Raw genomic sequence first — 60,948 nt, 5'->3', positions numbered from 1 at the left:
TTAACTGATCCAGAACTGGCCAATAAAGTCTTCCCTTACTTTAGGTTTCATGAACAGAATGTTCTTTACTTTTTTAATCATCTTGAGCACGACTCGCTGAAGGACAAGTTCACCTAATGTACATGTGGATTACGTGAATGCAACAATACAGTATCAGCACAACACATCAATGACAGTATGAGGAAAATCGGACAATCCGTTCAAAGGCTAAGAATCTCTGAAGTTTCTGTGCAGTCACTGCTGGACGAGAAGACTACACACATTGTACAGTTTATGATGTCACATGCATAGAACAATATGTATACGGAAAACATTGAAATTCCACAAAATGTCACTTTTTGAAAAAAAGTACACATTCCCCTTGCCTTGTGAAAGAGGTAGGTCAAGTGCGCTTTTATTATGCAAGAAAAGCTGATGTATGTGAAATTTTCTTTGTTTTCTTTACATCGTTCTATGCATGTGACATTACAAGCTGAAGTAGTCTTCTCATCCAGTGATGGTGGTACTGAAATTCAAAAATTCACAACGTTTGAACGGATTGTCTGATTTTCCTCAAACTTACCCTGATGCATTCTATTGTATTGCTGCATTCTCTCAATTCTCATGTGTATGAAGGTGAACTTGTCATTTAAGTTTTACATGTCGATATATCCCAGCATGCCTCAAGTCATGACTGCCTATGTAAAACTGGGAACAAGGCTACCTCTTGGTTCAAGTGACCCTGTACATGTATCACCAGTCTGCTTAACAAAACTGGTGGAAGGTTGCTCAGTCTGAATGAGCAGCAAATTTCTTGCCTGGTACAAGTGGTGACACAACATTTGCTCCTGCAACAATTGCTCCGATCTTATTTTCTCCAAGAACTTAGGGTTAGGGTTAAGATTGTGATAAGATTTCAGGTTTAAAGGGATAGTACAGTATTGGTGGAGATGAGAATTGGGCTTTTAACTTTTTGCGAGATACCAAGAAAACACTTATGATATAGTAAAGAGCATACCATTTTAAGAGGAATTCAAAGTTCATTTGATGAAAATTGGGTTTGGAATGACTGAAACATCCAAAAACAAAGTAAAACAAAGCGATCATAATAAAGTGTGGGTCCCACATTTTACTAGAATCACTCTTTTGGATATCTCAGCCATTTCAACACCAATTTTCATCAAATAAATGTTGAATTCCTCATAGAACTACATGCTCTTTGCATTCTCATTATTTCACCAAATAATGTTAGAAACCTGAAAATAGGTCTCAACCAAAACTGTTCGATCCCTTTAATTTGATGTGAGGACTAGGATTAGGGTTAGGGTTATGTTTGTGGATAGAATTTACATTTGGCTTTGCGTGCAGATATTTCATGGGAGCAACTGTTGCAGGAGCAAATTTCATGGAACAGGTACAAGTACACCACTCCTTCCAAATCACCCCATGAAACAGAGAGGCTTGAAAGTTTGTAAATGTGTGTTTCAATTTCATTTAATATATAAACTTTGTACAGACCTAAACAATCAAGATAATAGTGACAGTGCAATTTTACTTTTTTATTTCATTCATTTCAGAGACATTTACAACAAAAAGGTAGCATGTACAGCTCAGCAACAAGTTCCCTGTTTTTATTGGCTACCTCGGCACCCTCTTCATGGAAGAAGTCAAACCAGCACTCATAATTTTAATACCAAAGGGACGCAACTAGCGCAACCTTCACAAAGAAGGACCACTACGTAAAGAAAGAGTTATCAGACATGAATACAGTGTACAGGCGGACAAGAAATAAAAAATGCTTTGCAAAGGCATTAGCAAAGTCAAACAAGTGAGAGTTCAGATATTTGAAAGTCAAAATTGGTCAGCTGTATGGTACCCAAATAGCGAGTCTCATGCAGCTGATAGAGTACTGAGTCGTCTCGAGATAAGGTCGATGGGAGGCGTGAAACAATGATCCTTACACTTGTAACAAATTTCAGAAGATTTAGAGGTCGTACACTGTATTTCTCTCTTGTATTGACAAACCTTGTGGAACATTAAACTCATTTTGTGCAGATAATTTGATTTAACCCAGTTTCATCTAGTCAGGTTTCAACATTTGGGGAGGACAGAGCTATAACTTTTGCAACAAAATTACACCAGAGTTTGATGGGTTATCAACAGACACTTGAAATACAGCAAGGCAAAGACAAGAAGGGCTACAGTGTGTAATTCTGTAGACCTTGCACAAATTTAATGCCCTTTGGGTTGTCACCTGATAGTTCACAGAGTATTTTCCACATAAAAACTCTCTCAAAATGAGAACATACTGTAAAAGTGGAAATTTTCAGTGTTGATATTTTCGCACATTTCGCACAACTATAAACTAGCATAAAAATAAAAGCACGCGAATAGATTTTGCTTGCCATATGTTCCAGTAGTTGATGTCTTGCTTCCGCGGAATTAAAAAGACGCGCAACTCATCTTACCTGGCTGAGCGCAAAAACTTAGTCATGCCAAAATATCCACCTTTACAGTATAACATGTGAATATTACCTTTGTACTGTTCTCCACTCTCTATTACAATGCTTGATTTCAAGACAACTTTTTCTGATCGATCAACCTACTTCCACTCTTGTCCAGCCTTTTTCAGCCCACTTCTGGCTCTTCCTCTGCAGACACACAAGCGTGTGTGTTTTTGCACTTTTGCACATAAAATTTTCGCGAATGGGAGCCGACAGCCTTTTTCGCGGCATGAAATTTTCGCGAGTTCCCTCTAACATTCAATGCATATAGTGTAGACAAGAACTTTCACATGCATTTTAATTTCACGAATCTTGGCTCTTGCATAATTCGTGAAATTTAAACGCACACTAACATTCCTTGTTTTACAGTAAGTGTGTTTATTGAAACTCACAGGACAGTATGCTTCTTGAAACCATAACTGACATAGGGCCTACTATGAGGGCTAACATGCCATCATTGTATTCATGGACCAAAAAAACAAACAAACAAAACATTTTGGCTGAAAAAAACAATAAATGTCCAAAATAAATATAAACTTTGGGGAAAATCAACTAAGATACCCAATGCAAACCAGGATATTCTTGAGTTCTGCCTAAAATTATCTGTTGGTGGCCCAATTGGGCAACTAAGATTTAAAATGGCTTATTATGTTTCCTTATAGTTTGGGCCACTACATTCCTTTTTTGGGGGCCATCAACATTTCAGATTGAAAGCTTTTAGTGGCCCCATCAGGCCAGCAGAGAAAAAAAAGTTAGTGTCAAGCCTTGTTGTACCATGGACCTTTTCCAGTTCTTCCAAAAAACATATACACTGCAAATCATGATGTTGTTTCTTCAACAAAAGAATATTATTAGTGTATTAAATAACTCTCTTACTCTGGACTTACAAGATACATCTTTGTCAAACGTGGCAAATCATCTTTGCGTCTGTGATAACAGCAATGTGTGTGACTCTTGCAGGGGGGAATTCATGGACCACATCACAAAAAACTAAAAAGAAACTACAGTGAAACCCCGTTATAACGAGTTCGGTTATAACGAGGAACCGCTTATAACGAGGTGATCGCGTCGGTCCCGTTTTCCTTTGCGTGTAAACCTATGGCAGAACGAATCGGTAGTTATAACGAGTTCGGTTATAACGAGATTCTGGTTATAACGAGGACACTTTCGGTGCATCATGATAAAGAAAAACATAAGCAATTTGATCGGATATAACGAGGTTCCATTTCTTGACTAAATTGCCGCTTTCAAACACGCGACAAACAAAACACTGAAAACCGAATTCACGCTATCCACGTCTTTTTTCCGTATTGCAGAGAACCGTTCCTTCAATGTTTTCTTCTAAATCAAAACACAGGAATGCCTTCTGATGTTCCTACTAAATCATTAAACATAATCATTCGATTTTCTTTTTCGCGAGATACGCGTGCGTGATATTAGGGAAGACCACAGCGCAATGAGAAAAAAAAAAAGATAATGCATTCAAAAACTTTTCATGTAGCGACACTTGTGGCCAAAAATGGACAATTGGAATGCGTGTACAACTCATCACTATATCCTTTCCATTTTTAGTTCCAACTTCCAGTTCTTTTGCTGGTTAGCAAATATGACTGTGGATGATTAAAGCCTAAATAATTAATGAAATCATCGCGATCCCGCCGGGTGACAGTAGCGTAAAAATAGTTGAATAACGCACGTTAACCTATACTTAATCAGTGTTCAGAAAAAGAAACAAACGCATTTATTAATTTGAATAGATCGGGATTTGTTCATTATCAATTAACAAATGATAATTTAAATATGCGTGTGTATGATTAAAGCCGAAATGATCAATGAAATCATAGCGATCTCGCCGGGGAAAGTAGCATAAAAATAGTTGAATAACGCATGTTACTATACTTAATCGGTGTTCGGAAAAAGAAACAAACGCATTTAACAGTTCACGAATGTACAAAACGCGAAGAGATTTTCGAAAGAAAATAAATAATGCAGTTTAAATCCCTTCAGACGCCACTATCATACATTGTATAAAATTACGGTCGAAATGATTCATGAAATTATCGAATTCCCGCCTGGCACCAACAGCGTAAAATACCTTGCAAGTTAACGGTAAACCATGCATGTATGCTACTCTGAAATTATCGCGATCTCGCCAGGTAACAGTAGCGTATACTTTGAATAACGCGTGTTAACCTAAATCAGAAAAAGAAACAAGCGCATTTATTAGTTTGAATAGATCTGGGTTTGTTCATTATCACGATTTTAACGCTGCAAGATTTTTCTTTCTTTCAGAATGGTCTATGAGGTATAAATTTGCGTAAAAGGATCACAACGTAACCTTCCACATTCAATCCTGTAACATATTTTTCAAGAACGGTTGTACAAAACGCGAAAAGATTTTCGGAAGAAAATAAAGAACGCATTTTTAATCCCTTCGAGCGCATTTCACAATGAATTTTTTTCTTTCTTTCAGAATGAAGATTTTCCTTTCTTTCAGAATGATTATTTTTCTTTCTTTCAGAATGGTCTATGAGGTATAGATTTGCGTAAAAAGGATCACAACGTAACCTTCCACATTCAATCCTGTCGCATATTTTTCAAGAACCAATGTACAAATCGCGAAGAGATAATCAGAAGAAAATAAAGAACGCATTTTTAATCCCTTCGAGCGCAACAATCATATATATTGTACAAGATTACAGCCGAAATGATTCATGAAATCATCGCATTCCGGCTGGGCACCAACAGCGTAAAAATACCTCGCAAGTTACGTAAACAGCGCCTGTATTTTACTTTATTTGCGCTAGTTTTAGAAAAAATTAACAAACAAGAATTGCAATGAAGAATTAACTTATTTGAACTCCTATTTTTCGTCTAATTCACAAATAATTTCCCTTTATTATCTCAGTACTAATGATCCATAATCGTGTAATATCAACGCAAAGGATGTTCTTAAGTTTCATTGATGGGTATATGATGTTGTGCTTATGTTTTTCTTTGTTTTTGATGCGTACGGTTATAACGAGGTACCGGTTATAACGAGGTAATATCGCCGGTCCCACGGACCTCGTTATAACGGGGTTTCACTGTACCAATGTTTTGAATACAAGACTCCTCTTATAAACTGGCCAGCTGTGGTGCAAATTTAGCAATAATGCTTGTATTTGAAGAGTAGAAAATCTGCTTGCTTAGCTGAAAGTACACCTAACCTTATGGAACTAAAATGTAAAGAAAAAACAAACAAACAAAAGAACAAGAATTCACATCCTCCTACAACCCTCATATTTCATTAAAAACACAAGCGCAATGGTGTCATTACAAAGTCCTTGGTGACATAAATACTGAACTTTCATCTGCCTTTACACTAACAGTCTTTTGCATTGCTACTTCCGACTGTTCCCATTGAGGACGGACTGATTTTGCTTCGACACGCATTTTCCATAGACACTTGCCTGAGTATACTCACGACTCGTCCTCAACAGGCTGAACTGAAATCTAATCTATTATCTTGACATGACTGATATATTTCATCAATTTGTTTTCTACAACAGATGTTTCCTGGTACTCTTCTGGCTGCAGCTGAAGGAAAACATGACATTTTCCTTTCTTAAAAAAAAAAAAAAAAAAAAAAAAAAAAAACAGTCACTACAAACAGAGACAGGTACATGTAAAATTGACAAGAACTGTTTGATATGATCTTCTCAGTTAGATTGCATAGCCTAATGCTTATCCCCATACCGATATGTAGAATTGTCATGCTCTATGGCATATATCACATTGATTTTTATATTTCTTTTTTACATTCTACTCACGCATGTGGAATTAAATTGGTGCTGCTGCACAGTCTAGATCTCATCGTCGTCGAGACCTGCACGAATGAGATGAGAAGAAACGGGGAAAATGGAATATTATATCTCTTTCTTTTGCTGTGATACCCCATGCTCTTTATAAACGAAGACACATGATAGCTTCACAGAGAACACGTTTCCCTGTAAGCTTTTCATAATGACTTCAATCATGGTAAAGTGTAGAATCAGTGAAATTGAAGAGCAGTAATAGAGGTTAGCATTCTTCTTACAATTGAAAGAAATATACAGACAAAACAAAGATACGGAGAAGACAGCCCTAACCAGGCAGTAAGTGTACCAAACTTTAAAGAATTCCTTCACAATACCACCAAGTGCTTTGAATAATTCTTGACTAACCAAGCCAATTGAGCTCAGTAACTAACTGCAATGGAAAATAAACGGTCATAAAAGTAGTTGGTGTAAAAATGGCATATTACTCAGCATTTCTGGTAGAGAAGCATCTCGCATTTAGAAATGCGAGTCGAGACTAGCATACTTCATATGTTTTTCATTGTGAATCCTTATGTGCACTACAGTATAACTTTGTACACTCTTCGAGACATATTCGCTCACTGCAAATTGACTTCAAAAGGAAAGTAAAAGGACAGTTTATGGAGAGAAAGAAAGCATTTTGGATAAGGCGCAAATTCAACAGACACCTTGTCACTTCATTCATGTGAATGCAAAATCACTGAACAATTACTCTCACAGATACCTCTCTCTTGGAATATGGATTTTAAACATATCAGCAATTGTTTTCAGGTAACTGCAAATTCAACATCACAGAGTCATCAAATAAATAGATTTCTCAGCATTCAATGATCTTTACATTAAAATTGAAATGATCAAATGAACAGTCAGAACACAGAAAATTTGATGTAAAAACTACAATCACATGAAATGGCTGACATCAAGAACTGGTGAGAGAGAGAGACACACACACACAGCAAAGTTAAAAGGCATTCTTCGGAAGGTTAAGAAAAAGTTTATAGCTACCTTGACGACGATCTAGACCTTCGTTTGCGACTCGACGCCTTACCGGACCTGGTGCTCCCGCGGGATCGTTCTAGCGAGTCCGCTCTAGAGTCAGAGGAGTCCTCGCTGACATCTCGGTGTCGCTTCTTTCTCAAGCTGCGGCGCTCAGACTCCTCAGAGTCCGACCTGGATCTCCTCCTGTCTCTATCGCGCCTCGATGAGGACTTTTTGTGCTTGTTGCTATGACGATCCCTCGACGTGGACGCATTGCTGTCCTCGTCGGACGAGTCCCTCTTCCGCTTCTCCTTGCGGCGCTTGCTGGACCGCTCCTTGGATCGACTGCGGCGCAAGTCCTTCCTCGATCTGCGGTCATCCGGAGTCCGGGACCGACGTCGCTTCCTGTCCCTGGGACTACCGGCCGAGTCCCTGCTATCAGAGCTCCGAGAGCGATTGCGACGCCTGCTCTTGCTGCGCTCTTTAACTTCCCCATCCCGAGAGTCGCGTTCGCGGTCCTTATCCCTATCCTCGTCCCTGCGACGATCTTTCTTCCGCTCCTTTTCTCTATCAACGCTCCTTTCCCTACTCCTCTCCCTGCTCCTGTCCCTACTTTTATCTCTACCCCTCTCTACCTCCCTCTCTCGACTGGGGTTCCTGTCCCGTATCCTCTCTTCCTCATCCACTTCCCTAGTCCTTTGGTCTTTCCTCTTACTCTTCTCCTTACTGCTACTCTTCTCAGAGTCCTTCTTGCTTCTCTTCCTCTCTTTCTCGTCATACTTGTCCTCTCTATCCTTACTGCGATGGCGCTTCTTTTCGCTCTTCTCCCTCTCCCTCTCTCGTTCCCTTGCCCGTTCTCTTTCTTTATCCCTTTCCCTTTTCTTCTTCTTATCTCTCTCCCTCTTGCTCTCTCTGTCACTATGCCTGTCATCATCCTCAACGTCCTTGCGTTTGTCCCTCCCACCTTTCCGCTCCTTACTCCTACTTCTCTCCCTCCTCCTGCTCCCCTTCTTTTCTTCCACCTCACTGGAAGCCCCATCACTGCTGTTCTCCCCCTCATTCCCATCCTCCTCATCATCATCATCACTGCTACTACTGCTGCTGCTATCACTGTCCTCCGAGCTAGAGCTCTCCGACTCGCTCTCTGGAACCACTTTGGTCTTTTGGTCCCACCTCCCAAACCGCTTGGTCTTCCCCCCTCCCCCGTCTTTCTTGTCCTTGTCGCCGCTCTTTTTCCTATCCCGCTCCCCATCCCCTCCTTCCTCTCCCTCCCTCGCGCCCTCGGTCTTGGACTCTTTCTTGTTCCCCCTGCCTTCCCCATGATCCTCCTCCTCCTCCTCCTTTGGACGTATGAAAGCGGGTCTGTCGCTGGACTCCTTGACGGGGGATTCAGCTCTCCGCCTGAAGTCTTTTGATTCCTCCTCCTCATCAGAATCTGCAAACACTGAGAGGAATGTACAAACACATGCAGCTCTTTGTTATTTTGCATTCTTTGACCAATAATCTAATCACAGTACGATGCAGCCTATCATCTCTATCTACACAAGAACTATATTGTCACACGGTGGGGAACAGCTGATCCCTGTCTTTCGTGTATAATCTAAACTCATCCCTATTTCCCCATTTCCATACAATCATTGCATCCAAGGCATAAATCTCAACCAAGATCTGAAATTGAACACAAAAATCAAAGTCAATGACGAAGCTCATTTTTCATGAGGGACAAGCATCATGATACATCTTGAGAATGATGAAGCAAATTGATCTTTTTCCAGGCATGGCATGTTTCAGGGTTGGTATCATTATTGGTGAGGAGATTTAGGCATACAATAAAAAGCAAACCAATAACTACAATAAAATTAAAATGGCATTCTCCTATTTCTATTTGCAATCCTAGCCCTCCCCCTTCCCCTTCCCCCCCCCCCCCCGAAAAAAAAAAAGATCAATATCTATGACTACACACACTAAATACCCAATGAAAGGCTGGAGACTGTCATAATCATTTCTTTCTTCTCTAGAAAGAAATGCCGTCAAGAATATCCACTTCATAGACCTACAAGTTGGTATCATCAATTTTTGTGAGAAATCATGCTTATGTTTATTCTATACCATAGCACCAAAAGCTTTCTCAAACTGGAGCCAATACCTTTTGTCGCAGCATGAAAACGTTCGCAAATTGCCACTGGCATTCAGTATAGTGTGTGGGGAAAAAAAAACAACTTTCGTATGCATTTTACTTTTGTGAATCTTGGCAGTCTTGGTGGAATTCGCAAAAGTTTCAGGCAGTCAAAAAAATTCCTGGTTTTACATCAACATAATTTCTTGATACACAACCTATTCCCAGTAGGACATAAACATCGCCATCATTATTTCGTCTCCAAACCACGGGGTGACTGTCTTAACTGGGACACTGCATAAGAGATGAAAGCTATGAAAGCCTTGCGGCCTAATACTTACTGTTTTCATGCTTCTTGCGCTGCCACGCCCTCTTCTTCTCCTTGATGCTGTTCTGAAGCTCCTGGTCACTGTCCGAGCTGTCGGAGTCCTCATCCCTTCTCTCCTCCTCCCCTTCGCTCTTGTCCTCATCGCTGTCCGATCCGTACGACGTCAGACCTGCAAAGGTTGGACCACTTCATATCTCAACACTTGTTTACAATATTACATTCCTGACTTTTCTATTTGAGTCTTTGAAATTTACGATCTGCAGTGTTCACAAAACACACGTAACTCTCTACTGGTTTTGTGAAAAAATTCAGAATTTCTTTCCTGTCTTCTCTTTCTCAATAAATTTTTCTCAATGTGGAGTGTACAAGGTATAGCACATGATCAAATCCTCTCCAAATACCACCATATACTGTATACGCTATAATTTTCGCGTACATAAATTTTCGCCGCTGTCACACATTTTCGCGAGTGGTTAAATTCGCGATTGGGGGACCAGAGAAAATATGAAGTGGCAAAGAAAGTGTGAATTTTCAACTTACTAGCAAATAAGAATGATACTAGTTATACACTGCATGAAAAAAAACTTACCAAACTCTGTGAACTAGTAAGTTCGAATTCAACATTTTTGAAGTGATTAAGTCCATTTCGCTAGATTTCTGACAAGTGGCCCCCTTGTGATAATGGATTGGCTCTCTACAGTATTCGTAAGTAGACGTGGACGTGCTATATGTACGTAAACAAGCTTACCCAGTATGGTCTGTTCGGTAAGCCATGACATGGTATACGAGTACTGAAATGATCGTATCATCAAGGCAAGGGATTCATTTTGGAAGGTAATATTTTCGCATGTTGTTAATTTTGCGAATAGCTCCCGACTCGCGAAATTCGCGAAATAAAACCCCCCCGAAATATACAGCGTATACAGTACTCAAAGACAGAAGAGTTGTCTCTACTGTCTTGCGTGGTGGATGTTACACACATGCAATATGAGTTTAAAAGGATGAAACAACTATGTCACATGCTAATAATTTCCCATCACTTATGGTACTAATTACTACTATACCCGGTCGGGCAAACCGTTCCTGACTTTGCTGCGACCATTACATCAAGCTCTACAAGCTACACATAATTTGATTTCATTGATACGAGTGACAAAAAGCTGGTCCTTTGGAAAAGTTTGAGTTTGGTGGGGGCAAGAATGAAGCAAAAATCTTTGGCGTAACTGCTTAAAACTACTTAACTAAGCTAATTACAGAAACAAACAGTATCCACACACGAGAAAAACATGTGTTTTATACTCGATTATAATGTGGTACTTACCGGAGAGGCCAGTAATGGAAGCCAATGCAGTGGAATTTGAAAGTTGGCGAGCTGGGGCTATAAAATAACACACGCCACGAGAGTTGCACGTGAAATCGTTAGAGAGCTAGAAACCAAGGAAAAACTGACGTTAACAGAGGACAATGGTATTTGACCCCTTATGCACAAGATTGTCAAATTCTTTTGGAAAAGTGCCAGTGGACCTGTGCAGCAATGTAAACAGAGAAATATTCTGCCATCCATTTGAAATCAGTTTCATTGGCAAACAGGATGCTTCAACAAGCACAGTTTTAAGCTCTGAATTGTAAATGAGAAGTACTGGAGTTGACATCATCATAAGGAAAAACAAAACAAAAAATAAATTATGACAGTATTTTAAATGTTAATAAGACAAAGTGTGTGTAAAGATAAAGAGCATGGACATTTTTCAGTGCAACTAGAACAAATAACAAAATAAAATGAAACCACAAATCCAATAAATCAAATTGCAGGGAACCCAATAAAATGATTCTGTTTTTCTTCAGTTTCTTCTTTCAATTTCTCAACCATGTCAAGAATAAACAGCTGTCTTGGCAAAATATTTTCTATATAATATAGCTGGATACCTGAGTGTGTTCTAGTATGTATGCACATATACCGATTGCAAAATGCTTTACAAAAGTTAAGATTTCAATCAAATACAATTGGAGGTAGTTGAAACAGATCAAAGAGAGAATAGCAACATATGATATCGTGCATCAGGTACAGCTGCAGGAAAAAAAAAAAAAAAAAAAAACATGAAGAAATCATGTGCCATACAATGTGAACAAGAAATCAAATTATGGACATGAACATATCAATGTCATCTCCCAAATGAGAGTCACTATGTGCAAATTTTGAATGGATTCCCGCTCCCTTCCTACCTTTAGCAGCCCTTAGCTTTGCTTTGCGATAAACCTCGGATGATAGAGACTTCATCTCTTGGGTGGTCACCTCCAGGAGGATTTCCGTCATCCACTTTCGGATCTTCATCATCTGCAAAGAGAGATGAGAAAAGGGTTTCTCACCACTGAGCAACTGCAATTGTGGCATCTCAACCGTAATTGTTGACCTTGTAGTAAAGGTTCAATGACATTTGCTCCTGCGACAATTGCTGTCATGAAAAAATATCTGCACACTAAGCCAAACATAAATTCAACTCACAAGCATAACCCTTAGTATAGCCCTTATCCTCACATCAAACTAAACCTGGGCCCTGTTTCATAAAGCTGTTCGTAAAGTTACGAACAACTTTATACGAGCGACTGGTGATCAGTTCTTGTGCTGAATTATTGAAATAAGTATTGATGTGCTATAGAAGTATAGCACATCAGAACTGATCACCAGTCGCTCGTAAGTTGTTCGTAACTTTACGAACAGCTTTATGAAACAGGGCCCTGTGAACCCTATCACAACCCTAATCCTAACCCAAAGTCCTTGGAGAAAATAAGACCAGAGTAACTGTCGCAGGAGCAAATGTCATGTCATCTTCGTAATCAGGGCCTGGACTAGTTGTTCTCTTGGTTTTCTTCTTCTTATGGATTATAAGGATTAACTGAATTTAAAAAAAAATATAACTCCACATGGTCCTCAGAAACTACACTCTAGACTGTCCTGCTGTACTTGTATTTTTATCTACAACAAAGTGATGCCTTTGATATTTTGCTCTACAGCACGAATATGAATATGCACGCTCGTCAAAGCGAAAATGTGATGCTCTTTCCTATAAGCATGTAAGGAGTAGCTGGCATTTTATCAGTTGAAACAGGGAGGTGTTAGAAAAGGAGAGACAACTCTTCGTAATTCATGCAAACACATGTTTGGGTTCAAAGCGTTACAATGGGATGTCTATCATTCCACTATACGCTTTGAAGTCATGCTCTGCACCGCTCTAGTTGCAAGGCGAAGTTCGGAAAGGAAGAACGCATTTCACCTTTCGTTGAATTACAATCTTTTTTTCCCCGTAAAATTTTAAATGAAATACTCGAATTGATCCGCGTTAAGAGTAGTTTAGGAAAGAATTAAATATCATAAACATGTATTTCTAGTTTCTTCGTAATGCGCAAATAGAAATAAAATGAAAATTAGGCCCTCTTAAAAACCTAATATTTGTCTATAATGTGCACATTTCCGCATGTTAGTTTTCTATCCTTTAATCTGGGATATTTTGATCTTTCAAATAAAGTACTCCACTAAAGCGTGCTCCAGCATGCTTTTAAACTATTTGCTGTTAAAATTGTCAGTTTTACACTGCATTCTGATTCGCTGCTCCAACTCAAGGTACACAAATTCCTTGTTGCCATCACATTGAAAGAGAGAGAGCGAAATGCAGTAAGGGCAAGTATTTCTAGATGTGAGTCCCGATTATTGATGCTCTCTTTTGTCAAAGCACCTGATTTCCACCTGTAGTTAAGCGCATAACTTCTCGGCGGTGCCGCGCATGACTTCAAAGGAGAGCAGGAGTTGTCTCTCCTTTTCTAACACCTCCCTGGTTGAAACACGATATCTTACCATCTGCTGCTGTTTCTCCTCCTCCGTCATGTATGGCTCCTCCTCCTCCTCCTCTTCTGATTCTGGGGCTGGAGATCGTTTTCTGGTGGGAGGGGACTCCTTTGGTTTTTCCCCCTTCACCCGAGGCCCTTTATCTCCCTCTTTGTCTGCTTCATCATCACTATCCTGAAATTCAATTCACATGGATTGGTGATGGTCAAAATCAAGGGATATGGATGACTAATGATAGATAGATTGACCGAGAGCATAGGACTCTCCTTTATTTCTTTCTACCTTTACAGTATATACAGTTAAAAAAGACGAAATATAACATAGTTCACAATACAATTCACAAAGGGATGACATTATAGGTCATCATGCAATAAATCATAGTACCAAGTCAGACTTTTCAAAAAGTCGGACTTAAAAGAAAGGAGAACAAGAACAAGAGGGGAGAAGTGAAGTAAAGTGAAAGAAAAATGTGTCCCGTAAAAGCCTCGAGGGCTTGCAGTGATGGGATCACCTGACTATAAGGAGTTGGAAAACACGCAAAATAACAGAAAATGCAATGCAGTGTTGGGTAAATTAGACAAATAGGGGATCAAGTGTGAAGAAATGTGAAACTAGTATTTAGCGAGGAGAAATATTTTAAGTTGTTTTTTAAAAGACCTGTTAAATTGTGAATTTCGAATACTGGACGGTAGTGAATTCCAAATGACCGGACCAAGGTGACGAACTGATTTTGAATGGATGTTTGTTTCCATTTTCCAGCGGTGGAATTTGGATGACTGACGGGTGTTGTAACTATGCACTTTATCATTCAAACAAAACATTTCGGCGAGGTAAGGGGGAAGGCTCTTGGTAAAATACCTGTGCATCAAAGAAGCACCTTGTAAGACATTGCAGTCATGGACATTCAATGTGTGAAAGCGGTGGAACAATGGTTTTGACGGAGCAAAATAATGAGTGTTCGCGCAAACACTGAGTGCTTTCTTGATGTAGGTTATCAACTCCTCTCCAGCGTACAGTTTGTGAAATCATCAAAATAAATTCAAGAAATCTACAGAGTATCAAAGTAATGATGTCAAAATCTTTTGGTATAGTTTAAGTGCTGGTTCCAAACAAGATATCCTTGTATGACGCTTCATGAAACCTGCTGTATTTTTTGGTAATAAAACAGTATAAAATACTACTACTACTAATAATAATAATACAATACATTTATAAAGCGCTTAATACGGATGTTTCTAAATACTGCTCCCAGAAAGTAAAAGTTGGCATCTCTGCCTCCACTCACATCATATTTTGACTTTGGGAGGAGACCGGCAGCGATGCGGGCCTCGTTGACGACGTCCTGCTCGGCCTGCTTCGCTGCCTCTAGGCGTTCCCGTCTCTCCTTCTCCTTCTGTTCCTTGTCAAGCTTCTTCTGCTTCTCTTGCTCCATCTTTTCCAGGCCTTCTCGGATCCAGGCGGGGAGCAGCTTCATCTTTTGGGCATCTTTTGGAGGAGGGGTTGGGGAGAGGATAGGTACCGTGTGAGATTTCAAACAGTATGCAGGGTAAAGGGTAAGTGTGTCGGTGGTTAGTGTGTCTACGTGTGTGCATGCACATATAGAAGGAAACCATAGAAAAAGGACTTAAACAGAGTACATGTGTCTTCTTTAACATCCCCCCCCCCCATTTCCTTGCTGTGGAATCTCTTTAATGTAAAACATGATATTTTCGCCGTATTAAATTTTCGCAAATGGGAGCCGACGACCTTATTCGCAGCATGAAATCTTTGCGAGTTGCCTCTAACATTCAATGTGTATAATTTAGACAAGATCTTTGGCATGTATTTTAATTTTGCGAAACTCCGCTCTCGCGAAATTCGAAAAATTAAAATCACGCGAACATTCCTTGTTTTACAGTGTATATTCTTGATATCACTGTACAAATGTGACGCCAAACTTCACTGATGTGTTGTGATATTGCTGCAGTCACTCAATCCACATGAATATTTCAGTTTCTATCCCCAAAGAACTCTCCCCATTTTGGTGAGCATCATCTTACCCAGGGCGGGGCGTGGCTCCTCCTCCTCCACCTCGTGGTACGGATGATGTGAGTACTGCATCTCCCGCATGAAGTCAGGCTGCTGGTGGTAATCGCGGTGGTGGTTCTTGCTGTCGTGACCCCTCTCCTCAAAGTAGTGCTGAGCGCGGGGCATGCGCTCCCTCCCCATGCCCATCTCCTGGTATTCCTGGCGGGGCGGGGCATGCCACTGCTGGTGATGGGGCTGGTAACCATGGTGATAGGCCTTTCACCAAATAAAAAGGACAAATTGGCAAACTCGTTTATCTTAATAAATGTACAAAGATCAATATTTTGGAGCAGTAAGCAGATAGTGTCATGGAATGATGAGAAAGCACTTCTGAATCTTTGATTGGTATCATATCATAATTACAAAAAAAGAAGTTTGAATAGGGTCAACAAGTGGATGTGGGAAGAGAGTAAAGGGGTATGGTACATACCTCCTGGTGATAGTCATTGCTATGCCCACCATGATTGTAGTCAAATCTCTCGGGCTGCTGCATGGGAGGGGGAGGAGGGGGCTGGTGGTGAAAGGAGGGGGCCAGGTGCTGGTCCTGCGCCTCTCCCCCTCCCTCCAGGCCATGCTGGTGATCAAACCTTTGCACGGAGCCGCCGCCGCCACCGCCGTGGCCGCTGCCGTGGCCGCTGCCATGGCCGCTGCCGTGGGCATAGTCAAAGCGCTGAGGGGGCTGCGAGGGCGCCATCCGTCCTCCCTGCCCAATGGAGCCGGAGTCTGCGTCTGGTCCTGAGAAAGAGCCCTGCTGAAACTGCATAGCAGGTGCCTGGTGGTTCCAGTCCCATGACATGGGCGGGGGTGGTTGAGACACGTCAGGCATCTGGGGTGGTGGGGGCGGGGCTGGCAGTTGATGGGCCATTTGATCAAACCCTGCAATTTAACACAATTCAATTCTCTCAAAGCTCCAGTAATTCTACCATGGATATATCTGGATACAAATTTAAATGCACGACAAGCATTTGTTTACTTATACAGCACGTCTCCATACAGATATCTCAAAAACTTAAAGTGTACACTTTGCGAAGTCAAAATGCTGTTATCCTTCAGTAATGTGCCACAACATGCACTACTTTCTGTCACTGTGTTACATATCACCAATTCTTGCTTAGCTGGTTTTTTTTTCCCCATTTTATTTCATTTTTTTTTCGGATTGCTTGCATTCTGATGCAACAAACATCTAATTAGGTGATACGCTATCAGCGTATCACCTATTGTGATTGTCAAAATTTCTCTTTTTTTTTATTCTTCTTTCTTTCTGCCACATTTTGTGTCGTCAATATCTCAACAATGACATTACGGAATAACATGACATTTTCAGTCAACATGTCTCATAACAATATCTAACCACAATAAGGTTTTCATGACAGTAACATATCTATGACGTCATCTAGGCGCCATTTTGTGATTTTCGGACCTTGTCACATGATCGATCATAACTTCATAACTAGATATCATTTCTGTATCATTTTCGGTGGACATAAAGTTCAGGTCACGCTCTATCTTACATTTTAACGCTAGTTACCCAGGTCATCATTACGCGCGCGTTTGCGCGCGTCAAAATTTTAAAAGGCTCAAAACGACTTCCCAATGGGAAATCTCGAAGTTTCAGACAATTTTAAGCGTTTCAAACATTTTCTCGCGTGCGCGTCCGTCCGCGCAATTTCGCGCGCAGAGGGCGTAACTAACATGAAAATGCAATTTTTTTGACCGATTTGGATTTCTGATACTTTTAGTAACAATATTCATTGATTTCCGATCGATTTTGACCTATAACAAAGGAATGCACTGGCGTCAAAGTTGAAATTCCGCGCGCGCGTCTTTCTGCAAATATAGTGAAAAAACATGTCTTTGTTTATTTCGCCATAGCTCTTTAAATCGTCCATTGACCCTATATTTCTCTTGCATATTACAAAAGCATATGAATTGGAAATAACGTTTCAAGTACCGATATTGCCAGGAAAACTCATGACGTCATCATATCATCATCTGAAATCAAAAAAGTGGAATTAATTTTTTTGAGGTACTGTTTCTGACATTCATTTGCTCGTATCTCTATTGTTTAAGCTTAATATTACCCCAAATTCAGATATGTTTTGCTTTGAACATTTGCCTTTCAAGTCCATGTCATGGTTTTAAAATTTGATGACGTCATCATACTTTAAATTGTGATTAAAAGTAAAGACACAAAATCGGACAAGTTTACGTGTTATGTCTATGGGAGGTGATTTTTTTAAAAACCATGCATTGACTTGACAACGTTTAAGCACCTTTATCTCAGCTGATTTTGCTCCATTTCCTCTGAAACTTAAGTATGTTGTAGCTCAGACAATAAGCTGCAGTCATCATGTATTTTATATTTTCAAATCTCCTCATTAGGTCGACAATTTTGTAGTTAAAAACTGAAAATGAGAATGCAATCTGTACGGAACAATTCCCGATTGTTCTTTGCAACTGGATATTGGTCGAATCCACGCGGCCACTTGTGGGAAGTTGAATAGCGCCATCACAAGTCAACGCTATAACGACAGTGTTATTATACATTTAAGTTTCTCATTCGATCTTCAGGACAGCCGTATGGCGTAATCGCTTAGCGCGCTGGGTGTTCATAACGCCATACCGGAAGGAGAGAAGTTCGACTCCCGCAGGACTTTTCCCGTTCTTTCTTTTTCTTTTTTTTTTCGGCAGTTCAGCTTTACTCCGATGTCATTTATCATATTATTTTATCAAGTGTACGTAACCCGTGAACACGGCTGCTCTATTTCCCTTGTTTTGTATTGGAGTTTGGAGATTGGGTTTGCTTCATTAATTTTGTCACACTTAATGTTGTAAATTGCCCCTTGTTACAGTGTCCCGCTTGCCACCTTTCGTTTGCTCTTTCCTTTTCTCTTCATTGGTTATTGTTATACTGTAACAGGATAGGTAGGAACATGTACGTTTAAATAACTTGCAGGAATGGGAGCTGAATTGATTAACTCTAGTCCAGGTGTATGGCGTCTCGCTCATCTCTTTGAAATTCCAGATTGTTATTGTTTGACCTAATAACAGAGTTGTAGACAGGTTTTATGTTACTATAGAGGTATCTTGTGCCACATGAGTGGAAGGCATCACTGTTTAGTGGTAGTAATGAACTTTTTCATGTTGTATATGGTATAAAGATATAAATTTCACATCCAATCTTCGGGACAGCCGTGTGGCTTTATAGTCACTTGGCGCGCTGCATGGTCATTACACACCACCTTAGGACGAGATGTTTGAGACCCGCAGGACGCTATTATTTTTTTTCTCTCTCTTTCTTTGTTTTTCTTTTGGCAGTTCAGCTTCATTCCGATGTCATTACCCCACGACACACAGTCACTCAAGTTCCCCCTTTTTTTTTGTCGGAGGCTGGAGGTTGGATTTGCTTCATTTATCATACGTAATGTTGTAAATTGCCCTTGGTATACAGTGCCCCGCTTGCCACCTTTCGTTTTCTCTTTCCTTTTCTCTACGTTTGTTCCTGTTACACTGCACAAGACAGGTCGGAAAATAATTTACATAACACAACCGGAGCAGGAATGGCAACTGAATAAATTAACTCTAGGCCAGGTGTATGGCGTCTCGCTCGTCTCTTTCAAATTCAAGTTGTTATTGTTTGACCCAATAACGGAATTGTAGACAGGTTTTATGTTGCTATAGAGGTATCTTGTGCCACATGATTAGAAGGCATCACTGTTTAGTAGTAGTAATGAACTTTTCATGTCCCTCCTTGTCAATTATAGTGTGTTCAAAGGGGTTGTGTGTCTATCTGCCAAAGAAAAGGAAAACCTTATTTTCGTCATGGCTATTTCTCTATACGTAACCGTAGGTGTGAGTATTGTTGGTATCTGAGCAGTGAATAGCACAGCATCAGGCTAAAATCCCCCTTAGTTATACGCGCTAAGCGTTCAATTTGATATATCTTTATTTATGTAGTCAATCACTGCTAATGGAGTTACAGAATTATGTTATGACACCTTTCACTGAAAGTTTGTAAAGCAAAGTTTATAGACAAGGCAAGCAATTGTACATGAATAATACCAATGATTTCAGAGGGAAATTATGGTATACCTAAATGTAAGGGTATCATTGCTTTGGAATTGCTGAGACAATATCTTGGCACGAGGGCTTCCACCTCTAATAACTGATCCCTTTGAAGATGTGTCGGTCACGGGTGATCGTCATGATTCGTCTTTCACGTAGAAGCTTCCGTTCCACACTCTTAGTTCGAGAAGACTTACCATCATACTTCAAATTGTGATTAAAGGTAAAGACTCAAAATCAGACAAGTTGACGTGTTATGTCTATGGGAGGTGATTTTTTTTTAAACCATGCATTGACTTGACAACGTTTAAGCACCTTTATTTCAGCTGATTTTGCTCCATTTCCTCTCAAACTTAAGTATGTGGTAGCTCAGACAATAAGCTGCAGTAATCATGCATTTTATTTTTTCAAATCTCCTCATCAGGTTGATAATTTTGCAGCTAAAAACTGAAAATGAGAATGGAATGTGGACCAAACGATTCCTGAATCATCTTTCACATTATAAGCTTACGTTCCTCAAATTTTCTCGTCAAGACGTACATGGCCGAGAGGATAAAGGCGACGTCACAAGAGACGTGATGTTGCACACGTACGGGTTCGAACCCCAAAGGAGCACGAAACAAAATACTTATATCTTTTGCTTTTTTTCTTTTATGGAGTATTCACCTTCGTCCATGTAGAAATCACGTTTTCATGTAAACGTACACACACACACACAGACACACACAATATCCCTTTGTTTTGTGTTGGAGACCACATTGCTTTGACAGGCAACTTGGACTTGAAATTACAAATGTTAAAGTGAAGATGACTCTTAAAATACCGCATGGCCATGTTTGATTTTTTTTTTTTACAATATAAAGACCTATTGGTAAATATTCATTCACATATCCTTTCCAATCAACTTACTTGAACACGCCGACACCACACGAAATTTTCAATTAGTTGCATGACAGAAACAATTTCATCTGAATTATGTAGGACTGTATAAAGAATTGGACTTCACGAATATTTCTCAATATTACTTCAAGTCGCTACTTAACATTATTTTCGTTGTCGATCACTGAAAATGAGAATGGAATCTGGTTGAAACGATTCCCGATTTATCTTTGTAACTGTATATTGATCGAATCCACGCGGCCACTCGTGGGAAGTTGAATAGCGCTATCAGTCACTTGACGTATATAGCCAAAAAACTGAATATCAATGTAAATTTGTGTTGTGTATAGCATACATAGATAGATTTAAGTTTCGCACAAGATCATCGGATCTTCCGTGTGGCAGAATCGCTTAGCACGCTGCGTGTTTATAATGCCCGACCGGAAGGAGAGAAGTTAATCGAGTCCCGCAGGACTTTTCCCTTTTATTTCTTTTTTTCTTTTTTTTTTCTGCAGTTCAGCTTCACTCTTATGTCATGAACACAGCTACTCTATTTCCCTTGTTTTGCATTGGAGTTTGGAGGTTGGGTTTGCTTCATTAATTTTGTCACACTTAATGTTGTAAATTGCCCCTTGTTACAGTGTCCCGCTTGCCACCTTTCGTTTGCTCTTTCCTTTTCTCTTCATTGGTTATTGTTATACTGTAGCAGGATAGGTAGGAACATGTACGTTTAAATAACTTGCAGGAATGGGAGCTGAATTGATTAACTCTAGTCCAGGTGTATGGCGTCTCGCTCATCTCTTTGAAATTCCAGATTGTTATTGTTTGACCTAATAACGGAGTTGTAGACAGGTTTTATGTTACTATAGAGGTATCTTGTGCCACATGAGTGGAAGGCATCACTGTTTAGTGGTAGTAATGAACTTTTTCATGTTGTATATGGTATAAAGATATAAATTTCACATCCAATCTTCGGGACAGCCGTGTGGCTTTATAGTCACTTGGCGCGCTGCATGGTCATTACACACCACCTTAGGACGAGATGTTTGAGACCCGCAGGACGCTATTATTTTTTTTTCTCTCTCTTTCTTTGTTTTTCTTTTGGCAGTTCAGCTTCATTCCGATGTCATTACCCCACGACACACAGTCACTCAAGTTCCCCCTTTTTTTTGTCGGAGGCTGGAGGTTGGATTTGCTTCATTTATCATACGTAATGTTGTAAATTGCCCTTGGTATACAGTGCCCCGCTTGCCACCTTTCGTTTTCTCTTTCCTTTTCTCTACGTTTGTTCCTGTTACACTGCACAAGACAGGTCGGAAAATAATTTACATAACACAACCGGAGCAGGAATGGCAACTGAATAAATTAACTCTAGGCCAGGTGTATGGCGTCTCGCTCGTCTCTTTCAAATTCAAGTTGTTATTGTTTGACCCAATAACGGAATTGTAGACAGGTTTTATGTTGCTATAGAGGTATCTTGTGCCACATGAGTAGAAGGCATCACTGTTTAGTAGTAGTAATGAACTTTTCATGTCCCTCCTTGTCAATTATAGTGTGTTCAAAGGGGTTGTGTGTCTATCTGCCAAAGAAAAGGAAAACCTTATTTTCGTCATGGCTATTTCTCTATACGTAACCGTAGGTGATGAGTATTGTTGGTATCTGAGCAGTGAATAGCACAGCATCAGGCTAAAATCCCCCTTAGTTATACGCGCTAAGCGTTCAATTTGATATATCTTTATTTATGTAGTCAATCACTGCTAATGGAGTTACAGAATTATGTTATGACACCTTTCACCGAAAGTTTGTAAAGCAAAGTTTATAGACAAGGCAAGCAATTGTACATGAATAATACCAATGATTTCAGAGGGAAATTATGGTATACCTAAATGTAAGGGTATCATTGCTTTGGAATTGCTGAGACAATATCTTGGCACGAGGGCTTCCACCTCTAATAACTGATCCCTTTGAAGATGTGTCGGTCACGGGTGATCGTCATGATTCGTCTTTCACGTAGAAGCTTCCGTTCCACACTCTTAGTTCGAGAAGACTTACCATCATACTTCAAATTGTGATTAAAGGTAAAGACTCAAAATCAGACAAGTTGACGTGTTATGTCTATGGGAGGTGATTTTTTTTTAAACCATGCATTGACTTGACAACGTTTAAGCACCTTTATTTCAGCTGATTTTGCTCCATTTCCTCTCAAACTTAAGTATGTGGTAGCTCAGACAATAAGCTGCAGTAATCATGCATTTTATTTTTTCAAATCTCCTCATCAGGTTGATAATTTTGCAGCTAAAAACTGAAAATGAGAATGGAATGTGGACCAAACGATTCCTGAATCATCTTTCACATTATAAGCTTACGTTCCTCAAATTTTCTCGTCAAGACGTACATGGCCGAGAGGATAAAGGCGACGTCACAAGAGACGTGATGTTGCACACGTACGGGTTCGAACCCCAAAGGAGCACGAAACAAAATACTTATATCTTTTGCTTTTTTTCTTTTATGGAGTATTCACCTTCGTCCATGTAGAAATCACGTTTTCATGTAAACGTACACACACACACACAGACACACACAATATCCCTTTGTTTTGTGTTGGAGACCACATTGCTTTGACAGGCAACTTGGACTTGAAATTACAAATGTTAAAGTGAAGATGACTCTTAAAATACCGCATGGCCATGTTTGATTTTTTTTTTTACAATATAAAGACCTATTGGTAAATATTCATTCACATATCCTTTCCAATCAACTTACTTGAACACGCCGACACCACACGAAATTTTCAATTAGTTGCATGACAGAAACAATTTCATCTGAATTATGTAGGACTGTATAAAGAATTGGACTTCACGAATATTTCTCAATATTACTTCAAGTCGCTACTTAACATTATTTTCGTTGTCGATCACTGAAAATGAGAATGGAATCTGGTTGAAACGATTCCCGATTTATCTTTGTAACTGTATATTGATCGAATCCACGCGGCCACTCGTGGGAAGTTGAATAGCGCTATCAGTCACTTGACGTATATAGCCAAAAAACTGAATATCAATGTAAATTTGTGTTGTGTATAGCATACATAGATAGATTTAAGTTTCGCACAAGATCATCGGATCTTCCGTGTGGCAGAATCGCTTAGCACGCTGCGTGTTTATAATGCCCGACCGGAAGGAGAGAAGTTAATCGAGTCCCGCAGGACTTTTCCCTTTTATTTCTTTTTTTCTTTTTTTTTTTGCAGTTCAGCTTCACTCTTATGTCATGAACACAGCTACTCTATTTCCCTTGTTTTGCATTGGAGTTTGGAGGTTGGGTTTGCTTCATTAATTTTGTCACACTTAATGTTGTAAATTGCCCCTTGTTACAGTGTCCCGCTTGCCACCTTTCGTTTGCTCTTTCCTTTTCTCTTCATTGGTTATTGTTATACTGTAGCAGGATAGGTAGGAACATGTACGTTTAAATAACTTGCAGGAATGGGAGCTGAATTGATTAACTCTAGTCCAGGTGTATGGCGTCTCGCTCATCTCTTTGAAATTCCAGATTGTTATTGTTTGACCTAATAACGGAGTTGTAGACAGGTTTTATGTTACTATAGAGGTATCTTGTGCCACATGAGTGGAAGGCATCACTGTTTAGTGGTAGTAATGAACTTTTTCATGTTGTATATGGTATAAAGATATAAATTTCACATCCAATCTTCGGGACAGCCGTGTGGCTTTATAGTCACTTGGCGCGCTGCATGGTCATTACACACCACCTTAGGACGAGATGTTTGAGACCCGCAGGACGCTATTATTTTTTTCTCTCTCTCTTTCTTTGTTTTTCTTTTGGCAGTTCAGCTTCATTCCGATGTCATTACCCCACGACACACAGTCACTCAAGTTCCCCCTTTTTTTTTGTCGGAGGCTGGAGGTTGGATTTGCTTCATTTATCATACGTAATGTTGTAAATTGCCCTTGGTATACAGTGCCCCGCTTGCCACCTTTCGTTTTCTCTTTCCTTTTCTCTACGTTTGTTCCTGTTACACTGCACAAGACAGGTCGGAAAATAATTTACATAACACAACCGGAGCAGGAATGGCAACTGAATAAATTAACTCTAGGCCAGGTGTATGGCGTCTCGCTCGTCTCTTTCAAATTCAAGTTGTTATTGTTTGACCCAATAACGGAATTGTAGACAGGTTTTATGTTGCTATAGAGGTATCTTGTGCCACATGAGTAGAAGGCATCACTGTTTAGTAGTAGTAATGAACTTTTCATGTCCCTCCTTGTCAATTATAGTGTGTTCAAAGGGGTTGTGTGTCTATCTGCCAAAGAAAAGGAAAACCTTATTTTCGTCATGGCTATTTCTCTATACGTAACCGTAGGTGATGAGTATTGTTGGTATCTGAGCAGTGAATAGCACAGCATCAGGCTAAAATCCCCCTTAGTTATACGCGCTAAGCGTTCAATTTGATATATCTTTATTTATGTAGTCAATCACTGCTAATGGAGTTACAGAATTATGTTATGACACCTTTCACTGAAAGTTTGTAAAGCAAAGTTTATAGACAAGGCAAGCAATTGTACATGAATAATACCAATGATTTCAGAGGGAAATTATGGTATACCTAAATGTAAGGGTATCATTGCTTTGGAATTGCTGAGACAATATCTTGGCACGAGGGCTTCCACCTCTAATAACTGATCCCTTTGAAGATGTGTCGGTCACGGGTGTTCGTCTTTCACGTAGAAGCTTCCGTTCCACACTCTTAGTTCGAGAAGACTTACCATCATACTTCAAATTGTGATTAAAGGTAAAGACTCAAAATCAGACAAGTTGACGTGTTATGTCTATGGGAGGTGATTTTTTTTTAAACCATGCATTGACTTGACAACGTTTAAGCACCTTTATTTCAGCTGATTTTGCTCCATTTCCTCTCAAACTTAAGTATGTGGTAGCTCAGACAATAAGCTGCAGTAATCATGCATTTATATTTTTTCAAATCTCCTCATCAGGTTGATAATTTTGCAGCTAAAAAACTGAAAATGAGAATGGAATGTGGACCAAACGATTCCTGAATCATCTTTCACATTATAAGCTTACGTTCCTCAAATTTTCTCGTCAAGACGTACATGGCCGAGGATAAAGGCGACGTCACAAGAGACGTGATGTTGCACCACGTACGGGTTCGAACCCCAAAGGAGCACGAAACAAAATACTTATATCTTTTGCTTTTTTTCTTTTATGGAGTATTCACCTTCGTCCATGTAGAAATCACGTTTTCATGTAAACGTACACACACACACACAGACACACACAATATCCCTTTGTTTTGTGTTGGAGACCACATTGCTTTGACAGGCAACTTGGACTTGAAATTACAAATGTTAAAGTGAAGATGACTCTTAAAATACCGCATGGCCATGTTTGATTTTTTTTTTTTAAATATAAAGACCTATTGGTAATATTCATTCACATATCCTTTCCAATCAACTTACTTGAACACGCCGACACCACACGAAATTTTCAATTAGTTGCATGACAGAAACAATTTCATCTGAATTATGTAGGACTGTATAAAGAATTGGACTTCACGAATATTTCTCAATATTACTTCAAGTCGCTACTTAACATTATTTTCGTTGTCGATCACTGAAAATGAGAATGGAATCTGGTTGAAACGATTCCCGATTTATCTTTGTAACTGTATATTTGATCGAATCCCACTGCGAGCCACTCGAGTCCCGCAGGACTTTTCCCTTTTATTTCTTTTTTTCTTTTCTTTTTTCTGCAGTTCAGCTTCACTCTTATGTCATGAACACAGCTACTCTATTTCCCTTGTTTTGCATTGGAGTTTGGAGGTTGGGTTTGCTTCATTAATTTTGTCACACTTAATGTTGTAAATTGCCCCTTGTTACAGTGTCCCGCTTGCCACCTTTCGTTTGCTCTTTCCTTTTCTCTTCATTGGTTATTGTTATACTGTAGCAGGATAGGTAGGAACATGTACGTTTAAATAACTTGCAGGAATGGGAGCTGAATTGATTAACTCTAGTCCAGGTGTATGGCGTCTCGCTCATCTCTTTGAAATTCCAGATTGTTATTGTTTGACCTAATAACGGAGTTGTAGACAGGTTTTATGTTACTATAGAGGTATCTTGTGCCACATGAGTGGAAGGCATCACTGTTTAGTGGTAGTAATGAACTTTTTCATGTTGTATATGGTATAAAGATATAAATTTCACATCCAATCTTCGGGACAGCCGTGTGGCTTTATAGTCACTTGGCGCGCTGCATGGTCATTACACACCACCTTAGGACGAGATGTTTGAGACCCGCAGGACGCTATTATTTTTTTCTCTCTCTTTCTTTGTTTTTCTTTTGGCAGTTCAGCTTCATTCCGATGTCATTACCCCACGACACACAGTCACTCAAGTTCCCCCTTTTTTTTTGTCGGAGGCTGGAGGTTGGATTTGCTTCATTTATCATACGTAATGTTGTAAATTGCCCTTGGTATACAGTGTCCCGCTTGCCACCTTTCGTTTTCTCTTTCCTTTTCTCTACGTTTGTTCCTGTTACACTGCACAAGACAGGTCGGAAAATAATTTACATAACACAACCGGAGCAGGAATGGCAACTGAATAAATTAACTCTAGGCCAGGTGTATGGCGTCTCGCTCGTCTCTTTCAAATTCAAGTTGTTATTGTTTGACCCAATAACGGAATTGTAGACAGGTTTTATGTTGCTATAGAGGTATCTTGTGCCACATGAGTAGAAGGCATCACTGTTTAGTAGTAGTAATGAACTTTTCATGTCCCTCCTTGTCAATTATAGTGTGTTCAAAGGGGTTGTGTGTCTACCTGCCAAAGAAAAGGAAAACCTTATTTTCGTCATGGCTATTTCTCTATACGTAACCGTAGGTGATGAGTATTGTTGGTATCTGAGCAGTGAATAGCACAGCATCAGGCTAAAATCCCCCTTAGTTATACGCGCTAAGCGTTCAATTTGATATATCTTTATTTATGTAGTCAATCACTGCTAATGGAGTTACAGAATTATGTTATGACACCTTTCACCGAAAGTTTGTAAAGCAAAGTTTATAGACAAGGCAAGCAATTGTACATGAATAATACCAATGTTTTCAGAGGGAAATTATGGTATACCTAAATGTAAGGGTATCATTGCTTTGGAATTGCTGAGACAATATCTTGGCACGAGGGCTTCCACCTCTAATAACTGATCCCTTTGAAGATGTGTCGGTCACGGGTGATCGTCATGATTCGTCTTTCACGTAGAAGCTTCCGTTCCACACTCTTAGTTCGAGAAGACTTACCATCATACTTCAAATTGTGATTAAAGGTAAAGACTCAAAATCAGACAAGTTGACGTGTTATGTCTATGGGAGGTGATTTTTTTTTAAACCATGCATTGACTTGACAACGTTTAAGCACCTTTATTTCAGCTGATTTTGCTCCATTTCCTCTCAAACTTAAGTATGTGGTAGCTCAGACAATAAGCTGCAGTAATCATGCATTTTATTTTTTCAAATCTCCTCATCAGGTTGATAATTTTGCAGCTAAAAACTGAAAATGAGAATGGAATGTGGACCAAACGATTCCTGAATCATCTTTCACATTATAAGCTTACGTTCCTCAAATTTTCTCGTCAAGACGTACATGGCCGAGAGGATAAAGGCGACGTCACAAGAGACGTGATGTTGCACACGTACGGGTTCGAACCCCAAAGGAGCACGAAACAAAATACTTATATCTTTTGCTTTTTTTCTTTTATGGAGTATTCACCTTCGTCCATGTAGAAATCACGTTTTCATGTAAACGTACACACACACACACAGACACACACAATATCCCTTTGTTTTGTGTTGGAGACCACATTGCTTTGACAGGCAACTTGGACTTGAAATTACAAATGTTAAAGTGAAGATGACTCTTAAAAGACCGCATGGCCATGTTTGATTTTTTTTTTTACAATATAAAGACCTATTGGTAAATATTTATTCACATATCCTTTCCAATCAACTTACTTGAACACGCCGACACCACACGAAATTTTCAATTAGTTGCATGACAGAAACAATTTTATCTGAATTATGTAGGACTGTATAAAGAATTGGACTTCACGAATATTTCTCAATATTACTTCAAGTCGCTACTTAACATTATTTTCGTTGTCGATCACTGAAAATGAGAATGGAATCTGGTTGAAACGATTCCCGATTTATCTTTGTAACTGTATATTGATCGAATCCACGCGGCCACTCGTGGGAAGTTGAATAGCGCTATCAGTCACTTGACGTATATAGCCAAAAAACTGAATATCAATGTAAATTTGTGTTGTGTATAGCATACATAGATAGATTTAAGTTTCGCACAAGATCATCGGATCTTCCGTGTGGCAGAATCGCTTAGCACGCTGCGTGTTTATAATGCCCGACCGGAAGGAGAGAAGTTAATCGAGTCCCGCAGGACTTTTCCCTTTTATTTCTTTTTTTCTTTTTTTTTCTGCAGTTCAGCTTCACTCTTATGTCATGAACACAGCTACTCTATTTCCCTTGTTTTGCATTGGAGTTTGGAGGTTGGGTTTGCTTCATTAATTTTGTCACACGTAATGTTGTAAATTGCCCCTTGACACAGTACCCCGCTTGCCACCATTCGTTTTCTCTTTCCTTTTCTCTTCATTTGTTCTTGTTATACTGTAGCAGGATATTTAGGAACGTGTACGTTTACATAACTAACATGAATGGGAACTGAATTAATTAACTCTAGTCCAGGTGCATGGCGTCTCGCTTATCTCTTTGGAATTCCAGGTTGTTATTGTTTGACCAAATAACGAAGTTAAAGACAGGCAGGGAAGGAAGTGACTTGATATTGCTTCATAATGAGGAATTTCGGGCAACACCTTTCCAAGTGTAGTGATTATGACGGGGTTCTCTGTCGTTTATTTTCGTCATGGCTGTTTCACTAGTTAGCCATAGGTGATATATGTTGCTGGCATCTTGGAGAATAGAACAGATCAGTACCAAACTGGAATAGCCCTATAAGCAATGTGGTAAGCGTTCAATTTTTTGCATTATCTTTCTTCTTTAAAGTCAATCACTACTGATCGAAATACACACTATAATATGACACGTTCCACTGGTAGTTTAGGAAAAGGGAGTTAATACACGATGCAATGATAAATGTGCTACCATTGATTTTAGAGACGTCATTGTGGTGTGGTACTGGTGATGGTAAGGGAACCATAGATTGCTTTTAAAGTAATGAGACAATCATTGGACCTTTGCATCAACACCGTATTCCCATCTAGAATATAATGCGGCGTGCGGCGTTTTTTAAAATCCTGACGTGGACATTTTCTTTTTCTTGTTTTTAATTTACGAATGTTATATCTAAATTTGTTTCTTTCCCCTAACATTTTTTTTTTGTTGAATATAAAGTTGGACGTTCCTTGACCGAGTCGAAGAGCAGCGATTTAGTTACAGTTTCAATGCATCTTGTTTACCATCTTCTCTGACATTAAATTGATGGTTTTTATATTTGACATTGTCTGTCTATTTGCCTGTTTATGCTCATAAAACACTGCTAAACAACTAATACCTTTGCTTCACTTGTCACACGCAATGATATGGATTGCAGTTGTGCATGCAGTTTTACTTCTGCCACCTCTCGTTTTTCTCTCCCCTTTTCCCTCACTTTGGTTTTGTTATACTGCAGATGGGAATGATTACACTAACATAACCCAACTTGAAGTAGGAATGAGAACTGAATAAATTTAACTCTAGGCCAGGTGAATATAGCGTCTCACTCATCTCTTTGAAATTTCAAGTTGTCATTGTTCGACCAACGGAGTTGAAGACAGGCTTTATGTTGCTATAGAGGTATCTCGCGCCACATGAATGGAATGCATGCGCTGTTTAGTATTAGTAATGAATTTTTTCATGTCCATCCCTGCCAATAAAAGTGAAGTGTGTTTGACGGGGTTCTGTGTCATTCTGCCTATGAGAAAGGAAAGTTTTATTTTCGCCATGGTTGTTTCTCTATGCGTGGCCGTGGGTGATGGGTGTTGTTGGCATCTGGGCAGTAAAGAACCGAGTATCATGCTATAATACCCCCCCCCCCCTTAGGTTCTAAGCGTTCAATACGGTGATATATCTCTCTTCTTTATCATGTCAATCACTGCTGATGGAATTACAGAGTTATGTTATGACACGTTTCACTCAAAGCTTAAAAAACAAAGTTTATGCAAGATACAAGCAATGGTGCATGAGTCCTATAGGCCATTGATTTTAGATGAGAAATTATGATATGCCTATAGTAGGGGTGTCATTGATTAGGAATTATTAATGACACGATTAAGCACTCCTTCCACTTCTAACTCTCCCCTTTGAATGTGTGTCGATCACGTGAGATCGTCATAAATTATCATTCACGTATAAGCTTTCGTTCAAAGTGTACTCTTAGTTGGAGGAGACCTATAGTTACATGGTTAAAGGCGATGTCTCTCTCGCTGGAGCCGTACGTTTGGCCCGTTTTTCTTTTGCCCTTTTCTCTTTAATTGAGGTATCACTTTCGTCCAGGATAAATCACATTCTCATGTAAACAGACTCACTTGCTCTGTATCCCTTGTTTTGTATCGGAGGCTTCATTGGTTTTACTGCTGATAAATCTCACAGGCTTGTATACAGCTCTAAGAGCTCTCTGAACTGATCATTATGATAGCAAGATTAGAGGGAGTCATATTGGTTATGTAAATAATGGTCAAAGGTCATGTTTTAAAAGACCACTGTTAAAGCCAGGATGGTTATAAACACTTAATTGTCATGTTTTATTTGTACGTGCCGAGGATCCCTTGGACCCCATTTACAGTGTGAGGCTCGGCCGCGCCGAGCCCACCTTCATTTCGGTGTAAACGCGCAAAAGGCCAAATGCGGGGCCAAATTTGGCCTCGCATTAGGCCACGCTCTGGAGGTGGTCTCGGCTGCGGCCGAGCCGCGGTCGCGCCCGGCCTTTTTCTCAGTGTAAACGCAAACTGGGCTAAATGCGCGGCCAATTCTAGTCTGGCTTCCAAACCCTCGCCTGTACTATTTCGCTATTCAGGATATTAACCACTGCAACGTCGAAAACTAGTATAGTTGAAGGTGGTTTTGTCCTGCAAAGGATTTTCTCCTTCGGCAAAAGCCTTTGCCCGAACGGCGACTTCGTCGCCACGGAATTGGCAGTTGGCAAAGGATCTGAAAACCAGACAATACCAAATTGCGTTTGTTTACAAGTAGAGCGCCACTACGACAAAATAATGAAAGGTTTGAATCAAAAGCGCGGTCGAGTCCGGCAGTGTAAACGGACTAAATTGCGGGCTCGGCCTCGCAATTGAGGTTGGCCGCGGCCGCGGCTCCGCCCAGCCCCGCACCGTTAACGGGGTCTAAGTTTATGCACTGTACGTACTCAAAAAGTCCGTAAATCAACTTAGTCGCACACGCACAGAATTTCCACCTAGTTTGTGTGACAGAAAAACAAATGTGATCTGAATAATGTAGGCCCAAAAAAGTTCAACTAAGTATCTCATTATAACTTCCAGGTGCTATATTGCATTCTTTTCTTTGTCGATCACGGATAACCGATATCTGATGACCCCAAGCGTATCACCTAACTCGTCTTTAAAGTGACGAGTTTCATGTCTCGTTAAGGACTTGAGTCCTCAAATATTAATGTCCAAGCTGGACAGTAATCTGAAGCAGAGGCCTAGCTCCTTCTCACAGTCAAAGACAATGCACAAGAAGAATCATCACCTTGGTATAGACATCATTGTTTGTTTTGTGGAGCGAGTTCTGCTACAAAACGCACAGACTGAACACATCTACACAGAAAATAACTGCACCATTTCACGGAATAAGCCAGTTCTCAGTTTGACTACGCACAAGAGCAGAAAAGGGTAATTTGTACAATCAGGCTTGTCGGTTTTTTTAATTCACTGAGAAAGGCATCCGTGATGAACCAGTAAATGATTATATCAATGGAACCTTGATGGTGCTTGCTAGCGCATTCACCTGACAGCAAGCCAAGTATTTGGTAATATTGACAGAAAGGGTTGTCAATGTATTCAATGCAAAGCAATGAAACGGATGCCCCCCAAAGTGTCCACTGTAAGACCATACTGGTCACCTCGTCAGTACGGAAGTTCATATGTTTGAACATGAGTTGTAGAAATTGTACGTCAGGTAAGCTTAAATGCATTACCCCGTTTTGAAAATGAGTGAAGAGCAGAACAACTATCAACAACAGCAAAAACAACAACAACAAAACTAAGGTCATCTATACCATTATGCACCCCATGAGCTAATTGTGAACTGTCTTATTGGTGAAAATTTTACATTACCTTGCTTATCGCCATCATCGTGGGGAGGGGGTGGGGCTGGCGGAGGAATCTATGGAAAACATATTCACACACAACATATAACATGGTAATTACAGGGTATCTGTGACAGGTAAATACTTGCATTTAGAATATCTACCAGGATATTCTATCTCATCAACCCTGCATCAAAGCTCAGAGTTTTGTATAGCTTCAATATGCGGATATCAACTGAAGAATCATTATCACAAAATCATTGTACAGTTTACAGTTACTACAAACAATGTACTGGTATAGTCAACAAAGGTACTGTGAAACCAGAAACATTTGCTTCATAAAACTTTTGCGAATTGGAGCCGATGTCCTTTTTGGCAGCATGAAACTTTTCCAAATTGCCACAGGCATTTAATGCATTGTGCAAACAAACACTTTTGTGTATGTTTTACTGTCACAAGTCTTGGCTCCCAGCGAAATTTGTGAAAATTAAACTATTGAAAAGCACATGTACTTTCCACATAGAGGTGAATTAAATTCCTTGATCCCAAGTCTTCACGGAAAAGTATTATAAATCTGAACACACTAGTAAACTCGCCTATAACAAAGATATATATTTGAAAAGAAAAAACTAAGAACACAACTGAACAGTTCCAAGAAGTGTTGACAGAGCAATCTACTACAATTAATTTCTACCCTACCTGTGGGGGAAGGGGTGGTTGGTTGTTGAAGTCGCCAACTGGGGGCAGGGGTGGTGGCTCAGAGACCGGTGGTGCAGGGGGCGGCACATCTGCGGCCTCCTTCTGTCTTATCCATTCCTGGGCCAGGGCAGCCCAGTCAGTCGCTGTTGGGAATGGGACGGCAGCAAGAAATTAAGGCAAGGTCTTTAAAGGACAAGTTCACCTTCATAAACATAAGGATTGAGAGAATGTAGCAATATTAGTAGAACACATCATTGAAAGTTTGAGGAAAATCAGACAATCCGTTCAAAAGTTATGAATTTTTGAAGTTTTTGTGCAGTACCCGCTGGATGAGAAGACTACTGCAGTGTATGAATAACTTAGATGTCACATGCGTACAACAATATAAGGAAAATATAAAGAGAATTTCACAAAATTCCATCTTTTGAAAAAAGTACACATTCCCCTGACTCGTTACCAACAAATGTTATGGGTAATATTATTCCCCCTGCCTTTAGAAAGAGGCAAGTCAAGTGCTGTTTTATTATGCGAAAAAAGTGAAAATATGTTGAATTTCTTTTACATTTTCTTTGTATTGTTGTACGCATATGACTCACAAGCTGTAGTAGTCTCCTCATCCAGCGGTTCCAGCACAAAAATTTAAAAAATTCATAACTTTTGCATCGATTGTCCAATTTTCTTCAAACTTTCACTGATGTGTTCTACTAATATTGTTGCATTTTCTCAATCCTTATGTTTATGAAGGTGAACTTGTCCTTTAAATTTCTAAGCATCCTTATTTTTTTGTTTTTTCATTTTTCCAAAAAAAAAAAAATCAAAGTATTAAACTGCTGTTAAGGAGACATATCTGAGCTTGAGCCCATGCCCCTTTCCTAGTTTGTAGTTTTTTTTTGGTTTTTTGTATGTAGACAGGTAAACAATTATCATTTCATATCAGATTTTAAAATTTCATCTCAGATTTGACATGAAACACTAAATACTATGAGATATTATGCTCTGGTTTTTAGTTTTGTTTTGTTGTGGTTTTTAAGTTTGTTTTGTTGCTGTGTTTTTTTTAATTGCGTTCTTTTGGATTTCATTACACTTCAATCACATTTTCAATGTGAAGTAACAGCGAAGTAAATGCAAAGTATTGCATAATCAAAACACTATCGGTTAACTGTAAAAGCTGTTATTTTCGTGTACAGATATTTTCGCAAATGAGGAGGTCACGGACATTTCTGCACGATGTTCTTTTCGCGAATTGACACTGTGGCTATCATAAGTGCACTATCACCCTAGCATATGGCGACATTTTCAGGTGTTGCTAAATTCGCAGTCCAACAGTGATTCGCGAAATTCGCGAAAGTAACAGCTTATACAGTATTACTCTTGACCCTTAGGCAGTCTTTACAGGTCTGCAAGCTACAAAAATTAAAGGGATTACTTCAGTTTTCTCACATTCTTAAGTGAGATATTGAGAAACCTCTTCTGAAATATGAAAAAGCATGTAATTCCAAGATGAATTCAATGTTTATTTGATGAAAATTGGTTTTGAAATGGGTTAGATATCCAAAACAGAGCTATCTTAATAAAAGGTGGGATACATCTTTTATTCAGGACGCTTTGATTTACCTTGTTTTTGGATGTCTCAGCCATTCCAAAAACTGATTTTCATGAAATAAACTTTGAATTCCTCTTTAGATAGAATGGTATGCTCTGTACCATTTCCTAAGTGGTTTCTTGGTATCTTGCACAAAGTTAAAAGCCCGATCTCCATCTCCACCAATACTCCTGTACAATGTATATTATCCCTTTAAGAAGCACTTAGACTCACCAGCATTAGCTTGATACTGCTGCTGGGCTTGCATTCCCCATTGTCCCTGCATCTGCCATTGGTTGACTGGCCACATGATTGACGCAGGGCAGGTTTGTACCGGTGCTATACTAGTATTACAGTAGGTCTACTCATGGATCAGCTCTGGAAAATAGCACCTGCAGGACAGACAAGTTTTAGTCAAGTTGGTGAGAAAGTTGCATTATAAAGGAAAGTAAGGGACAGATGGATATGTTTGAAAAGAAAAGAGGAAAGCAAAGAAAAAAATACAAAGATTGAAAACAAAAAATCACTACTAGGTAGAATAATAGAATGAGAGATGAATCAAAACTGGATGAGAGCAAGGATAAATAGGAAGAAAAGAATTATACTGGTTGAAAAGGAAATAGAGAAAATGATACATTTCATTAGAACGACACATAAGAAAAGGACATTGGAGAGGATAGACAGGAAAGGTACTTAGAACCCTAGAGGGAAAGACCATGACCCATGAAGGAAACAATTAAAGAACAACTTCAGAAAGTATGATTAAATAGCAAATTGAGCAAGTTAGACAAGAGAAAACCCACAAAGAAATGATTGATAGGAAGGAAAGGAAAATTTAGGAATACCTGAAAATGAAAGAAGACAGAAAGGAAAGAGAAAGATATATTAAGTGGCAGGACTCACTCATGCACATGCTCAACCGCGGTTAACCGCTTTGTTTAGAAGCTACCTTGTACAACCGTTATCGCAAGACTTGGCCGTGGAAAAGGGAAAAAAACAAGACTTTAGCTTTTTAAAGACACCATAGAAAAAGCCGCTGTGTGCTGTGATCGCTACACTCAGACTCCTAGTAGCCCCACCCAGGGCGCTCCTTCACACAGTTATACTATGTTCGCATTCGGGCTGGCCGCAGTTACACTCGGATCAAAATGATCGACCCATATTGGCCATATGGCCTTAGTGCATGCACTAAACATATTATTCATTACTGTCGCCAGTCGCTGTGCCGATTGCTTAAATGCTTGTGCACAGAGCAGCATTTCAAGCGATCAAGATTTTCAAACAATTTCTCAACACAAAAAAGTGTTCAAACTTAACTTCTATTCGACTTCTGCTCTGGGACTCGTATTTTAGGATACTGACGAACGAGGGTGAATTTGTACATGTTTGGAGATCATTTGACAAGGTCAAGGAGTTGCGAAAGTATTGCCTACATGTCATTAAATTTACAATCTCCAGTATAGTCTAACACCCAAACAAACAAACAAATGCCAGAAAAAACATAGTCGTAATCTCCTCACAAGTTACACCAAATAATGCTAACGTTCGTTAGGTCTCTGCTAACTAAAGTGCAAGTGCTAACAACTAGAATCGATATTAAGTATTATCTGGACCACTGACGCTACGACCACGCCACGGCCCTGGTAACTTGCTTGGTAAGGGTAGCAGTTTAGACCTACATAGTAAATCTACTTAGTAATCCCAATTTCCATACTAGAGTCGAGATTATAAACTGTTAGGGCCATAAATATCCATTAGTAAGTGTGGCCCCCCTGTCGTGTACTGTACCCTGTAGTGTAGGCGTGCATGATCGAGTGACGTGAATCGTGCACCACACGGTCAAGGGAAGTTCGCCCGCGTCCACGCAACTCGACTCTTGCTTGGTACACGACACCGCGCAGCTACTGGGCACAAACGTAGCGATTCCACTGCTTCACCAGGATGATTCCCACCTCGATCTCCTACTGGAAATTCTTCACATACTTAAGGAAACACTTTCCTGTTAAAACAGGACACGCTTACACTCATGGGGCGGCAAGTTTGGGAATTAACCTTACCTTTTTGATAGCTGTCCCACGGTAATCTTGGTGGCAAATGGCTACCGCCATGCAAATTACTCAAGTGTACCGTTGAGGGCAGCATGCTTCATTTATGTGGTTAATCGGCGCGCTCTTTTCTGGGATCGGGAACATGTCCACGGCGCGAAATTGGTGTTTGAATTTTCGCGGTGGTAAATAAAAATAGCAACGTTGCGGGATTTTAAACAAGGGTTTTCATTATAGGGCCTATCATGTCAACTTTTATTGGCTTATAATCATTGTACATTGACCTTCCCACTCACTGTTCATCATCACCTCTTTTTACTCGAACATCGATCCTCCGAGCAATAATAATTATTATAAAGGACTTTTTAGAAAGTCTTTTCTTCCATGTTACTCCGCTTAATTAATTTGAAAATTTTATTTCAGTTCGCTACCTGTTTTTAATCTCATGCTTTTTTTTTCACTCTCATGCAATTCAAATATCTTGCAACTCCTTCTACTTTACCATTTCAGTTATTCTCCTTCTTTCTCATGTATTCACTCATTTTTACTCGCGTCAGCCAAAACCATTAATTTTCCTGTTTATGATCTATCCAGTCTTACTTCCAGATAATAATAATCATTTTATATACACTTTGATATGTTTGATGATGTGCATTACGCATTTTGTTGGTTGACTCTAACTTTCATTTTGTTGCTTCTTGGTACACCAGGTGAGGGTTCGCTGCTTGCTCAGCACCCCCCCCCCCCCCGCTTTTGCCGTTTTATTTTCTTCCTCCTGAATTTTCTTTTGCTTCCACATCCACTCTTGATATTATATGATTTTACACTTGAGTTCTTCAAGACTCTATGACTATTTCCCTGCTATCTTGATGATATTCTTCATTTTGAATAAAATCATGTCTGACCACGCAGTACCGGTATAGGACCAGTGGCTGACCCAGAGGGAGTGCACCAAAAGGGGCACTTGTGCCCCCCCCCCCCTTTAAATTTTGATTGTATAGTGGCACCAGAAAATTGCGATGAAGCTTTTGTTGTTGTTTTTTTCTTACGGTGTCGTGGTCAGTTGATTAAACCTGGCATTGGCACGAGAAACGGCACGGGAGCCCCCCCCCCCTTTTTTTTTCCAGCTGATTAAACCCGAAAGTGGCACTACCAGAGATATATTTTGCCCCCCGTCCCCCCCCCCCCATTACGGAATTCCTGGATCCGCCTCTGAGGACACAGTTTTGAGGATAAGGAATGTCCAACATTTAGATGAAGATGAGCAAGGGCTGGGGAGTGTTAATGGGCAAAACTATGTGTCAAAACATCAAAGTAGGGGTTTTAATAGCGAATAAACTGATACTGAAAAACAAACTGCATCTCATTAAACATCGTGCGTATATTATATGCAAGGGTTACTCAATAGGCGAGTCCATTGTAATTGTATGGTGAGATTGTTTACTTACTTGGGTTTCACCCACGTGGGTGTAGAGACGTATAGGCCTAGAGCATCGATGTGCCCCTCATTACTTTTTTATTGTATCAAGTGGACAAAAGTTGATACTAAACAATAAAACAAACTGAAACTAATGCAGTGCTGGAAAACGTTCAAATAGAACAGAACAGAACGGAACTCATTTAAATTGTGAATAATAGTGGCATTTTTTATGGAATAAGATTATAACAAAATGGTTACATGTATAGTTCCCTAGGCCTACAATCGCTAAAAATAAGGTGAATTGATTGTGAGTTGTCATCACGATTTGCCCGCCAAGTTTCTCATAGTTTCATTTTCTTATTTGGAATACAATATAATGCAATTAATATACAATTGGATCATTTATATAAGGAGGTTAACACCCCCCCCCCCCCCCTTGGGCTCCTTTTGGAGGCAACTTTCGAACAACTTGACACAAAGTGTGCGGGCATCCAGCCCCACAGATCCCCATGACCCCCCACCCCACCCCCATACCCCCACGACCCTTTCCGCAGGTCCTGCTTTTTTATATTACTGGGTACTTCAAAACTTTTCAACTTAAAAATCCAGTCCGAACATCATTTATCCCATTTTCTCCGGGAAAAAGACGTATTATGGATAACAATTGTTGGTAATTTGTAGTAACATGCATTATATCAAAGGCCCTGCACTACCAAACCATGAGTCATTTATTTTCTCGAACCTTCACGTGTTAACAGGAGCTGAGCTAACCGTTGCCTCAGTCGAAGTGGCTGATTGTTGCCATGATGACTCGCTCCAGAGTCTATTCAACAACATAGACGGCTACACGCGCGCTAAGAAAAATTTCCCCAAACGACTCGACCAAAATCTATTTCAGACAACTGCATGCACGCCTTATCCATACGGTCAAGATGGCGATGAATATACCTCGTGCCCCGGGCTTTGCCCAAATGCTGAAAGAAGGAGCTAAGGTGAGTCGTCTTGTTTGAACAAGAATCTTGGCATTAACATCGTTGTCCACATTTGTGTCGAAGGGAATCTTCAAATGATATTTTAAAGTGATATGATACACGCTATGAATGTCGACGGCTTTATGCCGTTGCGTTGCCAAGTCGGGAGTATCGCTCTTTGCATACACATGCACACAAAATTTACTACACCGCCGCACATGGGCTGGGCCAGGCCAGGGTGACTGTCATTGCTGTAGTTAGTAGTGCGTGTGTGGAGAGAGGTGGCTAGGGCTTGCTAGCTAGCTAGGTGTATCTATCACATACACATGCACTTGTTTGTACGAGGACGAGGAGCTGGAGGTAGGACCCATGCAACTGTGCCATGGCGGCATTATCGTGAAATAGTCCACCATTCCATTCACCGCCATTCATTTCGTCATAGCCAGGGACTTCTTTCGGTAATCATGTAGAAATGCACACCTACCGTTCGCTTCGCCGTTTGTCTATCAAATTTTGTGCAGCTCTTGGAGATGCTAAATTGAACCATATCAGAGAGTTTTCATAGAACTAGAAAGCCGAAAAGGGAAGAAAAATGAGAAATCGGAGTTGAAAAGTACGTCGGTCGCGATCATAGTTCCAACGTAGTAAGTAGTGCATCGATTTCACAGAGAACGATGTCAACGATTATAATCGATTCTGGTAGTCTCTAATTAGCCGCTTACTAACAATATTAACACGACTTGTGCAATACGTGTGGGCCCTAGATCTACTTTCATTTTCGTATTTTTTCTCATTCTTTCATTGCCACTATCATGATTATCACTGTTTAAATTATTGATACAGATTACTCATACCAGGATTTAGACGTCCTTTCTTTAGAAATTGTGGCAAGTATTGATTTTATCATGACAAAAGTTGATGATTTAATTTGAATAGTGTTGAAGGAAAAAGAATGAGGTTGAAGGAAAAGTGGAAGAAAAGAGTAAGGCTATTAGAAGGAGGGAGAGAGAGAAAGAGAGAGAAAAGAAGATGAGGAGGAAGTTGAATTCGAAGGGGATTTGTTGTTTGTTTCTGGTGATTGTAAATGGTATTAAATTTATGTTTTTAATTGATAAGTTCAATTTATAGTATAAATTATTGTTTTTATGATAGTATAACGCTATTCATTTTTCCATTTCATTTTATTAATTATGTATACAAGAACTGCAACCCCAATATTTGCTTTTGTTTCGTAGTAAGGTCCATTTTATTATCTTTTATTGCTTTGTACACATTACTATCCTCCCATCATTCAGTCAGCAAAATATGTTGACAGATACAATGTTTATATACAGTCAAACGCAGCACGCAGGAGAAAATTAACTAAAACAAAAAAAAAAAAAAACAGACGCATCGAGATCACTTTCTTCAACTTTTTACTGTTAAGCCGACGTAATTATTGTGGTTAAACACCAAACAAGCGGCTGTATCACAGACTACATTGATCGATCATCATCATTATATCGCTTTTCCACATAATCGATCATCAATCATGCTACCCTGACACAGCCGTCAATTGGCGTACTTTTGAGTCAAAATTAGCTACTTTTCTTCTGTAATTGGCCATGAAATTTCATGAAACCATCAGATATGGTTCATCTTGACATTTCTGATAGCCACGAAAAGTTTTTATTGACAAATTAAGGAAGGAAATGGTAGGTGTGCATGGTGTGCATTTCTACATGATTACCCTTCTTTCAACCTCCATGTATGTACAATACATGTATGTAGACTTTGCACATAAAATAGTCATGATAAAGTGGAGAGACGCACACGCAGAATAATAGGGGACAGATAATGCGATATCACGATTTGGCCCCCATATGCCATGGCCATGCATGGTGAACAATATGATCAAAATGACACATGACATGATTTAACGTAGCATTGGACGTCTACTGATTTTATCACATTTCTTCTCCTTAGATGCCAATGGCAATATGATGAAATTGAAAGCTTGGCCATCAATGAACAGCAGGCCTCGAAATAGGATTTTGGAGGGGCAAGGCCATTTAGAAAAGGGCACTTTTTCCAAGAGGCCAGGGCACTTAAGTCAGTCAGAGGGGCACCAAGGCCACATTGGAAAGGGCATGTTTGGTGTTTATGAAAAAAGAAAGAAGAAAAACAAACCGAGAAAAACAAACAAACACACACACACACACACACACACACAAAGTGCAACACACAACAAAAACCTCTTCCCTACAGCTGTAACACATTCCCGATCTCCGCGTTTCTGTCAGGTGAAACGACATTTTTTAGAACAGGAATAAAACAACAGTAGGTATTGATTGAAACTCGACACCCTTTCAGGCCAGCCAGGCCGGCCAGGCTGCCATGAAACTTCAAAGCACATTCCGACAGCTGGCTGGCAAAACCACAAGGCAAAGGAATTTGCGCGCGCATGTACATGTAGATTGTCTGTGACAGACAGTTCATGACCTCCAAGAATGCGCCAGTACGCGCGGTTTCTTCTGTTGATTGGTCTCTCTCTCTCTCCACCCCTCCCCATTCCCCAGTCTGGCACACCTTGGCATCGTGGGATTTTTCTTTTTTCTTGGTGAACTTGGAGTTCACTCTTTACTAAAAAAACCTGAATATGCGCTGCCTAGCTAGTACAGTACATTGTACATACTCGCGGCCGCTGCGCTGCGGAGGCAGTCGAGACGGTAAAAGCCGGTCGGGCGTACATGTACGTACACGTCGTCTCGTATCTCGGAAAGATACTTTGAGTTTGAATCAGATATATCGGGACGCGAGTGAACTGAAGGTATGATATTTGAGATCAGGAAAGTTGTTCAAGCTTATTAAAGAGACTTTGAGAAAGGGCATATCATCCGTCATAAACAGTAACTTTCATTCTAAAAGGGCACCACGGCCCCAAGAAAAAGGGCACATTTTTTTCGGCCGTAACTTTGATCAAAAAACAAAAGGCATTGCGGCCAGCGAGAGGGGCACCGACAGCCATGGCCGTCGGTGGCCGTCGGTTAATTTGAGGCCTGGAACAGATTAAATTATTGCATGGATGGATGCATGGAAATATATAAATTAATATTTAAATACTACTATTACTAGTTTACTACTAGGAAAGTGCGTGTACTTGCTCGCTATTTCCTGTATAGGTACACATTTTACTTTTGTACAACTTACAAGTTGTATATCATGTCCACTGAGGATGAATGCCACTGACTTTTATGAATTGTCTGGGCATGGTGGCTTTTTGCAAAGTTAAAACTGCAGAAACTTTCAGCTGTTCAGACAGTTACAAGAAAGAATGCAGTAGGTTCTACAGGGATTAACCTTTACAGCTTCTTGTTAGGATATGAATGTACTTTGGGATAAACAGTTCAGCAAAACTATGCACAACAATGATTTTATACAATATATGGAGTCTAGTGATTCTACATCATGACATAGCTGCATGAAAGGGTGTTGGGAGATATATTTGCATGTGTTCACAAGTTTTTTCAGTGCTGTACTTGATTATCAATGCCCTCACATTTATAGAATTATTCCAAAGGACCCTGAAATACAAAGGCATTAAAGGGCAAGTTTACCTTCATAGACATGTGGGTTGAGTGAATGCAGCAATATTAGTGGAACACATCAATGAGAGTTTGACAAAAATCGGACAATCCGTTCAAATGTTATGCATTTTTGAAGTTTCTGCTCAGTCACGGCTGGATGAGAAGACTACTATAGCTTGTGATGTCATATGAGTACAACTATATAAAGAAAGTATAAAGAAAATTCAAGATATTCTCACTTTTCTCACATAATAAAAGAACAATCGACTTCTCTCTTTCAGAAGTTAGGGGGAATAATATTACCCCTAACATAAGTCAGTAACAAGTCGAGGAAATGTGCACTTTATTCAAAAAGTAAAGTTTTGTGAAATTCTCTTTTTATTTTCCTTATATCGTTGTACGCATGTGACATCATACACTGTAGTAGTCTTCTCCTCCAGTAGTGATTGCACAGATATTTTAAAAATTCATAACTTTTGAACGGATGGTAGGATTTTCCCTAAACTTTCACTGATGTGTTCTACTAACATTGTTGCCTTCACTCAATCCACATGTACACTGTATATGAAGGTGAACTTGTCCTTTAAAGCCTACATGCATCACTGGTCTCGATATAAAATGATGCCACCACACTAGTATCTTGGGCAGACGGAGCAGTACATTCAACAAATTGACTTCAGTTAGGATTTTGCGTAACCAAGTTGTAATTTCTATCTCATGGGTTGATTAGTGAACAAACATTAAAGACTTTATTTACCATTTGCAGATGAAACAAGAACCCTGTTATATTGCTTTAATATAGTTCTAAAATGTGAGTTATAATGTGAGTATAATAGATATGTTTTCAGACTACACCATCTACTGTTATGGTTTAGTCGGAAAAATAGTGATATCTCCTTGTATTTTGGGCTTTACTAGGAAATGTTCATATGGTAGGATGTTTTGTGATACAACTGACCTACACATATATGCATCAAATTGGATATCTTGAACATTTTTAAATCACTGCTCCCAATGGTAAAATTTACCTTTAACTTGTGATTCACCTCTTCATTTCTCATGTAGAACTACCAAGGTCTGGAAGAAGCGATCTACCGCAATATCAGTGCCTGCAAGGAGCTGGCGGAGACGACGCGGTCTGCATATGGCCCCAATGGCATGAACAAGATGGTTATCAACCACATTGAGAAGCTCTTTGTCACAAACGATGCTGCCACAATCCTCAAGGAGTTAGAGGTAAGGGGGGGGGGGGGGATATATATTTTTTTCCTAGTAAGGCTTGTGCATATTTCTTAGAATCAACCAGGGCCCTGTTTCATGAAACTTGTTTTCAGTGATAACTGCCACATTTCTGTGACAAATTTGCTCTTAGCCAATCAGATGCAAGGATTTCAATAGCTTATAACAACTGTGACAATTTGTCATACAATATATATCATGGTAAAAAAAATCTGCATTTCTTTGAGATGAGATGTTAATCCTTTTTATTTTGTAAGAAGTAGCTACTTGACAAGAAAAATGTCTAGAACCTCTTAGGGTGATGATTCAAGTAATTATGGTTATGTCCAAAGTTGTAGCAGTGATGACAAAAGTTTGTAGAATAGAAGGGAAGTAAGATAGTTTTGTTACTGCTGATCAAGTTGCAGATAAGGAAAAGAAGGAAAGGTGATTATAATCATGAGCTTGTAATCAAAGTAACAATGTTTGTATTGATGAATATAATAATATAGTTTTGAGTATGTCTATAACCACACGTGTGTGCAGGTTCGTCAACTCGGCATCTCAGTGCCTTTCTCTAGTGGTAAATTATCTGAATGTTTTTCTTGTAAGCTACAGACATTGATGATAGCGAGGCACATGGTTTTCTATTAATTCTGTCACATGCATTTGATGTGTAACATATTTTACAAGCACACTTGGTACTCATCGTAATCTGTTTCCTTTCCATTTTCCTCCTCCTCGCTTTCCGGATGCAGGTCCAACATCCGGCAGCTAAGATGCTGGTGCTTGCCTCTCAGCAGATGGAGCAGGAAGTTGGCGATGGCACAAACTTTGTCATGGTCTTTGCAGGGGCCCTCCTGGAATACGCCGAGGATATCCTTAGAATGGTTTGTGAATTAGAACAAAATCAAGTAGAACACAAGAATATGATCAACCAGTTTCATATTTGTAGGGTTGATTTGAAGTATGAAACATCGTTGAGTTGTGTCGAGTAATGTCCATTTTCAAGGAGGCTGCCCTCCCCTCCATTAGAGTAATGCAGCCACCTGCAGGCTCCCATATTAAGTACAGGTGTACATTGGATTGGTTTTTACTTTCATGTGACATAACATTTTTACTTTTTATAATGTTAATTGTTATGTCTGCCCACAACAATTTGTGCATGTCGTGACACTCCTTCTGACTGCTCACTTCACTTGTCATCCCAGTCTAGCTTCCTGCATGAGCCTCCAAAGGGATTACCACATTAATCAATCATCAAAGTTGTTTTAATTTTCGAACTGAGATTCAAGCTTCCCAAAACGTGATAAGTATTCCAAATTCATGTTGCACACTTGATTCCTTCTACCCTCCTATTACTGAGTGTAAATCAGAAGAATATCAAGAATATTCCATGACTCAAGTCCAGCCTCTTGTAAATGTATGGAATGAATGGTGTAATTAATACCCACAATGCAGCATTACACATTATCCACAAACTACTGAAAGCAGGAAGCTGACTTCATGGGAGCATCATTAAACGTGTGCCTTTAAAGAACTTAACAGATTGTAAAACCCATATATGTCTTTCTCCCTTTAATTTTCAGGGTCTCTCACCAACAGAGGTGATTGAAGGCTATGAGGTGGCTCTCAAAAAGACTCTAGAAATCCTGCCAGGTGAGAATAGCTCTGTTTAAACAGTGACCCATACATGTCTTCAGTGTTCAGTCTTTGTTTGCAGATGCAAAGCACCTGCTTTACTATTGTCTTCCCTCAAATGGTGCTGGGGGAGGGGGCAGCAATCTACATCTTGGTGTTTCTGTCCATGTGATCACTGAAAGTTTAGCTCTTGTCACTGCAACAACTAGAAAACAGCTAGATTTTTCGAAATGGCGCTTGCCTACACACAGTGTGTGAATTTACACACTTGTATATCATATGAAAGCATATCCAGATTACACAGGCAGATTTGGAGTCATTATGTTCAGTGTTGCAGGATCTAGATTAGAGTCTAGAATTCATACTTCTAGCAGTGTGAAAAAAAAGAAAGCAATATGAAGTGAAAATCAGACTTATATTGTAGATAAGAAAAGCTATGGATAGGTTGGTAACATATGATTATGGTTTCAATTGCTTGTATACCTGGTAACCAGTTATGTTATAGTGAGAATCATCATTTGCTAGAGTTTATGGTAATAACAATATTTTTAATGTGTATGTGATGAACGATATGATTGAAATTTAAAAAAATAGATCGCAAAATGTAAATGATAAAGATAATGTATACAGACAGGTGAAACAGAAAGAAAAACACTTTGTCTGCGACATATGTATTGGTTGAAAAGCTCCTTCAGCTGTATTTTATTCAATCCACACTTCATGAAGTTGCCAACATAAAACTTCTTACAAGAGCACACATAGTCTGTACACTCTTGTTGTAGGCACATATGCAATGTATATTCCAAAATATTGCTTTGGAAGAATACATGTATGACTTTTAATTCTCTCTCCCCCCCCCCCCCCCCCCCTTCCCATTTTCTAAATTCTCCCTGAATGCAGAACAGCTCCTTATAATTATGACAGGTGCTTTAGAAGACTTGAATGTGGTATACCTATCATAATCATTTTATTAAAGTTTTTAATTTTTCGCCCTGTTTTGTGTGCCTCTGTACAGACCTCGTGTGTGGGTCCATCAAGGACATGAAGAACCTAGAAGAGGTCACCCAGGCAATTCGCACAGCTGTCATGAGCAAGCAGTATGGCAACGAAGACTTCCTTGCTAAGCTTATTTCCCAGGCCTGTTGTAAGTGGGCAACATGGACACACATTTGTTTTTCTTCTTTTCCTAGGGCCTATACTACTGAGTAAATTCAAGAATCATTACAATTTTCAGTCTGTTCCTTGTGTCCATCTGTGCATGATCATTTCTTGTTACCTTGGCAGCTTCAGAATAATAAAGGGTATCTGTATGGAACCTGAAAGCTGGTGTATGTAGGTACATGTATGTCCGTCATCACTTGAGAAACTGATTAGATTTGTGGTCATAGTGTGAAAGGTCAAAGATGTTTGGGAGAAAGGCTATGGCTCATGCTCAAACTTTACACAATAGTTAGGCATTCTGTTGAGGTCAATAAAGTTATCGCCCATGACAAGGCAGCAGACTTTCTTCAGTTTAGTAGAGATCATGTGATTATCAGTGATTTTGGCCAAATCATGAAATTTGTAGTAGTTCCTCTAATTTGTTAGTGTTTGATCGAATTTCAGCACAAATATGGACACATCAGCAGTTTATACAGATGTGATAAAAAAACCAAACACATCTCTATAAGTAAGGCCCATATTAAGTTAGGCCCTGAATTTGTATGCATTTCTTTTTCTGCAGCATCAGTACTGTCAAAGACGGCAACCTTCAATGTCGACAATGTCCGTGTCACAAAAATTTTGGTGAGTCCAAAAGTTGAATACTATACTGGTATGCGACTTTGTAAACATTATATTTTCCCCCATTGTTATTAATTTTCTAAGGGTGATTGCAGTGATTGTATTCGTGCTTATGAACAGATTTCCTGCTACCAGTTTGACGCGAGAGTTGTAAAAATGGAAACATTGTTCACCTATTTAACATATGTGATACAAAACACTCTGCTCCAATGATGTGTAGCTAATAGTGGTGCATGGCATTTATGTAAACTCCATTTGGCCTATATCACTATCACTCACGCCCTTGTATAATTTTGAATTCCTCTGCAAACACAACAATTTTGTTAGTCGTAGCGCTACATGTCTTTTTCCAGTGGTCAGTCGGTGCATTGGCTATATTGTGTTTGAATAGCGTGAGCCAGTTGGTCAAAGTCTCTACTTTCGCCACTGCAGGGCTCGGGAATTCTTGGATCATCGGTCCTTCAGGGAATGGTCTTCAAGAAGAATGTTGAGGGATCCATCAACCGGGTCAAGAAGGCAAAGATTGCCGTCTACTCCTGCCCTGTAGATTCCTCACACACAGAGACCAAGGTGGGTAGCACTTCAAAGCCTTTACAGACATACTACGTGCAGTGGTCATGCTGGTCATGTAATGGTCATTTTCGGAGGATGTAATTCCACAAGCTGGGCACAGAGTTAAAAGTTTGCTTTACATAATGTTCTGTATACCATTTCAGTCTTTCCCCGTCATACTGAAATAATGGCCAACACTGCACACTGTCACTGGTCTGACGGTCCAGGACCAGTAAAACTCACTTTCGGACCAGTAACTTTTCAGGAATAGAGCAGTAAAAATTGGAAACGCTGGGTACCTACTGGTCCGACCTGTCTAGTGGACCAGTAGAAAAAATGGGTTAATGTGCAGCCCTGTTTAAATAGCAATGTCTGGTGAAAAATCACTGAGTGCTTTGTTATTGTTTTGATGTATTCTATCATTCCAGCAAACCTGCTTCCTTTTAATCATGAATCTCTGAGCATCACTGGTCAATTAATCCCACCTCTGCTATCAGCAACACAGAAACAAGGATGTGGTATTTGTGGGCTGAATTTCCAAATTATTTTGTGACCATATAGAAATGTGAGAATTACCCCTGTTGTTTTTTCTGCAAACAACAATAACAACACAACAAAAACGTGTGTAACAGCTATGATGCTACAGTACCTTCCTGGAGTAGACTATGTTAGTATAAAAATGTATGCCCAACTTCTCCATAACCCAAGCTGTTGTGCTAGTATTATGTTCATCATTTGAACTTTGTGTACTCTTTTACAGGGGACAGTCTTAATAAAGTCTGCTGCTGAGCTGATGAATTACAGTAAAGGAGAGGAAAACGCACTGGAAAATGTGAGTATTAAACTTTGAGTGTATTTGAGCCAAGCCTTCATCAGTAGAGTTCATTGTGATAAGTTCACATGTTGAATACCTTTCAATATCTGACAAAGGGTGTGTTGACGTAATGGGGCTACAATTCATTCATACTGCTTTACTTTATTTTCAAACTAGTACAAGCTGTCCAATAGTGTATGACAAAATACCGCATTGTACAAGATGTGCCTGAAGTTGAATTGTCTAAGATGAAGCTTCAAGATTATAAGTGGATTAGTAGAAATCATATCCTATAGGAAGAATTCTTTACAGAGCCTTCTCTTGTTTGAAAGAGAGGAAAATTGTAAGAGTTGCAGTGTTGTTCATACCCTTATGTCAGGGGCATGACAAAGAAATGGTGTTGGAGGGTTAGTGACCCTTGAATCGCATTGTTTTACATACGTGTACATGATAATAAAACGGTGATAAAGCGCTTAAATGACTAGCTGGGGGCTATCACATGACTAGGCATTAGTATACTGATGACCAGTTTTAACAAATGCTCGTCTCTGCTCTGCTGCATATCCTGTGTATTACAAATGCATTAATAATGATAATAAATGACAGTGCTTATACAGCCCATAATGCTTAGAGCATAATGTCCCTAAGCGCTCAAAAAAATGGAAAGATTATACAAAAACCTATAATTCCAATCACAGTGATAGTACCGGGTTTCATGTTTGCTGGAACGCATTTTCAAAGTTTTCATTATGATTGTTGATGTGTGTGTTCAGTCACCAGTATCTTGGAGCTGGTGCTGGCCTCGGGGAATCTTTCAGAAATGGCTGCTGTATGGCTGAAATTAAAATCATGTCACTTTTTATAAAACAAATAATGCACATTACTTGATTGGACAGTAGTAAAATTATCCACCTTCCGTAACTTTTGAACATTCCAAAACATATGTTTCTGAATGTTCCAAAGTTAGTATCAGGTGGACAATTGAACTCACAGTGTAATGTGCATTATTTGTATACCAGCCAACTTATGGTTTCACTGTAAGTTGAATAAATTTCCCACCTATCGTTCTCTCCTCCAGCAAATTAAAGCCATTGCCGACACTGGGGTGAATGTCGTGGTGTCAGGTGGGAAAGTAGGAGACATGGCGCTCCACTTCCTCAACAAGCACAACCTGATGGTGGTCCGACTCAACTCCAAGTGGGACGTGCGACGCCTGGCCAGGACAGTTGGGGCAACTGTGCTCCCCCGCATGGTGAGCCACACCCCCTACATATTGTATGCACAGAGAGAGCATTTCGGGGCTTGGAATGGGTACAATAAAAGTGGATATTTTGGCGCGAGTAATATTTCATGTCAGACAAGTGAGATGAATTTTGTTCGTGTTTAATTCCGCAGAATCAAGGCATTACACAGTGGTACAGGTAGCAAGCATAAATATTTGCTTGCATCTTTTATTTTCATGCTAGTTTCTGGTCGAGCAAAATGCGTGAAAATTTCCCCTCTGCAAAAATTTCCACTCTTCCTGTACCGGATTCCCGCTATGTGGCCAGTGGAAAGAACTTAGAAAATTTGTGTGAGGTGCTGTACCATTTTGTTAGGCTAGTGCTTGTGATATCGTCAATGTGACTGTAATCATGTTTGCTGGTAGATTCTCAATTAAGTGCATACACTGTGAGAGGATTGTCCTTATTTTATGGGTAGCTGATGTCGTGAAGGTCTAGTGGAGAAGTGGACATATATTGGATAGTGTACACGGTAGTGTTACCCCCACTGTGTACTGTCTGATGGGAGATTGCCATTCTTAATCATATTCCAGACGATTTTCATAATTTCACATCCTGTAGTACATAAATCAACAGCTCCATGTATCGATCTGTGGAATTTATTGTGGTCCTTGAGCAGAGAAATCAATACTCTGAAAACCTAATGCAAATTACACTGAACAAAGATGATGACATAGGAGCCTCACATATTTCAGAAATGTACACCTGTAGCAATGTAATTCATTAGAATATTCTTTTGTGCATGCCTTCCTCTTTTGTTCTTCCTTGAGCCCGTATTCATGCATTCTTTTAGTTAGGCTGCTATGTCATCATCCTTGTTCATTGTGATTTGTTATAAATCTTGAAAACACTCCTATTCTTCATCCCAATCACGACAAATTCTGAAACTCTGCATCCAGCGTAACCTTTAATTGTTGTTCATATGTAAAAGTCCGAAAATCATCCAGAGGTCTTCTTTAAATTCCCATAAGTCTATAGTGAAGAGATGTAGCTGAATGTTATAAATGCATTAGCCATTTACTAGAGTTGTGCATTTTCAAGCATAACTTTTCGCTATGACGAATTTGTGTCACAGAAATATGATAAACTTGCACATCGTAGCCTTATGTGTTGGTACTGATATCGTCAGTTCAACAGATTTTGAGTATGACAGTCAGTTTTGCCCTTGTTGCATTACACTTGCATTGTAGTTGACATTCTCCATGTGTTGATACAAAAGTCGTAGGTGGCTTGCAGGTTGTAATCAGAGCTGAGGCTAAGCTTTTGTGTGCTCCTATCTTTCCCCTTTTCCCAAATCTTTTCAGACCCCACCAACATCACAAGAGATGGGTAACTGTGACAACGTCTTCATGGACGAAGTCGGCGACACGCCTGTCATCGTTTTCAAGCAAGGTCAGTGTCCATAACATGGTGTAGGTTACCAATATATTTGTGCATTCTTGGATAGTATCACATGTAAAATTGCCCTTTTTAAAAGTGAATTTGCCCTCGTGTGATAAATGATGACTCTGAATTTGAAATGATGGCCATTTGACAGCGGATGTTGAGTGAATAGATAATTTTACTAATGTATAATTCACGCCTATGTCAGAAAGGTTGCTCCTTTGCAGTGAAGTTTGTTGCTGTATATTCGATAGCCAAGAGATCAACACGTACATGCAAACTTGATTTTAGTTTGTAAATGGACTCGGTGAGGAACTGCCAAATGAAATGACGTGTTACAACTTCTTCATAACAAAAATGCAAAGAAATTTCAATACATCAGTAAGCCATTCCATTTCTGGCATTAAATTTCATAATTTCGCACCCGAGGTCAGTGTCTTCGCCATGGATGCACGGTAAAGCACATGCCCATTTGAAGGATGTATTCATGCTGTAGCCTTGTTTGAAGCGTAATGGTTGAATTTAAAATTGCCCGCCTTACAATGCGTTCCAAAAATTTGTATTGTCCAACATCACATTGTCCTTCCAATGCAGAGTCAGAAGAGAATGCCATCTCCACTGTGGTCATCCGTGGGTCAACAGACAACATCATGGACGACATTGAAAGGGCTGTTGATGATGGTGTCAATACTTTCAAGGCCCTAACAAAGGTGACTCCTCAAAACTGTAATACAGTACTCTCCGCGTAATCAGGTATTGCTTAAACGGTACTCCGTTTAAATGGGTAGTAATTTCAAGATAAGTTCCAATGCACATTAAAATTACCTGATAATCGGGTTGCCTCTCTGCATAAATAAAATGGGTAAACAATTTTCTTCTTTCCTAAGTTGTACCCATAATATCGCAGATATAACACTTAAGAAATCATGCATGTCAAATTTTCCACGGCTAATCGCATTCTCTACTTAATTTGCAAACAAAACGATCATTTGGGGAGTGATTAAACATGAAAATACATGTACCAGTACAGTGTACCGACTTGCCACACGTAAACGAACATTACACATTTAGCTGGCACTCACAACTGCATGGACAGATGGAAGTTAAACACACTTGCGCTCTTCCCTTGAAGTTTGCAACGAAAATCAGGCCATGCACCAGCTTCATAATTTTACTATTCCCCAGTGACTTCTCGAAAAGTAACCCGACGTTCTACGTGACTATATAGTGCACACAAAAAGATGTGTTCATTTCGAAAAACGCCTGCTTGTTAGCGAACAGTCTATAGTCAAACGACAAAGTTTTGTGAAGACGTATTTGTCCATAAAAAAATGTAAATTATTGCTCGTGACTGAGCAAGTGTTATTTGAAGATATGTATAATGTGCCGTGCAAGCATGCTTGTTAAGCATACAGTGTAGGTGTTTGATGCAGTGTAAAATGCATGTACATACACATTGTGTGTGTCAATTGTGAATGAGACGTGTTCTTCTGTTAATCGGGTACCACGCTTAATCGGGTAAGAAACGCTCTGCCCGAGCCTACCCGATTATGCGGAGAGTACTGTACCAGAAATTTTTGTGTGCATGAAACTTTCTTGAATTCTGCTAGGAGCCAAGAGTAAAATGCATGCAAAAGCTTTTGTCAATGCATTGAATGCTAGTGGCAATTTGTGAAAGTTTCAGGCCATGAGAAAGACCGTCGGCTCCAATTTGTAAAAGTTTCATGCTGCAAATATTTCTGGATTTACAGTACTTCATTATGACAGCATCTCTCATATTGCTTGAATCCACAGTGTGATAGGCTCCATTTTTCTGCAGAATATGATTGTACACCAGTATTTGGAAAATCTCACGTGTGCATTTATTTAAAAGATTTGCTCTAGAAGCATAACATGCTTTGATGTTTATTCTTGAATATATATGATATTCAAGTAGCTCATTAGAGAATGATTTTAGAGTATCTCACCGTTTGCACAAGATGAAAGAGTTGTAAAAGGTAGTCTCTTCTCTATCTTTTAAACATGTGCATCATATTTGTCCCCTATTCCACAGGACAAGCGATTTGTGCCAGGAGCTGGGGCAACTGAAATCGAGCTTGCCCATCGGCTGTCCTCGTATAGCGAGACCATCCCGGGCCTGGCCCAGTATGCTGTCAAACAGTACGCCCAGGCCTTTGAGGCGTTACCCCGTGCGCTGGCCGACAACGCTGGTGTCAAGGCAACAGAAGTGTTGTCCAAGCTGTACGCTGCCCACCAAGATGAACAGAAGGGCGTCGGCTTTGACATAGATGTGAGTACAGTGCACTTCCATTACTGTAAAACGAGGAATGTTCGCGTGCATTTTAATTTTGCGAATTTCGCGAGTGCCAAGATTGGCGAAAATAAAATGCATGCGAAAGTTCTTGTCTTCACTGCATGCATTGCACGCCAGTGGCAATTTGCGAAAATTTCAGGCCACAAAAGAGGCCGTCGGCTCCAATTCGCGAAAATTTCATGCTGTGAATATATCATGTTTTACAGTATAACAAACACGGTTATAACGTAATTTTGGTGACAGCGAAATAGAAATTCAGGCCACAACATTATCGGCTCTATGTATTTTTATTATTTGTTCGGTCATTACGAAATTTCGATATAATGAAAGGAAAGTGCGGGTCACGAGGGCTTCGTTATAGCAGGAGTCCGCTGTACAGGAATAACTTTGGTCATGTAGTTATCAGGATTCTCACAACTTCTCTTCGTCATGCTCAACTGGCAATGAAATGAAATGACTTCCACATTGCAAAGCAAAATACTAGATTCTGTTCCCTGCGAGACAGTTTTATTCAATAGTCATTCAATTCAGTTAAATTTAATGCAAATATAATGCATTCAGTGCAGTTAGTTTAGCTCAGTCCAATTCAATTTAAAGGGACAGTACAACACTGGTTGAGGTGGGGATTCATGTTTTGAACATTTCTAAGTGAGATAATGATAAACCTCTAATGAAATATGAAAGAGCATGTAATTTTAAGAAGGATTCAACTTTTATTTGATAAAATTGGTTTTCAAATGGCTGAGATATCCCAAAAAGTGATAATAATAAAAGGCGACAGGCCACGCCTTTTATTAGGATCTCTTTGTTTCACCTTGTTTTTGGATATCTCAGCCATTTCAAAACCAATTTTCATCACATAAACTTTTGATACCCCTTAGAATTGCATGCTCTTTGACATCTCATAGAGTGGTTTCTGAATATCTTGCAAAACGTTAAAAGCTAAATCCTCACCTCGACCAGAACTGTACACACCCTTTAATACATTTCAGTTCAATTCAGTGCAATAATTTAGCTCCTATTAGCTTGTTTACGAGTCATATGTGTGAAGCATGCTCTCTGTGGATGTGTATAAGTACAGCACTGACTGATTTCATTCATGCAGTATGTCCAGGAATCCTCAACATGACAGGAAATTGTCCTTAAATGTCCATTTAAAGCATTAAAATAGAAAGCTGAGTCAGTCACAACTTTATTCTCGATTAACACCACGATAAGCATTTGCAGAATTTGGAAAGCATGCTACCAGTATTAGTATGAGTATGAATTAAAGCTGCTAATTTTATGCTTTACAATATGATTGTAATCCTCGTTGCAGGCTGAAGGGGCTGAGGTGAAGGATGTGGTGGAGGCAGGTATCTGGGATGCCTTCCTCACCAAGTACTGGGCCATCAAGCTGGCCACCAATGCAGCCATCACTGTCCTCAGGGTGGACCAGGTAACGGGCAGATTTGATCCTTATCATGAAACATTTTCTCTCGCTTAGATGTACCGCCGTCTGTCTGTCTGTCTGTCTGTCTGTCTGTCTGTCTGTCTGTCTGTCTGTCTGTCTGTCTGTCTAACTGTCTATTTGTGTGTCAGGCTATCTGTTGATCTGTCCTTTTCATATCTCTGTCTGCAAGTCAGGGGGGCATTTCATGCAACGTTTTGTCCGACAAATTTGCTCTCAGCCAATCAGATGCAAGGATTTCAGTAGCTTGTAACACTTTGTCAGGAAAAAAAAAAATCTGACAGAATGCTTCCTTGAAATGCCCCCTGACCGTCTGTCTGAAACTTTGCAGCTTATTGTATATTTTATGCTTTGACAAGAGTGTCAAAATTAAATGCCCCTGACTGTTCAGGTCGCATAGAAGACTTCTGAATGCATGAATATTTGGTATTTCTGTCACATTCATATTGATACAAATATATATATGTCACTACATAGTTCTTTCTGAGGTGTCGAAGGAAGTAAATCACATTCTATCATCAGAATATTTTCAAGTTCGTATTGACAAGCAGTCAAAATAATTTTTTTAAAGGGATGGGTTCAACCAATATTTGCATACACAATCAACAGATTTAAAATGGGAATGGAGCATTCTTTAAAGTATTTGTTTTGCTTTCTTGTCACATTTTATTTCTAGATCATCATGGCCAAGCCTGCCGGAGGTCCAAAGGTCAGACAGCCAGGAGGAGCAGATAATGATGATGACTAACAACAGGGAACACAGAAAAATTTCCCAGATGTCTCTTTTGATGGAAAGTCTTGGCTCACCCCACCTCAGAACTCTTTTCTGTCATGAATGTCTCCTTGGTTTGTGCTGATGAAAAGGGACGGGGGAGGATTACCATAAAAGCTGTTATTTTAACACACAGATACTTCTGCGAATGAGAAGGGCACAGACATTTTCGCGAGATGTTGTTTTTGCGATTTTACACCGAGGCTATTGCAAGTGCACTAATGTCTGTTGGTAAATTTAATGCCATCAAGATCAGGTGCCAATATTTTCGTGTTTTGTTACATTCGCAGCCCAACAGTGATTCGCAAAATTTGAGAAAATTAAACCACAGTGAAAATAACAGCTTTTACAGTAGTGCAGACATGCTACATATTTATCTATTTCTGTTTTTGTATGGCACGCATGCTTGTGTACAGCAGACAATTTTTTTGTTGGACCACTGATGTCAATGGCATAGCAATAAGGTCCACATTTGATGAGGAATGTAAGATTTTGAGGGTAAAATATTGGCATATTTCCTCTGTTCTTGTTGTGCATCAACTTCCCACATTTAGAAATAATTCTGACATGGCGATGTGTGACCACTTCCTGACATACAGACCATTCACTTGCATTGATTTACTTGTACTAAGTATTATCCGTGTCATGCATGGTCTGATGCCATCCGTGCCAGATCACTAAGTTTGCAACACTACCATGTGTGATCTCCTGAGTAGTCAATGCGTACCCGGAAGACGTGCAAAGTATTTTATCAGAAGCACCATTCCTGACAGTATTTTGAGGTGTTAAAGGACAAGTTCACCTTCATAAACATAAGGATTGAGAGAATGTAGCAATATTAGTAGAACACATCATTGAAAGTTTGAGGAAAATCAGACAATCCGTTCAAAAGTTATGATTTTTTGAAGTTTTTGTGCAGTACCCGCTGGATGAGAAGACTACTGCAGCGTATGAATAACTTAGATGTCACATGCGTACAACAATATAAGGAAAATATAAAGAGAATTTCACAAAATTCCATCTTTTGAAAAAAGTACACATTCCCCTGACTCGTTACCGATACATGTTATGGGTAATATTATTCCCCCTGCCCTTAGAAAGAGGCAAGTCAATTGCTCTTTTATTATGCGAAAAAAATGAAAATATGTTGAATTTTCTTTTATATTTTCTTTATACTGTTGTACGCATATGACTCACAAGCTGTAGTAGTCTCCTCATCCAGCGGTTCCAACACAAAAATTTAAAAAATTCATAACTTTTGCATCGATTGTCCAATTTTCCTCAAACTTTCACTGATGTGTTCTACTAATATTGTTGCATTTTCTCAATCCTTATGTTCATGAAGGTGAACTTGTTCTTTAATGTCTCAAAACACAACACCCATACCCAGCACATCCACAATTATGTTGTTGAATGGGGTCTGCCATTTGACCAATGACTTTATGGTAAAACGTGAAAAACATCCTCGCACTTCAGAGCACCATATATCACTGGTTTATGCATGGTCTCTGCCTCCCCTTCTTCAAGCACATTGACAGATTTCGGCAATCTATCTGATGCAAAAGTATTGGTAGTTTCCTTGATTTTCTAGTCAGATCCTTATGAACTGTCAATGTGTGATAGGCAAAGATACATCGTGGTACATATACTATGTCCATCATCTCCTGGCTGATCACTCCTAGAATAAAATGTGAGATATGAGTTGTGCTAATATCTCTTACCAACACATGAGACACGCATGTGGCATACTCTAGATGGTAATGTTAGGGCCGTGTTTTATGAAGAGTTATAATTGATTGTATAGATGATTTCTATCATAAGTCTATGGCAGCCTGTGTGGCAAGGAAATGTATAATCGATTATATCTTTTGATGAACGGGGCCTAGATATCAAATGTGGCATTATAAATAATTCTCATATGGCGTGGGGAGATGGGCAGTGGAGTAGCTAATTATGGAGTTGGGTTAAATCATAAGGAGCAGCAATGCAAAATGACTATATCAAAAGCGAGTGAAATACTGTGTTCTAGTATGCAAAGTCAGCAGAATGCAGTTTGGCTGGCCTTTCTTACACGCCGTTAGGTTGCTGCTTCAGTACTGAAGCAAACTTTCAATGTAAGCTTTCTGTTGCCTCTGCCTTTCATTGCAAAGACCAGAATGATGTGTATCTGAAAGACTTTGAGGTTAATTTTTTTTTTCCTGACTGTGTTGTTCTTTGTCGTGGTTTCCTTTTAACACCTATGATATATTTATTTTTTTCTTTGCAGCACTCACATGAAATTTGTTGTACATAATCAAAATGCTTTTTCTACCAGACAAGAATTCTTTTATGCATGATTTTGTACATCTGTTCTTTTTGAAGTTTCTTTTCCAGATATTTTAGCAATGTTTTCTCACTCCAAAACAGTTTCCCACTGAATCTCCCCAACATTGTGTAATGAGAGATATGTCTGGCATTATGATAGTGCTGAATTATATTCACTCTATGTTTCGATTGAAACATTATCATAGCATCATGTCTGGATGTTGAGGGTATCATTTGTGTGATATTAATCATACTTTAAAGGGATGTCACAGTTTTGGTTGAGATGGGGATTCACCTTTTAACTTTTTGCGATGTATTTAGAAACCACTTATGAATATTAAAGAGCATACAATTCTAAGAGGAATTCAAAGTTGATTTGATGAAAAAGTTTATTGATGAAAAAGTTTATTTGATGAAAATCGCTTTTGGAATGGCTGAGACATCCAAAAACAAAGTAAAACAAAGTGATCGTAATGAAAGGTGAGTACCACCTTTTATTAGGATTGCTCTGTTTTGGATATCTCAGCCATTTCAAAACCAATTTTCATCAAATAAACTTTGAATTCCTCTTAAAATTGTATGCTTTTTCATAAGACATTTCTCATTATGTTGCACACAAAAAAAAATGTTGGAAACCTGAAGCCCCATCTCAACCAAAACTATAGTATCCTTTTAAGTTTGATAATTCATCCCCACAGCAGTAATCCACAACATCTGTGGGTCATAAAAGTCATATCGTAGCAGCAGAAGCCATCACTCTTAATCACGTGTAATTTCCTGCAGATATTCCAGAAGTTAATCATCGTGCCATAGGAAGCAAACTTTGTGTCAATATGTAACTCAAACTCTGTGTATTTGAAGTTCTGAAAGAGAGCATTCTGGATTTTCCTTCAAAAATCTTTGCATATTTAGAACACCTGTCTGGTGTGTCCAGATAGTCTTGAAAGGCCCACTTTATCAAGATGTTGTATTGTAACCACGTGTTGACTACGGTTGTATGTCTACCTCATGAAGCCACCCAAGTAGAGGGCACTTTTGACCCATTTTATGCATCACCCCTCCCCACATTTGTTGAAAGAGTGTTGCATGCATTGCTACAAAGAGAGGTGACCAAAGGATGTGTTTTAAGATCATAAATATTTCTTTGTCAGTCTGGGATTGGGAAGGGGGTGTGAATGTCTGAGAAGTCTTTGATCTGCAGTGGTCATTTAAAGTGGACTTTACACAACTTGGGATATTTAAATACCATGTTCAAAGCTTTGTGAACACATGCAGTTTTTTTAAGATGCAAAGTTTTCCACTCTTTTCAGCCTATCAATATAAGAGCAACCCCATAAAGGATTTCATAATGTACCAAGCGTAATAAATGCTTGATTAACATGCAGTCTCACATGTGCATTGTAAATGATGGTACATTTCAGTCACACCAGGGTGAAAGGCTGTATCTAACTTTACATGGAAAGTAGCTTTAGACGCTAAGAGTCATCTTGAATGTAGAGAGTCATATTGTCCAACTAGAGTAGATACTTTACAGTATTCTTTTTAAGTCCGAATGCTTCACCACATGTTTACCAATTCTTTCTGGCATTATCGCTTGCATTGAAAGAGAACTGAATGGATCCAAGAGTTATGTTAAAATATCACCCTGATGAACCAAGGTGTTGGGTTGAAATATTGCCCTGATGAACCGAGGTAGTTAAACTTGAATCTATGTACAGTTGTGCACAAGCTTAAGTCCTTCAAGGGAGGTGAGGGTGATTTGTCATTGTCTTAAGAAAAGGTAGAGACTGAATTACGATATCGAGAGACATGGGGTATAGAGGACCGAAGTGATGATGTCACAGTCTTTTATCAAAGCTGTGGTTAGAACCAGGTGCGAACATGGTTAGCAACTATAGTGTTCACACATATTCTGGCCGGGTGAGGTTGTTTAGAACCAGTTTTTATGGCGATGAATGGCTATGACATCATACTTTGGTACTCTGTGGCATGATGTATGTATGTACAATAAGTGATATTGTGATGCAATTTGAATTTTTGTATTATTAGAGTGAAGTGTTTGAATAGTGTATTGTGTCTGCTTTCTGTACCCGTATCATAAAGAAAAAAGTGAGAGAAAAACAAGAAGAAAAGTACCAAGAGTGTCAGTAAATTCACATTAGCTTGTGATCAAAAGATGACTTTGATGTCTCTTCTTGACTGCTTT

The 60,948-nt window shown here is 39.4% G+C and overlaps 2 protein-coding genes across 2 annotated transcripts; one reads left to right on the top strand and one right to left on the bottom strand.

The window, feature by feature from the left end:
* Window positions 1–6,207: 6,207 nt before the first annotated feature.
* On the bottom strand, window positions 6,208–35,537 carry LOC139722445 (uncharacterized). The gene is made up of 12 exons (XM_071633739.1): window positions 35,462–35,537; window positions 33,646–33,788; window positions 32,975–33,023; window positions 16,083–16,528; window positions 15,625–15,868; window positions 14,871–15,070; window positions 13,595–13,759; window positions 11,968–12,079; window positions 11,066–11,122; window positions 9,758–9,913; window positions 7,328–8,744; window positions 6,208–6,351 (listed from the first exon to the last, which is right to left on the bottom strand). Exons 1-12 carry the CDS (start codon window positions 35,535–35,537, stop codon window positions 6,336–6,338), a joined length of 3,081 nt encoding a protein of 1,026 aa, XP_071489840.1. The 3' UTR covers window positions 6,208–6,335.
* Window positions 35,538–39,612: 4,075 nt separating this feature from the next.
* LOC139722418 (T-complex protein 1 subunit theta-like) lies at window positions 39,613–56,552 on the top strand. The gene is made up of 14 exons (XM_071633709.1): window positions 39,613–39,684; window positions 44,295–44,465; window positions 45,206–45,337; window positions 46,037–46,106; window positions 47,104–47,232; window positions 47,812–47,873; window positions 48,303–48,440; window positions 49,183–49,254; window positions 50,315–50,488; window positions 51,824–51,911; window positions 52,497–52,612; window positions 53,956–54,192; window positions 55,535–55,654; window positions 56,343–56,552. Exons 1-14 carry the CDS (start codon window positions 39,625–39,627, stop codon window positions 56,412–56,414), a joined length of 1,641 nt encoding a protein of 546 aa, XP_071489810.1. The 5' UTR covers window positions 39,613–39,624; the 3' UTR covers window positions 56,415–56,552.
* The last annotated feature ends 4,396 nt before the right edge of the window (window positions 56,553–60,948 follow it).

Source organism: Diadema antillarum, unplaced genomic scaffold (assembly GCF_040938485.1).
Source record: "Diadema antillarum isolate AM-2024a unplaced genomic scaffold, OU_Dant_1.0 scf00000165, whole genome shotgun sequence".
In the NCBI taxonomy this organism is placed as follows: Eukaryota; Metazoa; Echinodermata; class Echinoidea; order Diadematoida; family Diadematidae; genus Diadema; species Diadema antillarum.
The sequence above is the reverse complement of the archived record's forward strand: the minus strand, read 5'-3'. Positions and strand labels throughout refer to the sequence as shown.

Coding starts and splice junctions, on each gene's coding strand:
- LOC139722445 (XM_071633739.1), bottom strand. CDS start 35,537: ATGTGGCCAGTCAACCAATGGCAGATGCAGGGACAATGGGGAATGCAA. Junction 33,789..35,461: donor GCAGTATCAAGCTAATGCTG/GTGAGTCTAAGT, acceptor CATTCCCAACAG/CGACTGACTGGGCTGCCCTG. Junction 16,529..32,974: donor CGATGATGGCGATAAGCAAG/GTAATGTAAAAT, acceptor GTTAAATTGCAG/GGTTTGATCAAATGGCCCAT.
- LOC139722418 (XM_071633709.1), top strand. CDS start 39,625: ATGGCGATGAATATACCTCGTGCCCCGGGCTTTGCCCAAATGCTGAAA. Junction 45,338..46,036: donor CCGAGGATATCCTTAGAATG/GTTTGTGAATTA, acceptor TTTAATTTTCAG/GGTCTCTCACCAACAGAGGT. Junction 52,613..53,955: donor CTTTCAAGGCCCTAACAAAG/GTGACTCCTCAA, acceptor CCTATTCCACAG/GACAAGCGATTTGTGCCAGG.